Consider the following 72,089-nt stretch of genomic DNA (forward strand, 5'->3'; position numbering starts at 1 on the left):
TTTGAATCTGTTCATCCTTAAGTCCTAAGGAGTTTCCCTTTTTGACAACCCATACCATTTTTCTATCTTTGATTCTTGATGGGTTAGGATAATATGGTTCTTTGACTCTCCAGACCCGTTTGGGTTTCACACCTTTCCTTTTAAATAGACAATCAAATTTTATGTGCCCCTTCATTTTACATAAGATGCATGTGGGGTGAGTGTATGGAATGGAGGAGGTACTAGCATAATGTTTCGATTCTTTTACAAAGTACCCCATGTATAGGTTCTTCCTTTTCCTAATTTCAATTCCATTAAAACCTATACCTTCTTTATTTAAGGTCATCTTTTGTGAACCTAAGAGTTTGCCAAAATTTTATTTACCTCTAGTGAATGTATGGATAATCTTAGACTGGTCTTCTATTTTCTTTTCTAGATCTTGAATTTTTAAGTTCTCCAGACCTTTGCAAACATTCTAAAGTTTCATAAATTCTTTGGTTATATTGTTTGCTTTATTTTCGAGATCAAGGATATAAAGATCCTTTTCATTTTCAATTGTAAGTTGGGATCTTATGTCTTTAAGCTCTTTTTGCAGCATAGCATTCTTGTTTTCCAAATTCATAATTTTCAAATCCTTTTCTTTATTAACAAGAATTTGTGATTCAAGTTCTTTCAATGATGCCTCATTCTTATTTTTCAAAACAGTATAACGTTTAAGTATTCTAACAAGAGACTTATGAGTTCTAACATATTTAACTTGCAATTCCTTATAAGATGACATGCTTTCACTATCAGAACTATCACATGATTTAGAATCAGATGCATTAAAATAATTATCACATGAATCATTACATGGATTATTTGATAAAGCTGAAGAAGACGAATTTACCTCATCGTCGGTCAAAGCAATAAAGCACTACTTTTCTCCTTCATGGCCTTTTGAGCTGGAGTCACATGGAGCTATAGACTATTCATACTTAGATGTTCCATATGTCTTTTCAAGTTCCTCCCATTTTTCTTTAGCGTTTTGACATGCCCTTACTTCACGAAAGATATTAGTATCTAAAGCATAAAATAGAATATTCATGGCATCAAAATTTATTTGAATTAAACTCATATCATTATCATTCAGCTCAATTTTTGATTTGGGGATTTCAACATTATTGACACTTTTCATAGGTACGATATCCCATAGAGTAATGACTCTCCAAGTCCTCCAATTCAACGATTTTATAAAAATAGTCATTCTAAGTTTCCAATCAGAAAAATTTTCACCAGAAAACATTGGAGGGTTTGCAGAGAACCTACCCTCACACGATTGGGATACACAAACACGAGTCATCATGATCTTTTACTAAATAATGTTTAAGTCTAAGTGACGAGACTCTGATACCAATTGTTAGCTTTGGTGCAATCTCAAGAGGGGGGTGAATTGGTATTTTAAAAATTTATCCCCTAGGTCAATCCACTAGCATCAGTATTACACAATCTTAAGGTCAATCTAGTGCGTATAAAATAAATCAATATATATTCAACAGAAATTAAACTGCGCAAGTAATTTAAATATGTATACACGGGAAAGCAGTAAAGAGAGACAACACTAGAAATGTTATCGGGGTTCGGCCAATACTGCCTACGTCCCCGCCTTGGCACACCCGCACAAAGATTACACTAAGGCTCACTTAATAGGTGGAGCGGCACCTAATACAATCAGGTCAATTAGCATAGGGTTGACCTCAACCTTTATAAACAATCCCTTCGGGTTGGATTACTGCCCCCTCAAGCCACGCCTGGAATACAATCAATGAATATGAAATTTCGCATACAATTTTAAGCGCTTCTACACAAGCATATATGTACTACAATATAGTTCATATAAATATGCACTCACAGATTATATGAATTTAATGCTCAGGTGAGATCCAATATGTAAACTCTCTAAGATGTGAGTGTATGTATATGTGAAAGTTCAACCTTTGATTCAAGATAAGATATTCAACACACAAATAATCAAAGGAAGTTTAACACAATCCAAATCAAATATCTCAAGGATATTCTAAATGTAAAGCACATTAGATATCTTTGGATTGAAATTGACAAAAACAATATCAAAGATAATATGCAAGCTTGTGTAAAATAATATCTTTGCAAATCAAAAACCACAAGCTTGATGAGTCTTACAATCAAGATGCAAAGACTCACTAGCTATAAAGGTATTCCCGCTCAAAGATTTATTGTTTGAATCGGGGGGAAACCCTAATTAAGAACTTTCAATGAAAATAGTCAATCAACAAATAAGGAGAGTTTTAACAATGTAAAACACTTAATAACACTCTTGGGATTTTGATCTATCAAGGGAATAGCAAAATAGAGAGTATATGGAAGTAGTATGAGCTAAATGGGATTTGAAAATTTGAGAGAGTTTTTCCTTAATGATCTTGCTAATCCACTTTTAATTTTACACAAATGAGGTCTTGTATATAGACCAACAAATTATAACCATTGGGGACATAGGGGTCATTATTAGGACTGTATTAAAACCAATCAAGAAAATTAACCCCATTTAATTAAATTTAACCCTAGTAAAAAATAATTTATCTTGAGAGATTCAAGTGCCCAGTCTGAGGTTTGGGTGCCTCAATAGACTCAGTCAAAAATTCAGTTTTTAAAGGTTTGGGTACCCAAAGTTAGGGTCGGTTGGCTGAACAAAAGATAGAAACTTTTTGTCCACGGTTCGAGTGCATGAAACTAAGTTCGGTCGCCCGAGGCCATTTTGAACGCGAAGGTTCGGGTGCCCGGGTTGGTGAAAAGCACCCTGACACAGGTTCGATCGCTCAATGGAGATACGTTCATTTTAGGTTCAGTTGGCCGAAACCAGGTCAAACCGTTGACTTCTCAACGGTTGGAGCGCCCGAGGTGTTTTGAACACCAAGGGTTCGGTCGCTTGACCTCTCACAATTTTTGCCTTTTTAGTTCTATTTTAATTCAGTTGTTTCCCCTGATAGTATATGTAATTTTGGGGACTAATTTAAGTATAAGTGCAAGGACCAAGGGTCTTTTCTAAGGCCATTTGAGTTAGTCCCAAAAACTTGGCGTCGGTTGACCGTGATCTCTATGACCTATCTATGGTCTTGAGCATTAAACCTATCATACATGTTATGCAGTTATTATAGACCATATTATATTACAAACTCTATTGAATTGAATGCTATTACAACAATAAAAGATCTTCATTCCCTTTGCTTCTTCAAGAGCCATAAATGAAGCTTGATCTTCATAGTCCGTATAGCTTGCTTGAGTTCCTACCAACAGTGCATGCTAAGGGTAAACCTGTTCAAGAAGTTTAGTGCACAAGTAAGAAACATTAGTTTTGTCATAATCAAAATGGTATCAAATTCATAGAGTCAACAGCTAGCAAGAAAGTTGAGGGCTTCCTCTTGTAGGCCACTAGAACCTTATTCATCAAAACAAAAAATTTTGCTACTCTGTAATGTAGTCATCCATCAATCACCATTATCACCTCTCTCCCCTATAGTACTATATGAAGTTTATTTAAAAACTAGGATCTGACTCGAACAAAGAGGGGGAGGTCACTCTAGCAAAATTGCAACCCTAAACAATTCAAACACAAATTAAACAAAAAAATAAAAAAAAAAATCACTAAGAATATAAAGAGAAATTCAAGAGGGGAAATTTATAGAAAGTAGTCACAGGTAGTGAGGAGATATTGTAGGGAACAATACCCATCCACCCTAAAATCATATAAAAAGAAGAGGTGCAAAATTAGTACAAAAGTTTTAGATCTACCTTCATTTGTTAGAATATCTTAATTGAGCAATTTGAGCAATTTTGAACTAGGTTGGTATGTGTTGATTTGCTTCCCAATCCACACCAATATGAACTCAAGAGTTGATGAAAAATGGAATGATTGAAGTATCATACTTTGATGGAGGAAAATCAGGACGGAGAGAGGTTTAAGGAGTGCAAAATTATGTTTTTAAATTAGCTAGCAAGTCAACTATTATTTCTTTAAATAAAATACATTAAAAAATTAAACAAGCCAATAGTGTTGTAGGAATAAATCAATCAATCAATCAAAATTAAACTTAAAATTTAAAATTTAATAATTTTAGAAAATTAAATTTGACATTTGGAGGCTTGTAAGGATAGAATGACTTGTTCTAACATATAGTATAGATAGATATAGCTATTTTTCAAATATTATAATAATTTATTATTATAAAAATATCATAAAAATTTGCAATGAGCCTATACTATAGATGATGTCCTTTATGTCCATTTAGGAAAAATAATAAAGATAATTTAGTTTTAAAAATAGAGTGTTCACATACGTAAATATAAAAAATATTCATCATGGTTAAGCATGTGTGGAATTCCTATGTTTCATCAAATCATAGGAATATGATGAAATAATGATGTCCATCTGGGCAAAAATAATGGAGATAAAAAAGGGATATAAATTATGGTTTAAATTCAAACGATATTTTTCTTGTTTCTTAATAAGTGTGTGTCATATTAAAATATAATGTCCATTGCATAATAGAATAGTCTAGAACAAGGCCTAACTTAAGGATAGGATTGATTATCAAATTTACTCTCTTAGGCAACTCGCTCTCTCTCTCTCTATATATATATATATATGTGTGTGTGTGTGTGTGTGTGTGTGTGTTTATTAAGTTTCAAACATTGCAAAATAATCAAATGAAAGAGGAGTGTTATGTTTCCATACCTCTCCTTCAAGCTCTTCTATTTTTTGCTATGGAGTTGTAACCTTCTTCTTCCTTTGCAATCTGGTCTAAAAAACCCTACTACATACATTGCACATGGGCATGACGCAGTGGAAATGCATAAGCAAGTAAGGAGCATCCGGAGTTCAATTCCAGGTAAATGCACTCATAGAGCCAGCGGTACCTGTGGATGGTGAGAGTTTACTCTGTGAGCTAGCGAAGACCGTGGATGGTGAGAGTTCGCTCTGTGAGCCGGTGGGGACCATGGATGGTGAGAGTTCTCTGTGAGCCAGGGGGACCGTGAATGGTAATAGAGATGTGCCCTGAAAGTCGGGTTGGTAGAACGTCCAACTGATGGACAGAAGTTGTATCCGCATTCTGGACTTTATCCTGATCAGCAAGACCTGGCGGTGGAGGACGCTGATCCGTAGGCTTGGTATCGCATCAAGGGGTTCGAAGGGCTTATTGGTGGCTGGAGTTTCTGTGTAATAAAAATATATATATCAAAGTTGAAACAAACAAAAATATAGCATTACACATGATGAATTATGGATCATTACTCTACGTCATGCTTGGTTTGTAGAATAAAATGTAATATGAATGGAATAGAAAGAAAATTTGAATTGATGGTATATAATGAAATCAAGTGCTAAATTTAATTCTATTTTGTTTGATTCCATTCTTTTTTTATGTATCAAACATCCTACCATTAATAGCTCGACATTATTTACCAACATTAATTAAATGCTTCACCTATACAATTATTTCAACATTTTGCAGGAAAATAAATGGGGAACACAAGAATGTAATTTAAAGATAAGAAAATGAGTTAAAAGCCTGCAAATCAAGCCAACTTAATTACAATAACATACATACATATATATATATATATATATATATAATATAGGCAAAAATTTAAATGGTGTCTTTTTAATATCAAAAGACTAGAATTAATAATATTGAAAGGGACTCACAACTAGTATTTAAACGTGCCGGATGATTGGGTGGTGATGAGAAGTCGCGAAAAGAGAATTTTAAGGAGTTAAAAATTTGTAAATTGCAAATCAAATCAACTTAATTGCAATATCTAACATATAAATATACATATCTAATGTTTTCGTGTGAGGATTGATTAGGTGGCGATAAAAAGTTGCAGGGAGAGAACTTTAAGGAACGCCAATATTTGTTGCGCCAATATTTGCTCCTTAAGGACGAGACAACATAGTTAAAACAATCAAATGAGAAATTATAATCTATCAATATTGGAGCTAGGGATAAGACTTAAGAGAAGGATATAGTGGCAGTGACAACACGATAAGGAGGATGAGGATTAGGTATTTGAGAATTGAAGATAAAGAAAGCATCGCTATTTTCTAGTGGAGAAATCCTAAATTTTAGACAATAACATGTAAGGGCATTAAAAGTTAATTAATCAAAAATTAAATATTTAATTAAAAATAAAACATTTAAAAAAAAATCAAAAAGAGTAGTTGGAAGCCTCTAGGAACGTACCAATGTCTTTTAATATTTCTGTATATAAGTCTTTAATTTTTTTTTACTAGATGATTTCAAGTCTTTAATTGAAATTAATAAGTTTAGATAAATTTTTTTAAAATGTAGTATAATTATTTTTATTAAAATTTACAGTTTTTATGGAGTAAAAATAAATGTGGCCCTCCCAGTTTGCGGTACCCTTCCCAAAAGTGGTTGGTTGTCAGGATGCAGCCAAAACCAGATTGTTTGGGATTCAACTGATGAGATCAATAACCCGGTTTCGAGCAAATGCTAACTCTGCATCCAAACATCCGGACACTCATCCTCAAAACAAAGCCGTTTCTAGTAGTGGGTACGTGTTCACAGCTCCACAAGTTTGCAGCGAAACGAGTCAACCAGGGGAGCAACTCAATTAGGCCGCTGCTTGCTTCTTCATCTTCCATGTCTTTCCTCATAGTCGCTAAAAAGTTCTCCTTCTCGTCATCTCCTTTACTGCTTCACAGAAGAACAATCTGTTCTAAGATGTCGGCCGAGTCGTCCCCTCGCACTCACACTATCAGCTTGCCCACCCAACTCGGCGAACCCGTCCGTATCATTGCTGCCCCTGGTATCTCCGATTCTGACTTCAGGCGAGTTCTTCACTCATCTGTGTGTATGCGTAGGAGATTCTGAACATTTTCTATTGAAATTTTTAAGCATAAATATCGTGGAAGTTAGTATTTTTCAGGAATTCATTTTGCAGAATAAACAATTGGATAAATCAATTATAACTAGTGAGATTCAGGCATTTTTTTTAATTGAACTGTTGAAATAAATATTCGTGCAGGTTTTTGTTTTGTTATTTTTTAATAAAAAAGTGTGCAAGCACTGATTCTGAAAATATGGGATTAGAAATTTGGCTAGAATGTTTATGTTTAACAAGTATACGACACTAATCTAGGCAGAAAAGGTAAAGATATACGTATTTTAGTCCAGAAGGTCGATGAACAATTTGTATTGATTACAGCCTTTGTGGTTTGCACCGAGCCTGTGATCATTGGCATACAACAAACAACAACAAAACCAAGCCTTAGTCCCACTAAGTGGGCATATATTACAAAAATTAATAAACAATTATCATGACATTGAGTAGACTCAGAAGTTCCAAAAATTTACACCCACCTTAAGTAATATAAATGAGATTCACAACTGCAATCGTTTTATTTATTTTTATTTATATGGCTAGAGAAAAGAAAGGGAGAACAAGTCAACATTTTTCTTTTTGTATGAGCAAAATTCATTCAAAAGTTTCTGATTAGGCGAATGCCCAATGATCCACACATTTTCTTTTGGCATTTGTGTTGGTGCTCAGTTGACTGGTTGCAATTTCGTAATCATGTCCTGAAAGGAAATAAATCCAAAAATGAATCAGTAAACATGTCCAGGTTAGTTAGTGTGAAATAAATGTGTAATATGAAACATGAACATTGTCATTTGCTTTGCACTTTGTCTGGCTCAAGGAGATAGATTTTGTCAGGGATCAGTGGTGCTTTAAAGAAGAATTAAAATTTCCCTATACTGTAGGTTATTCAGATGCTTTCCTCTTTCTTGCAGGAGTGCTATTGATTCTTCTTTGTTTAAGCAGTGGTTGAATAGCATGCAAACTAAAACAGGGGTTTTGGCAAATGGAGCGATGTCTTTAAAACAAGTTTTCATTCAGGTAAGTTTTCATTTGAAATAAGTCATGACATGCTGATTTGATAGTTGAAAATTTCCCTTCTTTAAATAGTTGAGATGTGTTTAGTTATTTATTTGTTGTAGTGGACATATGTTATAACTACATTTATTTTTATTAATTGTGTTGTTGTTTTTCTTGGATAGTTTAAAAAAAAAAAAAAAGTTCAAACAAGTAACCCATTTATAGAGACTGAAGCATCATACTATAGGATGTTGCATATAACTGAGAGTTTAGTTAGTTAATGACTTAATGTAGTTGTCATATAAAATATATGATTCTGAAAAATTATATCTCTACAAGGGAAAATTCTTAGCATTGTTGTTAAAATATTTTGGAAGTAGTTTGTTATCTTTGATATGTCAATCTAAGTTGCTATTTTGTTATTAAATAGTAATTTGTTGAGGCTGTTTCACTTGAACAATTTACTTGACATTCGGAAGAAGGCTGTGGGTGTCAAGGGATGAATATCTTGGAGATTTCCTTATTATCTCAAAGGATAGTGGCAAGAGTAAGTTTCTTATCAATTAAAAAAAAAAATTAAGTTGATAAAAGCCTTTTACTTTGGCATTGTTAATAAAGTGGTAATAATTTTCTGTGATTGCTCGAAAAATTAATTTATTACAGAGTTTTGGTTTGAGAGGACTGTAAAAAATGATCTTGTGTTGTACCCTCTAGATTCCTTTTTGCGAGACAACTGCAATAAGTAGGAAAGTATGATGTATCTTTACTTGTTGATAACCATGGTGCAAACCAATTCTCACATACCAGATCGACAGCCATGATAGGTGAGCTCAGATCTGTATTAACATGCTTTAGCTAATGGTTAAGTGAAAACTAATCAAAGTATTCTTGTTTCTCTTATTTTTATCTTATTTCTTTGCCTTGAAGCGATTTTATGCATAAATAATGTTTTTAAGTAGAATTTGGGTTCTCTGTTCCACTAGACTTCGGCTCAGATGGTTTGTAGGCGTACCTTATGTATTTTAAGTAGAATTTGGGTATGTACTTGCATTGTTTGTGGTACTCTCATCATCCTTAAGTTAGCTTGGCCACTGCCACAATACATTGCAAAGTCGCTAGCAATAAATCTCAGCATTCCAGTTGTTCTGATAAGTTTTTGGAAGCCCTTTAAGGTCTGTAATAGTTGGACTTTCTATTACTTTCCTCGGAATTGGTTGAAATCCAGAGCAATGTTATCTAGAAAGAGAAGCATTCCAGTTCTTGGAATCGGAATGGGATCACAAGACAGCGCACTCTCAGAAAAGTGGAATATTAGGGTTTTATTTATGTTGATATATTGGTGAAAAATATGTAATGGCACCTGTGTGTTTTGGAGAGGATTTGAGGTGTTTCTAAAACTAGAAGAGATTTTCTGTGCAAAATAGACTAATCATGAGAAAAAATAGAACTACACAATAGTTCTCCATTTTAACTAATAAACGCATTTTATATGAAAAATATTGAAGAAAAACTTGGATACCATTCCAGAACAAATAAGTACCACACTTTGGATGTTTGTACCTATGTGTGGTTTGCTGGGGTTTTAGCATTTTTTGGTACCTACGATACAAAGGGTAGGGGTTATTCCTATGCTGTCTTCCTTATAATGGATTCTTGTTGGAGACTGCTGCTTTGCTTGCCAAATTAAAATTAATTGGGAAACCTTCATTGGTGAAGTGCTTAGTTCTAAGAAAATGATTGTCATTGAAATGGAGTTTTTTAAGTTGGGTTTTCAACATGATCCAGGGAACTTTAGAAAGTAAGATCAAGTTTTTTCAGGTACCTATGTTGCCTAGGCTGCATAAATTTGGTGAGGGCTGACATTGGTGCAGGCCTTAAAAATTCACAAAACTAAAAAAGTACACTTCCATTTTCACCTGCTCCTATTAAAGGTAATCCCTCTTACTGTTATACTTCACACTGTTGCTTAATTATGAATCTTTACTGCGGTAGCTTCCACTAGTTATCTTTTAGCTACAATGTTTTGTTCCCTCTAAACCTCCATTGTACAAGCGCATAAAATATTCTTGGGAAAATGATCATTTTTTTCCTTAATGTCCCTAATATTTTGCTTTAATTTTGACTCAATGACCATCTATAGTCCTCTTGTAATCAACTATCAACTATTATTATTATGCTGTTCATATACAAGTCTTCTTGGTTGGTTAAAATGGAAAATTCTAAGATTTTGAATGTCAAATATATTATATATTGCTGGTTATATGATTTGATAGTTTCTGGTGCCATTTTCTTATTACCTGATATCTGGAGCATTGGTTCTCTAGCTATAATGTCCAGCAGACTTGCACATGTGCCATTACTAGGAACCGAATTCTTGTCTTCTAAATTTAGCATCATATGACAATTTTTAACATTTTCAAAGGTGAGGGCGCATGGCAGGAAGTTTTAATCCTTATGAGGTGAGCTGTACACCTTGAGATGTTGAGGCCTAAGCCTTTTGCAAATTTTATTTTTGGATAAAAATATGTAAATAAATTACGTATATTTTAAAAAGTATACTTCCATTTTCACCTGCTCCTATCTAAGTTAATCCCACTTATTGTTATACTTCACACTGTTGCTTAATTATGAATCTTTACTGGGGTAGCTTCCATTAGTTATCTTTTAGCTACAATGTTTTGTTCCTTCTTAAACCTCCATTGCACAACGCATAAAATATTCTCTGGAAAAAAAATCATTTTTTTTTTCCTTAATTCCCCTAATCTTTTGCTTTTATTATGACTCAATGACCATCTTTAGTCCTCTTGTAATCAACTATTATTATTATGCTGTTCATATACAAGTCTTCTTAGTTGGTTAAAATGGAAAAGTCTAAGATTTCGAATTTCAAATATCTCATATATTGCTGGTTATATGATTTGGTAGTTTCTGGTTCCATTTTCTTATTACCTCATATCTGGAGCTATGGTTCTAAGCTATAATGTCGATGCCATGGCATATTCCCGCACTTCTCATCTTGGGCCTATCATCTGGGTGGATGCCTAATTGCCAAAAGCCTTCTAGGCAGAGCAACTAAGAGCAAAGAAATCATGCAGACTGATGCCAGTGACTATTACTAGGGTGCAGCCTTAATAGAAGAAAAGGAAGATTGGACAAATGAAGGCATAGGCCCATGGTTTATGCAAGATCATGCCTAGCAGACTTTTTACATATGCCATTACTTGGAAGTAGGAACTGGATTCTTGTCTTCTAAATTTAGCATCATATGACAAATTCTAACATTTTCAAAGGTGAAGACACATGGTAGGAAGTTTTAATTCTTATAAGATGAGCTGTAAACCTTTAGATCTTGAGGCCTAAGTCTTTTGCAAATTTTTTTTTGGATAAAAATGTGTAAATAAATTGCATATATTTTAAAAAATAAATAAAAATTAAGGAACTTATGAATAAGTTTTAAATAATTCAAATATAATTTGTAGACTATGGATAGATTAGGAGAAATTAAAAAGATATTTTGATGGAGGTTAGTGGTATGGATAGATTGGAGTGTGGTTTATTAGGGGAGGAAGATAGAGTTAGATGTGTTCATATTAGTAACGATCTAGAGATGCTACTTATGAGGGAGGAGAGGAATTGGGGGCAAAAGTCTAGAATTAATTGCGTTCAAGAAGGGGATTGTAATTCTAGACTCTTCCACAAGGTGGCTAATGGGAGGATAAGAGCTTCATTAAGGAATTGGAGATTGATTCGGGGGAGGTGGTGAGAGATCATCATACAGGGGAGGAGGTTACAAATTTCAATAAAGGGTTGTATCAAGATGACTTTAAGAATAGATTGATGGTGGAGGGGATGGAATGGGAACTAAAGAGGTGGCTAAGTGGTTGAAGAGACAATTTGATTTGGCGGAAATGAGGAGGGGTGTTTGATATGGATAGGGATAAAACACTAGGCTGAAACGGCTTCACTATGGATTTTTTTCAAGATAATTGGGAAGTGGTCAAAGAGGATGCCTTGAATTTTTTTAAGGAATTTCATAGGAATGGAGAGGCGAGCAAAAGCATGAATTCTACTTTCATTGCCCTGATTATTCAAAAGAATAGATCTATAAAAGTAAAGGACTTGAGGCCTATCAGCTTGGTGACTAGAGGTTATTAGTTGCTAACAAAGGTTCTTCCATAAAGGGCTAGAGAGTTGTTGGGGGACACAGTGTCTTTGGCACAATTTGCTTTCGCTAAAATAGGCAGATTTAGATGTTGTTTTAGTAGCCAATAAGGTGGTCGAGGATGTGAAGAGGGAGATAAAAGGAGTGGTTTTTAAACTAGATTTTGAAAAATCTTATGATATGATTAACTGGGGTTTCTTGATGAATGTGCTTAAGAGAGAAGGATTTGGGAGTCTTTGGTTTAAGTGGATAGGAGGGTGCCTCAATTTTGCCAATATGTCAGTGATTGTTAATGGTTTGCCTAGGGATTGGTTCAACATCTTGAGGTGGTTGACACAAGGGTACCCATCATCCTATTTCTTGTTCACTCTAGTCATGGATGTCTTCAGCAGGTTTGTATTGTTATGCTCAGGATCTGGGAATCATTAGCAGTCTTTCTATAGGAAGAGAGAAAGTGGAGGTGCTTATCTTCAGTTCGCGAACAATACTATCTTTTTTCTTGAGAATGATGCTGCAAATTAAGATTCATGTGCTGCTTAGAATTTTTAAGAGAATTTTGGGCTTAAAAATCAACTTATCTAAGATTGAACTAGTGGATATCAATCTGTGTAGAGATTTTGAGACTTTTAAATCTTTAGTTGGTTGTGAACTCCCTTTCTTGGCCGCTTTCATATCTTGGTCTGATGCTTTTGGGGTCTTGTGATTGAGAGAGTGGGCAATAGGTTGGAAGGTTGGAAGAAGGCTGGTCTCTCATTAGGAGGTAGAATTACGCTTATTGGTGCTTCCCTAGCCAACATTCCCATTTATTACCTATCCCTTTTTAATTACCTCCCAAGATGATGTAGGATAAAAGTAAGACCTTGGTCCTTGTTGGGGAATAATTAAGAAGAGTTGAGTCAAGGAATCATTGAGTTTAGTCAGTAGTTTATTGTGTTTAGTATTAATAAGTATAGGGTTATGTGAATTTGGGGGTTATTTGTAATATTTGTGTAATGTAGGGGTTTGTTTGTAATTCATGTTGTTTTAGGGGTATATGTGTAATTCCATGTGTAGGGCTTTCTTATAAATAGTGTGTGAAAGCCATGCTGTAGACAGCTATTCTTGAATTTGAATTGAGCTGTGAGCATGAATTCCCCCTGGTATTCCCTCTCTTCTCCCTTCCCCTTTCTTCTATTTCTTCTAAATTTTCCCATGGCTGCAAAATCTTGGGGTGGCTAGGAAGTTGGAAAAGATCATGAGAGATTTTTTATGATCTGGTAGTGGGGAGAATATAAGGGATCACCTGGTTAGTTTGGCTGTTGTTAGGAAGCCTAAGTCTGAAAGGGCCCTGGGTCTTGGTAATGTGGTTTCTAAAAACATTTCTTTAATCGTGAAATGGTTATGGAGGTTTCCTTTAGAACTTAATTCCTTATGGCATAAAATAATACAGAGTAAATATGGGTTGCAGAGGAATGGATGGGATTCAAAAGGAAGTGGCAATGCTACTCATGCAAGTCTTTGGAAGTTTGTTTCACGGGTAGCTTGTCTTTTCTTTCCATTTACTCATTTCAAAGTGGGGATTGGGGAAAAAATTTGTTTCTGGGAGGATATTTAGGTTGGTGAGTCTTTATTGGAGCTGTTGGTGCCGTGCTTGTTTAGACTTTCTTCTGTCCACGAGGCACCAGTTTCATCTTCTTATTTCAATGATGGGGGACTCTTTCTCTTGAGATTTCCATTTTTTTGGGAGTCTCAATGAGAGAGAGAGGTTGATGAGTAACTTGTTTGTTGGGTCCATAGCCCTTTATTGATAAATTAAGTTGTTTGGAAAGCAAAGGTTCCATTTTGTGAATTTAGGTGCAATCCCAAGAGGAGGGGGGAGGTAAATTGGGTATTTAAAAAATTCTTGGTCTTTAGATCCTAATTTTGAAAACCACAACTTCACAAGCACAAGCTAGGTGACTTTATCAAATAATCAATATTACCCAATCACTCACAAACGTAATGAATATTCAATTCATACTCAATAAGCAAATAATTAAATGCAAGCGGAAATTTAAATGAGTTAAGGGAAGAGAGATGCAAACACAGTTTTTACGTGGTTTGGCCAAACCCTGCCTACGTCCTCGCCTCGGGAAAATCACCCAAGGATTCCACTAATATGTTTCTTTAAACCCGGGCGAAACTTCCCGTTACAATCCGCTGCTTACAAGAGGTGTAGCTTCCTCCTCACGATTCACAAACCGAACCGTTAATACAAATAATGAATACAAATTTCTGAACACTGAGACACTTCTCAATAAGCTAATGAGTACAATCAGCCCTAAACACTCTCACAAGATATAATATGAAGCTCAAAGAGAGATTCTATTTTTCTCAATGATGTATGTGAAAAATATGATCTTTACGTGAGAAATATGTATATGAATGATACCTTCAAGATCTAACCCTTATTCAATATTTCCCCAAAAAATGATTTCTTAAAAATATATGCTTTGGAGATCCTAGGGTTAGTTTTCAAACAACTTTTGCAAGAATAAAATATGAGATCTTTTTAATAAAAATATGCTTGAATATCACACAGATCGTAGCCGGTGCTTTCAAATATCTTTTGCAGAGATAATATTAAATCTTTGAATAAAATAATACGCTTGAGTATCACAAAGATATAAGCCCTAGAAAAAGTTTTTCCCAAATGATTTTTAAAAACAAATATACGGAACACTATGGTTCTTGCTCCTAAAAATATAAAAGAATACGGGAGTGGATAAACTTTAACAATGAGATTGAATGCGTTGAATAAGTTTTATCTTCCAAACCTCAAGATCAAACCAGTTTTGCAAGATGATGTGAGTGTATGCCCTTGGATCTTGAAGATGAGAGAGGGGAATGCCCAGACTTTATGTGAATGCGTTAGAATGTAGGCAAAGGTTAGCAAAAGGTGTCAAGCTAGGGTTTTGGGTTGATATTTATAAGCATTCTCGGCATCTAAAAGATTTCCAAAAATATTTTTAATAATAAAAATATGTCCGTTTCAGTGCTGGAGCGTCCTTCCCGACAGACTCATCGATGAGTGTATACATTCGTCGCCGAGTGTCCTTCATTCATTCGTCAACGAGACTAGGGGATTCGCCGACAAATTGTCTGTTTAAGATTTATATGGTCTCATTATTTGCTCGTCGACGAGGCCAGGGGACTAGTTGACGAGTGCCCTGTTTTTCAGCTCTATTAACCTTCTAAAATGCATATTCAACTTGGGACAATTGCATATGAATATTTCATGAAAGATATGCATCCTAGGGTCAGTCTATATGTCATTTTGAGCTTCACATCATATCTTATGAAACATGCAAATACAATCAAAGCTAATGCGAATTACAACTGAAAATCTGAACTGCCGTTATCCTTTTACTCTTCTACTTCCATGGTTTAAGCCAAGTCATATGTGCTTCAAATTCCTCGTGGCTTCCATAGTGTATTTACCATCCGTGCATGCTAAGTTATGATCCTGTTCAAAATCTCAAATGCATAGGTAAAATACCAAAGTGATTTGTCAATATCAAAATAGGATTGGACTTATAGAATCAACAATCTCCCCCTTTTTGATGATGACAAATACACGAGCAAAAATGGGTTAAGCCTAACAAGGCTCCCCCTAAGATAATGCAAGAGTTATAATATAGCAATGTAATCCAGACATATTGTAGAATATGCAATATGTATGCCAAAAATATTATATTTGCTCTAGAAAATATATCTCTCTCCCTATTGCTCTAAAAATTATTTTTACTGTAGAAAATATCTCTCCCCCTTTTGACATCAACAAAAAGGTATAAGGCAAAAAGAATGTAACTACTTACATAGCTCTCCCTTTGTTAAAAAAAATTGTATTTCTTCCCTTTCTAGAAGTATAGCTGTTTCATAAAAACAATTTTCATGGTGAACATACAACAATATTTCAATCAACATTTATATAGGCAGGCAAACAATTCAGTTCATTTTAGACCAAATGTCATGTGTCTATCAACATGTATCAGATATCCATAAAGAATTTAATATGCAGTTCTCTATAAATAGCAATTTCTTAAGTTTCTCCCCCTCAGTTATGTATTCTAATATATCTCTAGGCAACTTTTCTACTGTGCATCATTCCTAATTCACATCTAATCTGGATAAACCTATCCTCCGGAAGTGGTTTCGTGAATATATCTACACATTGTTCATCTGTGCACACAAACTCAAGTGCCACATCCCCCTTTTGCACATGGTCACGAAGAAAGTGATGTCTAATTTCTATGTGCTTAGTTCGTGAGTGTGATATAGGGTTCTTTGAGATATTTATTGGACTAGTATTATCACATTTTATGGGAACAGTTTCATAGTGCAATCCATAGTCCATGAGTTGTTGCTTCATATATAGCGTTTGAGCACAACATCTTCCAGCCGCTATGTATTTTGCCTCAGCTGTGGACAATACAACTGAGTTTTGTTTCTTGGAGAACCAAGAAACTAAGGATTGTCCTAAAAAGTGACAAGTGTCGCTTGTGCTTTTTCTATCCACTTTACTATCGGCAAAGTCAGCATCAGAAAAACTGACAATCTCAAGAGAAGTGTACTTAGGATACCATAATCCAAGTTCAATAGTCCCAATAAGGTATCTAAGTATTCTTTTAACTGCTAATAGATGTGACTCTTTGGGTGCAGCCTGAAATCTTACACATATGCTAACACTAAATATTATATCAGACCTGCTAGTAGTTAGGTATAACAAGCTACCTATCATTCCACGGTAGAATTTAACATCTACCGGTATGCCTTGCTCATCTTTATCTAATTTTGTGGAAGAATTCATAGGTGTTCCTAAAATTTTACCATCTTCCATATTGAACCTTTTGAGCAAGTCTAATGTATTTTGATTGGTTTATAAAGATTCCATGTTTTGCCTGTTTGATCTGAAGTCCTAGGAAGAAATTAAGTTCACCCATCATGCTCATTTCGGATTTATTTTACATACAGATGGCAAACTCATTACACAACTCTTCGTTTGTTGCTCCAAAAATGAGATTGTCTACGTAAATTTGTACTAGGAGCCAAGTTATCATTTTTAGCCTTTATGAAGAGTTGTGTCGATCTTCCCTCTAGTGAACCCATTATCTAGTAGAAAACTACTAAGCCTTTCATACCAAGCTCTAGGAGCTTGCTTCAATCCATACAAGGCTTTATTCAACTTATAAACATGATTTGGAAATTTGTGATTTTCAAATCCTGGGGATTGTTTGACATAAACTTCCTCATTTATATAGCCATTTAGAAATGCGTTTTTGACATTCATTTGATATAATTTGAAGTTCTTAAATGCAACATATGCCAATAACATTCGAATAGCTTCCATTCGAGCTACAGGTTCAAATGTTTCCTCAAAATCTATGCCTTCCTCCTAGTTATATCCTTGAGCTACTAGTTTGGCTTTGTTTCTATTTACTATCCCATTTTTGTTTTTCTTATTCTTATGGACCCATTTTGTTCCAATAACAGTATGATCATCGGGTCTAGGAACCAAGGTCCAAACTTTGTTTCTCTCAAATTGGTTTAATTCTTCCTGCATAGACTTCATCCATGATTCATTCTCAATTGCCTCACTCACATTCTTAGGCTCCTCCTGTGATAAGAATGCACAGTGGCTAATCATATTTTTAAGTGATGATCTGGTAGCTACTCCATGTGACACTTCGCCTATAATTTGATCTATGGGGTGATTCCTTACATAATTCCATTCCCTAGGTAGTTCATGGACCTCTCTTTCTACTTGATTATCCTCGGAAGATGTTTCATTAACTTCAGTGTTCTTATCTGAATTATTTTCAATAGATAGTTTTTCTCATCCCTTACTTATCTCTAGATCATCTTCATTAGAACTTTTAGAAAATGGATTGGACTCATCAAATACTACATGAATGGATTCTACAATGGTCAATGTTCTTTTGTTATACACCCTGTAGGCTTTACTGTCTAAGGCATAACCTAGAAAGATACCCTCATCAGATTTTGTGTCAAATTTTCCTAGGTGTTCATTATCTCTAAGAACAAAACATGTATAGCCAAAGACATGAAAATAGGAAATATTAGGTCTATGGTCATTCCACAATTCATAAGGAGTTTTATTAAAAGTAGGCCTAATCAGAACTCTATTCAATACATAGCAAGCAGTGCTCACTGCTTCGACCCAGAAGCATTTGGGTAACTTATGTTTATTTAGCATTGTTTTACTCATTTTCTGTAAGGATATGTTCTTTCTTTCAACTACTCCATTCTGTTGTGGTGTCCTAGGTGCAGAAAAATTATGAGAGATTCCTAGTGAATTACAGTATTCTTCCATACCCTTGTTTTGAAACTCTCTACCCCTATCACTTCGTATGTGTGTGATTGTATAGCCCTTTTCATTCTGAATTCTTCTACATAACTTAAGAAAGTTTTCACATGCTTCATCTTTATGTCCTAGAAACAATACCCATGTGAATCTAGAATAATTGTCAACAATTACAAAAGCATATGACATACCTCCTAGACTTTGAGTTTGGTTAGGACCAAATAGATCTAAGTGCAACAGTTGAAGTGGTCTAGTGGTGGAGATGACATTCATTTTCTTAAAGCTAGACCTAGTTTGTTTTCCTAGTTGGTATGCATCACATATTCTATCTTTCACAAATTGAGTTTTAGGTAAACTTTTAACTAATTCTCCCTTAACTAGTTTAGATAATAAGTCCATGTTTGCATGTCCTAATCTCCTATGCCAAATCCAACTAGCCTTATTTATAACTGAAAAGCATTTCACATGTTGAGATGCCAAGTTATCAAAACTAGTGGTATAAACGTTTTCATTACGTTCAGCAGTAAACAAAATTTTATTCTTAGTCATGTTTTCTACTATGCATCTATCTTGCTCAAATGATACTCTATATCCTTTATCACAAAGCTGGCTTATGCTTAACAGATTATGATTCAATCCATCAACCAATTAAACATTATCTATTTTGAGAGAAAGATCCTTACCAACCTTACCTACTTCAAGATTTTACCTTTTGCGTTGTCGTTGAAGGTGACAAATCCTCCATCCTTAGGTGTGATGGACGCGAACTTTGCTTTATCTCCGGTCATGTGTCAATAGCATCCACTATCCATGTACCATTTATCCTTTGAAGAGGACGATCTCAAGCACACTTGTAATGGACATTTAATTGACTAATTTTGGTACCCATATTTTCTTGGGTCCATGGGGGTTAGTGCTCAACTCTCCTTTGACTTTCCAGACCTTCTTAAGTTTAACATCTTTGTTTTTAAAAGGACAATCAAATTTTATGTGACCTAACTTCTTACATTTAAAGCATGTAGTATATTTATAGGAGTCTTTAGTTGGAACATAAAATTTTGTCTCTCTCACAAAGTGGTCCATGTAAAGATGTTTCTATTAAAAGTTCTCCTTCCCATTAAAACCAAGACCTTCCTTGTCTAGAGAATTTCTTTGAGCTCCAAGGAGTCTTCAAAGTTATTTTGACGCTTAGTGAATTTATAAATAATTTTAAATTTGTCTTCCAAATTTCTTTCTAAATGTACAATTTTCAAATCCTTTTATTTTATTAAAGAAGCATATGACTCATTTTGATTTTCCAAGAGCTTTGAGAATTCTTTTAATTTATTTTTCAAATTAGAATTTCTTTTAGTCATTTTATCAAGCATTTTAAGAGTATACAGGTATTCTTGTTGCAATTCGTCATGGGAAAGCATGCTATCATCATTATCAGAATCACTAGAATAATATGATGATGCGGAGCAAAACTATTGTACCTAGTGATCTTCATATGCCATTTGACATAGATTAGCAACCTAATCGTTGCTTGATTCGGTGTCTGAGTTGCTGGTACTGTGTGTTTCCCAACCGACCTCAAGTGTTTTCTTCTTCTTTTTTTAGAACTTTCTTTAGTTTAGGACAGTCTGGCTTGATGTGTCCAACTTCTCTGCAATTGTAGCACGTCGGAGGATCATCCTTTTGCTTCCTTCTACTTGACTCTCCTTTTTTCGTTTTTGAGTCTCGGAATTTTCTAGTATACTTCTTGGTCTTTTTCAAGAACTTTCCGAACTTCTTAGTTAGAAAAGTCATATTGTCTTCCAATTCCGAACAACTCTCTTCACTGGAATTTCTGGAAGATGCTTTGAGAGCTGCTATTTTCTTTGCTTTATTCTGCTCACTCAATCTTTCCTTTATCGCCAATTCATATGTAATAAGCGATCCGATCAGCTCATCCAGTGTCATTGCCTTTAGGTTTCTTCCTTCAGCTATGGCAGTGGCCTTTGCTTCCTAGACTAGCAGTAGACCCCTAAGAATTTTCATGATCATTTCATATGCAGGGTAAGTCTTATCAAGGGCATGCAAAGAGTTTGTGATGTGGTGAACCTAGTGCACATAAATTGAATAGATTCATTCGGAGTCATCTTAAATGCTTCGTATTCACTGGTAAGCATATTTATCCTATTGTCTTTTACAACCTTAGTACCCTCATATGTGACTTCCAATTTTTCTCATATTTCCTTAGTAGTTTTACAAGCCTTGACTCTATTAAACTCATTTACATCTAATGCACAGTATAAAAGATTTATGGCACTAGCATTTATTTGAATTGATTTCTAGTCTTCATTTGTATATTCATCTTTAGTCTTAGGTACATTTTCTTTTTCAACAATTTTCATAAGAACATGATTTCCTTTGGAGACAACTTTCCACACTTTCCAATCAGCATTAGAAGATAAATACTCATTCTTTGTTTCTAGTAGGTATAATTAACACCACAAAAAATAGGTGGATGTGTGGATGAGTGTCCCTCACCAAATGGGGTTACACCGATGTGTGCCATCGTTATCTTTTACAAAAGTGTTTAAGTCTAGTGCAACCTTGCTCTGATACCAAATGTGAATTTAGGTGCAATCCCAAGAGGGGGGAGAGGGTGAATTGGGTATTTTAAAAGTTCTTGGTCTTTAGATCCTAATTTTGTAAACCACAACTATCAAATAGTCAATATTACCCAATCACTCACAAACGTAATGAATTTTCAATTCATACACAATAAGCAAATAATTAAATGCAAACGAAAATTTAAATGAGTTAAGGGAAAAGAGATGCAAACACAGTTTTTACGAGGTTCGGTCAAACCCGGCCTACGTCCTCACCTTAGGTAAACCATCCAAGGATTCCACTAATCTGCTTCTTTAAATCCGAGTGAAGCTTCCTGTTACAATCCGCTGCTTACAAAAGGCATAACTTTCTCCTAACTATATGCTGCTTATAAGAGGCGTAGCTACCTCCTCATGATTAACAAACCGAACCGTTAATACAAAATATAATGAATAAAAATTTCTGAACACTCAGACACTTCTCAATAAGCTAATGAGTACAATCAGTCCTAAGCACTCTCACAAGTTATAATATGAAGCTCAAGAGAGAATGTATTTTTCTCAATGATGTATGTGAAAAATATGATCTTTACGTGAGAAATATGTATATGAATGATACCTTCAAGATCTAACCCTTATTCAATATTCCCAAAAAAATGATTTCTTAAAAATATATGCTTTGGAGATCCTAGGGTTAGTTTTTAAACAACTTTTGCAAGAATAAAATATAAGATCTTTTTAATAAAAATATGCTTGAATATCACATAGATCGTAGCCCTTGTTTTCAAATATCTTTTGCAGAGATAATATTAAATCTTTGAATAAAATAATACGCTTGAGTATCACAAAGATATAAGCCCTAGAAATTTTTTTCCCCAAATGATTTTTAAAAACAAATACATGGAACACTAGGGTTCTTGCTCCCAAAAATATAAAAGAATACGGGAGTAGATAAACTTTAACATCGAGATTGAATGCACAGAATAAGTTTTATCTACCAAACTTGAAGATAAAACCAGTTTTGCAAGATGATGTGAGTGTATGCTCTTGGATCTTGAAGATGAGAGAGGGGAATGCCCAAACTTGATGTGAATGCGTTAGAATGTAGGCAAAGATTTGAAAAAGGTGTCAAGCTAGGGTTTTGGGTTGATATTTATAAGTATTCTTGGCATCTAAAAGATTTTTAACCGTTGGATCATTGAAAATATTTTTAATAATAAAAATATGTTCGTTTCAGCGCTGGAGCGTCATTCTGCCCGACAGACTCGTCGTCGTCGAGTGTCCTTCATTCGTTCATCGATGAGACCAGGGGATTCGTCAACGAATTGCCTGTTTGATATTTATATGGTCTTGGTATTTGCTTGTTGATGAGGCCAGGGGACTAGTCGACGAGTGCCCTGTTTTTCAGCCCTATTAACTTTCTAAAATACATATTCAACTTGGGACAAATGCGTATGAATATTTCATGAAAGATATGCATCCTAAGGTCAATCTATATGTCATTTTGAGCTTCGCATCATATCTTATGAAACATGCAAATACAATCAAAGCTAATGCGAATTACAAGTGAAAATCTGAACTGCCTTTATCCTTTTACTCTTCTACTTCCATGGATTAAGCCAAGTCATATGTGTTTCAAATTCCTCGTGGCTTCCATAGCGTACTTACCATCTGTGCATGCTAAGTCATGATCCTGTTCAAAATCTCAAATGTACAGGTAAAATACCAAGTGATTTGTCATTATCAAAATAGGATTGGACTCATAGAGTCAACACATTTAAAGTCTGGGCTTTTGTTTGGACTCTCATATTCAATAAGATTAATACGAATGATGTGTTAAGATCAGGAGACCCTACAAAGCTCTTTGTCCAGATATTTGTATGCTGTGCAACGGTCCAAATAAGAGTTCTAGCCATCTATTTCTTCATTGTAAGGTGGCGAGATACATGTGGAAAAATCTATTTTCATTTTTTTGGAGAAGAGTGGGTGGCTCTGGAATCTATTTTTGATTTTTCTGAGATAAAGTTTTGGGGCTTTGGGAAGAATAAAAACCGGGAGGAATTTTTGTGTCTGCACAGTTTTTTCAGTAGGGTGGGTGATGTTGATTGATAGGAATGCCAGAATTTTCAGAGATAAGAAGAACCCTCCTTTATGTTGGAAGAAAGTCATTTTTTACACCTCTTTTGGGGCACATTCTTTTGGGATTTTTGAGGGTTTATCCCTTTCTGATGTCCAAGGAGATTGAAAGATAGCTTTAATGTAACTGAGTTTCTTTGCTGTTTTCTGTTTTTTACCAAGAAGATTTCTTATCCTTTATTCGTTGTAATTATTCTTTTCATTAATAGATCCTTTTTTGTTATTAAAAAAAAATTGAAGACTGCTTGTTGGCTATTCTAAGAATGCTGAGTTGAATTCATTAACCAGTCATGTCACGAGAGAAAAATAAAATTACATCCTTTGAAATATTTTCATGATCTAAGACAACTTTTAATTGTTTTGGAATGGTGGCGATTCAAGAGTTTTAGAAATTGACATGGATTAGGGCATTCTAGATATATGAACAAATGGTAAATTTTTGTGGCCAACTCTAACTCATAGTTCACACACCCAAAATGCATTTGCCTCAACTTAAAAGGCTTACCTTTTGCACGTATGGGTAAACCTCATTGTATAATGCATTTGCCTTTTTGTGACTTGGCATTTTACTGTGCTTCAAGGAATTCTGGGCTTGCCTTGTCTTGAGGCGCCTTGATTGAGCCTTTCAAAACATTTATAAATTCAATAAATAAGGTCAAAGAACTTTTAGATAATAGATGCAACTAGCAGCTGTCTGCATGTGAGATAGATGATGGTCGGTCTGGTAAGACATTTATTGCTCTACCCGTTATCAAAAAGCAATTCCTCTCCCACACCCACTCTTCTTTTATAAGAATTACAAGTTTTTGTTGAAATCTTGTTTGTGACAGGGAGTGGATATGTTTGGAGATCGCATTGGCTTTCTCAAGTTCAAAGCAGATGTATTTGATAAGGAAACAGGGAAAAAGGTATTTTTAACATCTCCATTCAGTCCTAAATCTCATTCTTTTCAATTCATTCTATTTTATAATGCAAGGGAGTTCAAGTTTTGGATATCTTTAGGTTTTTCGTGTTCTTTTTAATCCCTTTTTTATAGAAAAGAAATCTTGCTTCTGATCATCGTTCATTCTTGAGTTAGGTTTCAATGAGCTATATCATTTATTTTTTTTCGAAAACAAAAATAGTTTTTTGTAGTTTATGGACCTGTTTCAGGATTCCAGCATGATGCATGCAGTATTATCATGCATTAGTTCTTTTCTTGTTCTCTATGAATTAAAGCATGCTTAGGTTCCAGGTATTGTGTTCGCACGAGGACCAGCTGTAGCTGTGTTGATCCTTTTGGATTCAGAGGGCGAGACTTATGCTGTTCTTACTGAACAGGTTATATATATATATATATATATATATATATATATATAGATATTTATTTATTATCTAAAGATATATATTATGTCATTTATCAATGTTCTTGCTGATTCTGTAATTTTTTTTTTCTTTTTTATTCATTTGAAAAACAATCAGTTATAATATTAATTATTAGAGAATGAAGATTAGAAAATGGTTGCTTCTATATCTATATTTGGATAAACATGATTCATGTGTTAGGTCAGGGTGCCTGTTGGGAGGCTTATTTTGGAATTGCCAGCTGGAATGTTGGATGATAACAAGGGTGATTTTCTTGGCACTGCAGTTCGTGAGGTCTCTCTCTCTCTCTCTCTCTTGAGGACCATAAACACATCAGTTATATGCAGTCTTATTCGAAGCTCCAAAAGTACAGAAATTTTGATGGAAATTTTGATTTTGATTTAAAAAAATAATGGAAGTCAGTAGTAACTTTAGAAATCGTTAATATACGTAATAATATAAGTTTTAGGACTACTATATTACTAGTTAAATACATCTATGTTGTGTATGAGGTGGAAAAATTGTAATATAATGTGTATCAATCATATTTGTAAGATTATGTGCATTAAACATATTTAGTTAATGCAAATGAATTCCGATATTATTTAAATATTATTTATTATACAAGTAATGATAATATAGACGTAAGTGGTTTGATAAAATGTTGTTAGTTTATTTTTTCTCATAATTTCAAAAGCTCTCGTAATAATCTTTGTTTCAATAAATAAAGAGAGAAATTTCACTTGACTTCCAAAATCTCTCATTTGAATTCCGACAAAATTGCATTCTATAGTTAAAGTTTCAACAAGTTCCGCTAAAATTTTGAGATTTCAATAAATTTAGGGTGATTCGTTGAAATTTTGACTATAATTATGAAAGTGGAAATTGATTGCCATTTCAATTTTGAGGGTAATGGAAATCGGGAATTTCCACAATTTCATTGAAATTTAAGACCATGGTTATATGTGCATATGTGTGTCTCGCTTCGTAGGTTCTGTACTGGGTTGTTTGTGTGGTGCAATGAATGTCAGGGGCATAAATACATTATTTATGTATGTATTGATGTTTGTGTGTCAGTGTGTTCGCACTTGGTGGGACCTGCTGTGGGTTGGTTGTCTGTGTGTGCACTAGTGTGCGTGTATGCACCAATATTTTGGTGAGGATGTGAACTCCAAATGATATATAATGTATTCTCCTGAGGACCATAAACACATCAGTTATATGCGCATATGCTTGTGTCTCACTTGATAGGTCCTGCACTAGGTTGTTTGTGTGGCGCATGAGTGTCAGGAGCATAAATACATTAGTTATGTATGTATTGATGTATGTGTGTATTGCACTTAATGGGGCCTGCCGGGGGTTGCCTGTGTGCACTAGTGTGCATCCATGCACCAGTATTGTGGTGAGGATGTGAACTCCAAAAGATATATAATATATTTACTCCCTGGTTATGGGCCTTATGGCTTAGTAATACAATTGATGCAACTCCTTGTTTTTCTCTACCTGTCAAACAGGGTGCTTCTTTGACCTAAAGTTCTAAACCTCTGTTGGACTTGGACATTGCCTGGTAGCTTATGGAGGAGCATTTTCTTTTTATACTACTGCTTTTTCTTGTTTTGCATATCTCATTTATATGCACGTCTCTAGTAGGTTGCAATTTAATTTAAATAAAATTCTTTGTTTTTTTTTTTCTCTTCGTACTCTTTTATTAATTGTCATATGTAGAATGCATGTCTTTGTGACAAACAAATATTTTGGATACTAATCAAATGAAGGAATGTCTGCCCATGTGTACAGCCCCGCAGGAATTTAACAAGTCCATCTTCTCCAAAAATAATTGCAAATGAACCCACTTGTAATATGCATGTTTTGTGTGCAGTTCTCTTTACTATTTCATTTTTAGTTTAATAATCATTCGCTAATTTAAGAATTTAGTGTTTCATATGTAATTATGTATATATGTACTCTGACTGTTCTGTTTAACTGGTTGTGCAAGACCAGCCTTTTTTATTCTTTCACATAAAGACATGCAAACACATATTTTTAAATAATCATTTTAGTTTTTCATATAGTTCATTCATAGTGGGACTTAAGGCTTGGTTTTGTTGTTGTTGTTGTTATATAGTTCATTCATAAACACTAATATACAGTCACACACTAGTCGCATGGTTTGTGTTAGAGTTATCCTGGGATCTTGGAGAAGTAAGGTTATTTAACCAATTATCTCTGAGTTAATATGACAAAATATGTCAGGTTGAAGAGGAGACTGGAATACGTCTGAATCTAGAAGACATGTTTGATTTGACAGCTTTGCTGGATCCATCAACTGGTTGCAGAGTTTTTCCTTCTCCGGTATGTCCACACTTGTTTATTTGAAATTAAGAATAAACACCATGTTGTGATCTAGTATATTTGTGGGTTGTTCCTTTTCTTTGAATGCTAGAGTATCTATTTATCCAATAGTTATTTCTTTAATAAAAATGAAAAATTTGTTAGAATGCTGATATTCTTAGAACAAGAATTTAATCCAAAAAATCTTTCAGTTGATCCAAGAGTCAGGGAAATTCAAGTGTTTTTCTGGATGTTCAGTTAATTGTTTGAATTTAGGACCAACGGATGTAGATTAATGCTCCAATTTTTTTAAAGTAGTGGAGCACAAACTCGATGTAGATCAATGCAAGTCATTTTAAGTCAAGGAATATTTTGTAATTAAGTTTGTCTATATGTCTATGCATTTGACCATTTTGAGAATGGTTTGGTATTTTTGAATAGTTCAACATGATGTTTATCTCTATTGTTTTGTTATGGCATGGATATTAAACCTTATTGGACACTTTTTTGTTAATAGAACTCATAGCAAATTTCTGTACACTGTTTGAAACACTGATCATGTATTGATACCCTATAAAAAAATCTCTGAAGCTGCACAATTTATAATTTTTCTTTTGCTTCTGGTCCTCTTGTGTAGATGATAATTGTATTAGGGCTTCCCATGAAGGTGGGAGACACATTGTCGTATTTAAGTGATGTTGTGATGCAAAAAAAACTAGGGAGGGCTGATAAGAGGATTGGGCAATCTGGAAAATCATGTATCCCCTGTTATTATTGTCTTAAAATTTTTACAAAATTATCAAAATTTCCACTTTTCGCCACTTTGGAAATCCAAATGTCTTAAAATTTTTACAAAATTATCAAAATTTCCACTTTTCGCCACTATGGAAATCCAAATGGTGGTTAAATAAAATTTCTTTCAAAATTTCAAAAAATCATCAAAGTTAACGAAATCGCAAGACTTGAACCGAATTTTTGAAAAGTTGACTATGAAACAAATTTCCTTCAAATTGAAAATTGTGATTCAAAACCTTCGATTGCTAAAACTCAATCTAGTGAATTTTTATAAAATTTTGATAGAAGTTCTGAGGATTTGATCATTTTCATACAAAATTTTGAAAAAGTTGTCAAGGAATTCCATTAAATAAGCATCTTGATTGGAAAAATTATTAGTGTGTAAAGTGTAAATAAAGCTTTGATAATTTTGACTAATCTTCTACCATATTGCAAGCCATAATTGTCAAATCTGGATTTGAATTGTGAATCAAGATTCCAATTTCAGGAATTGAGAATCAAGAATTAATCGAATCTAATATTTGGTACAAATTTCCAAAATTGATTCCAAACAACATGCAAGAAAAATAGTAAAATAAATTTAAAATTTGACAATGGAAAAAAAATATATATATATTTCATGCATATGGTTTCCCTAAACAATAAAAAGAAGGAATGAGTCAATAAAAAATAATAAGAAAATGAAATTTATGTTGTTTAAAGGAAGAATTAAGAAAAACTAATAAAAACTGATGTTTTGGTGTTTATTAACAATTTTTAAAAAATCATCTTTCATGCATATTCTCTCTAATTAAAAAGAAAAAACAATTAAATGAAAAAAATTGATAATAATTGAACAAACTACTGAAAAAACATTTTTTGAATCTTAGGAACACAATGAAACATTTGTACTGCCTTAATCAATGAGCGTCTTGCCCCTTATCTCAATGACATAATCACAGAATGCCATACTCCCCCGAGAGTGAAGAATGGTTTTGTGAAGGCAACATAACTAAAGTTTTATATTCTCCCCTTAAGCATAGAACTGATGTAGGCAAGGAATGGAAGTTTATCGTGTAAAATTAAAAGCAAAAAAATAAAAAAATTTCTGTTTTGGGTATTTTAAACCATTTGGCTTTTATTAGTCAGGTCCATCAGGATATGATAGGTCTAAAATCGTGTGAATTGATTGATTCAGATCAATTCATCAGATTCATGGGGTAAATTGATAGATTCAGCAATGATTTGGTTGTTTTTTTATTCATTAGTAAGATTCAAATCAATACAAAATGTATAAATCGAATCACAAACCGTAAGATTCTAACAACTGTGTTAACCCTCTCAAACACATGAAGGTCATTTTTTATGTTATGATTATTTAAAACTATTTTATTTAGTTATCATCTTAACTATATTGGTTTATATGTTCATATTTTATGTAATAATTTGTGCATACATATATTTTAATCATTGTTCAGTGTCATTAACAAATAAATTTAATTTGGTTAATTATATTTGGTTATTTATGTATGAAGTATATTGATAATGCTAGCACCAAATTTGTTAGTTTATCTCATTAACAAAATTGCATCTTAGTAATAAACAAATAAATTTTAAAAATGATAAATTATTTGCTAGGCTAGTGTATATGCATTATGGCATAAATTGGCATCCAAATTGTCAATTTATAACAAGGTGGCCTTTTGATATATCTTTTTTTTAATTATTGAAAATAAGATTATTGCAAGAAAGATAAGAGTGGTAACTTAAGCCTTTTGAAATTTTATGAAAAATTGAACCTAAATATTAACTACAACATTATATTCCATCTTTTAAGTCTAAACTAGTATTTGCAAATAAGCTAATGTTTAATACTTTAATTGATTTATGAATTTTTTATGTTAATTGAGATTGTTTATGTGGTTATCATTTTATAGTAATTTGCACCTTATACACAACATGATTTTGTTTGGAATATTTTAGCTCTAAACCTTGCATAATTATGTCGAACTGTTTTCTATAAAAATTTCAGGTTTAACTGTTAATTTATTCATTTTTTTGCATCAAAAGCAAAATTGATACTTCCATAAAAATTCTATATTTTTTAAGCCACCAAATTTTAATCTAAATCAAAATTTTAAAAATTTCATGTTAAATAAGGGAGGAGCATAATGTTGAAGGATTTAGGGAATTAGTAAGGTGAGTTAGGGTGATGTGTGGCATTTCTCTAGAGTTAAGGTGAGTAGTTTTAAAAATGGGTCAAAAGCTCCTAAATGAGGTGGGAAGCCTGTATTTGATGCATTCGCAATGGAAGGGGTGGTCATCACCCAACAGTGCGATGCCATGCAATATTACAACATGACATATGGTATGGTTAGACAAATGATGATGTGACAAGTGATCTTTCTTTTTCAGTGAAGGCCTGATAAAAAGGTTGACAAGGGTTAAGGGCCAAACACAGGTGGTTTTTGAGCTCATTAGGAAAGGTCAAGGAGATAACCTTATCTTAATGGCCCATTTGACTAATCCGTTCGGTCAAATTCTTCTAGATCATTCCATAATCCTATAATTAATTAGAGACCATTCTACAAGCCCACAAATAATCCTATTCCTGACAGAATTTCGGTCTATATGTTGCAGGCAGGTGCTTAATCTCTTGATGTAGCTTGTTCGTGATTTCTTTCTATCAATCAAGCTAGAAATTATTGACAACAATGATAAAAAAATGCCAATGACAATGATAATTAACATGGGTCCAATAATAATTACTTAGGATTATGTGCAACTCAGGAGATTGAAGGAAATAATAACAAATGGTGACTAACAGCAGCAAATGATTAAGCACGATACTTAGCCCATTTCAATCATCTGCATAAATAAAGAGAAACTTAGCATGTGAAGAAAAATTTAGTGCAGAATCATTCAAATGCATATCAAACTTGAAATACCTACCTTCTTTGTAGATGAATTGATTTATACAGTTCATTAGCAGGTTATATTTGACATCCATTTCCATACTCAAGGAAGTGAAGATTATTTTAACAATTTATACCAGTCATATATTCTGGTTCTCTTGCTCAGTGTGAATGTCTTTTTTTTCTTTTTCCATTTCTTAATTGGTAGGGAGGTTGTGATGAGGAACTGAGCCTGTTCTTGTACAGAGGCCATGTGAGTAAAGATGTTATTGCACAGCTGAAAGGAAAAGAGACCGGTCTTCGCGAACATGGTGAGCTGATCAAGGTGCATGTGGTTCCCTATAGAAAACTCTGGCGCACAACTGCTGATGCCAAGGCTCTAACTGCAATTGCTCTTTATGAAATGGCCAAGAGAGAAGGGCTATTGCCGCCTCAGAAAAGTTCTCCTGGCGACAGTTCTAGCCACTAAGGTACATTGACTGTTGTATCTATTTCATCCTTAAAAAGACTTCTCTTTATTCTTCTGTTGCATGAATTTTTTTTTTGTTTTTTCCTTGTTTTGAGTGAGTGGGCGGAAGAATGGAATGATGGAAGGATAATTATGGCCCTGCTGCTGAAAGTTAGCATTGGAGGTTTCTTCTTGTATTTATATATATATTTGCTTTGTTTTTTTTAAATGAAGCATTGCAGTCTTTAATTATTTTTTGTAGATGTTAGGAAACTCTGATGGTTTTGGAACACTCTCGGTACCTGTTAAATGACGAGGAAGAAAATTAAGGGCCTATTTGGTTGTGGCCAACAGCTTCTACTTCACTTTTAGATTTCCAAATGTCTAAAAAATGACGACTTATTTCCAATTTTCCAAGATTTATACAGAAAATCTAGAAAAAAAAAAAAAAGTTTTCCAATTGTCCTATCCAAATTTTTTTTTTTTTTAAAAAAGAAAAGAAAATAAGGTGATATTTTTATAATTGTTAAAAAAGCTAGTAATGGAAATTAAAACTATTTTCCACGAGTAATCTAAAAAAAAAAAAGAAATTCAACAAATATATAGGCCCTATTATTTTAAAGTTGCCCAGTTTGGTACTGTAGTCCCCAAGAGTTTTGGTTTTTCATTTTCGGCTTGATACAACTTGGTTCGCATGCGATTAATCAATTTAACTTACAAAAAGAAAAGAGAAAAAACGTATGAAGAGCTAGTTTATTTCCTGCATGCAGTGAATTTCACTGCTTTATTCGCTTGTGTCAACCCTTGGTGCAGCGTAACCAGCACGGAATTAGCATGGTTCCTAGCGGCGGCAGTCATTTTGAAGTGACGAAAAAAATGTTTGAAAAGTGAACTGCTCACTTGTTCATTTCGTTCGTGCAGTGAGTTGCACCCTTCAGATTTGCTTGTGTTGACCCTTGGCAACAGTCTAACCAGCACGGAATCAGCGTAGTTCATTGCAGAGAAATCACAGCTTGATTTTCTTCGCCTTATTATTTCCTGACGATGCCTTCTCAGGTGAACTTTTCTTGATATTCTGAAATCAAAAATCCAATATTTTGGACACCCAAAGAAGGAAAAGTTTCTAGATTCTTTTTTTGAAAAGAAAAATTTTATGGAGATGCTATGATCTCAAAACCCTGCTCACGCCGACTCCTGCCAGGCCTCAAAAGGAGAACCTAGAAAAAGTAGTATCTTGGCTGATGGTACCATATAAGCACACGATACCGGCATGGAAACAAATGTTCTTGCGAGCTCCATTGCTTGTATCAAATTGACTCTTAGAAGAGTTTATTTGTCGCCTTCCTGCAATCACCATTACATTTCTCATCAAAATCTGTTCTCTCTCCGAAAGTGGCCACGGGAAGCAGGAAGAGGTGATGATGTTGATTAAATCAACAAGAGAAACCTCACGTGCTGCACCAGAAAGTTTGGTGATTCCATATCCCTTATGCTGTTGCCAAAGGCTGAAACAAGCAAATCAAGTTGTGAAACTCAGGGGAGATACTTGTAATAGTGATTTTATGTAGGATTTTGTTTGAACTCATAAAAGTAAGATAGGATCACGTCATTGAGACTTCACACTTGTATGAGTTTAAATGATAAGATGGCATCAAGCTGTTTGTGGTTTTCAAATTTTTTGGAAAGACCATTCCTTATAAAATTTTCCTGGGAATTCCCTGCCTGCAAGAAAGAGATCAGCAAGGAACTTGCTCTTGACGTGTGTGTTTGTGTGTGTGTGAATGTTAATTATAACCAAGAAACTTAATTCCAAGTTCCCACATGGCCCTTTTGGGTCCCCACCATTCAGACAAAAACAGTATCACCATTTCCCCTTCCCTCAAAGAAAAAGCCCTAACCTTGCTCTTCCTACTCTAGACATTCTCCTGTTGCGTTGGGTCACCTCTTGGCAGTGAGATTTGTGATGCTTTGATTGGACGATGGGATGAGTAATGGAGTTATTCAATTTGAATATTGGCAATTAATTAATTGAATTGTGATGTCTCTATTTAATTAGAAATTAACATTTTTTTATTATATGTATTTTTAAAATCTCAGGAAAGTATCTATCTTTTTGTCAAATTTAAGAAATGAATTTAAAAAAAATATTGAACCCGACGAGTCAATCGATCCAAAAGGATGACAAAATTAAATGTGTTGTTAAAGGATCCTTCAATTATATTTAATGAGCATTTTGAAATGGTCAAATTAATCAAAGTGGATACTAATAACAACATGAATATTCATAGGTTTTGAGACATGATGTTATCGAGGAAAGAATTTCATTATATTTAATTTTAAAAAAGTGAAAATAAGTTTAACAAAGCACTCTTTGTATATTAGAACTGGCTACGTTTCATAGGATTTTTCTGTGTCTATAATAAAGGTCCGCAAAGGTTTTAAAGAAAAATTTTAGAAGCAGCAAATCTTTGCCGGATTCATGCCTGAAAAAGACATTCAATAGGTGATAGGAACACATAACGCTTCAAAAGACTTTTAAAAGAGAAATCTCAAAGTCAAAATATTTCTCAAAAAACAAAAGCTTGTGTGTCTACCCAAATTTAAATTCTGGTCTGCTCATTGATCAAAACCTTTATTCGTTAAGATCAAACTAATGGCCCACAAGGATTGTTTTTGTACCCCGAATAACTTTTCATTCAAAATCAAGTCATTACTAATTGATTCAAATTTCAAAATTGAATCCGAGGATTTTCTTTGAATGGAAAATATATATGTGGAGACATTTTGTATCCATATTTAAATCTTAAAATATTCAAATTTGGACATGAAATTTCATCTAGTTCATTTTGGATTCAATATTTGTGTTTACAATGAGATTTTTATATTTAAAATAAAAATAAAAATAAGTGCATTTAAAACAAAAATCATTGCTCACCACCTATAAATTTGGATTTGTGAATATTTGGACAAGATATATAGCAAAATTATATTAAGTTTTATTTAAATTACCTGAATCTAAATTCAATATTTGAAATGCATACCCTCCAATGCAGCTTAAAAGAATTGAGATAAATTTCATCATCTATCTCTAAAAAATTTACACAGTGAGTAACAATTACATACTAAATATACAACGATTTACCATGGAGAAGCACGCGACAAACAACATGATAGAATCACAGTATAATCGTATTAAGAATACAAAAGTTATATACAACTGCATCACTTTCTCAAGCACAGAAGAAAAAGGTAAGAGTCCAAAACACTAATGTGCTTCCCATAAAAGACATTGCTTAATTCTATAGAGATGCAAAGGAAAATAAAATTATTTATAAATTTAACCTACACAATCAAAAGGATCATTCTTAATTAATTAGTTGTGCTTGAACACAAGTTTTAATTGACATAGTGCTATTTGGCATGGTTCATTAATTCTACTGCCTGGAGTCTAGATATGTCTATTCACATTTTGTATGAGGGAATGATTTCAAGATTTCACACTATTTTATAAAGGATTAATGATGTCAAGAAAGTTGAGCAAAAAATAGTTTCCAATTGTCATTAATATGTTGTAAAACATGTATATTCATGTGGATGATTATCTAGATAATATATTACAACCTTTGGTATGCTCACATAATGATTTATTATGTGGTTAACCTTTGGAATGTCAATGTATTTGCCTATATAAGGACATGTTTTATAACAAAAATGAGATAATAAGATGATTATCAACATCTAGTTCCTAAAGAATCAGATGGTTGAATTTCTATAGTTCCAAAAAAAAATTTCCTATTTTATTTCATTTACAACACGTTATCAGCACGATCAAGTCTTTAATGGTATAGTAAGTTTCGTTGGTATTATTTTAAGGTAAGAATCTTGTTTCTTTTAACATTTGTTATCTATATAACTTTAATTTTTCGTCAAATTATATTTGTATGTTAACTATATCTCTTATCTTGAGTACGTGTCCTTAAATATTTTTATGTTGGGATATATGTGAGAATAACATTTCCATTTAATATTTACCTAACTTTGAATTTTTATTTGTTTTCAAAATGACTTTATGATGTCAAACCTCATAAAGTTCGATCACAAACAGGCTATATTTTTACATGTGGTGATACTGTTATCTCATGGCGATCTGGAAAGCAAATAATCCTATCTCTTCAAACCATTCAGAAATATTGACAGTTCACAAAACAAGTCATGAATGTGTATGGTTAAGAACTATAATCCAACATTACTATACGAAGACAATGCAACATGTATTGCACAAATCAAATGTGTGTACATAAAACGTGATAGAACTAAACATATTTCACCAAAGTTCTTTTATATTCATGAACTTCTGAAGAAGGAAATGTTGACATTTGTAAAATTCGTTCAAGTAACAACTAAGCATATTTATTCACAAAAGTATTGCCAACTTCAATTTTCAAAAAACATATTCATAACATTGAAATACGACAACTTAAGGACATTTCTTAATTGATTGTATTTTTTAGGGGAAGTATGAATACTGTACTCTTTTTCCTTCATTAAGGTTTTGTCTCACAGAGTTTTCCTTAACAGAGGTTTTAACGAGACATATTCATAATGTATAGTCATCCAAGGGGAAGTGCCTTTGATATGCCTACATAAGGGTTTATTATGTGGTTAACCTATGAGATGCCAATATATTTGCCTATGTAAGGACATGCTTTACAATAAAATGAGATAATAAAATGATTAGCAACATTTAGTTCTTAAAGAATTAGACTGTTAAATTTCTATGGGTTCAAATTTTTTTTTTTTTTTTCTCTTTTTTTTCATTTACAACATGATATTATTATTATTATTATTATTATTATTATTTGCTAGACCATTGCTGTTACTATTATTTCATTAGTTGGGGGCCTATAATATTGTGTTACATGAAAAACACAAGCCAATCATATACACAAGAAAACATAAAATTTAGAGATGAGAAATGTGTGAATACCTCTTTTGAAGCAGCATGATTTATTGGATTGAACACTTTGTCCTTTGGTCAAATCACCAAATTCATTTATAGACCATCCATGCCTTCTTCAAATGACAATCCACTGAAGCTGGCTTCCATCCTCACTAATTTCGTACCCACTTGAGCTAGGCGAATCACGCCAAAAATATGTGAACCTTTGATCTCAGCCATAGTGGTCGGAACTTGAAATCCTAAAGAGCAAAGCCCGAAGGCAAATTACTTCTTTATAAAATTTTATTTTTGTCTCGAAAATGGAGAGACCATTTCCAAAATCGTTGCATAAGAAACCTAAAGATGTCAAATTTGGATTGAATAAAATATTACTCATAATTTTTTTTTGAATAACAACAATAGTTTTTTTCTAATCAACATGAAATTTTTAACTAAAATATTAAAGATTTTTGTACCTTGCAATATGCATTCCGGGTTCAAACAAATTGACAATGTATTCTCCTTTCCTAATGTTTTGGAATTGGAAGGAGAGCATGAGAAAACCCTACTTATTATGTAATACTTATATAAATAAGGCCCACACACAATTACAATAAGACCCTTCCCCTTAGCGCTTTTAAAAATGTACAACATCATTGACTTTGGATTTTATGAATTGACTATATAAGTCCACAAAATTCTATCAATCTTCACTTAAACCATGTAAGTAAAGTTATATAAGGAATTAAACAGAAAAAATCTTACTAAAAATTTGCAAGAATTTTTTTTTTTTTTTAAAAAGGACTGAAATGCAAAACCAAACTGAATCGGACCGAAAAATTGATTAAATAATATTAATAATTATTATTATTATTATTTTTATTTAGGGTAGAGTTTCAATTTTTTTTCATTTAACAACTTGGTTTCAATTTGACCCATTAAATAATCACAATTAATTGAAACGAACCAATATATTATAAATATATAAAATATATATATTAAAATATTGTATATATTTTAATAGCTTAAATAAAATAATTATTTATCAGTAACAATTTAGAACTTGGCTTGATTACCTTTTGTTGTTTTTCTTTTTAGCTTAGAAGTTGGATTATGGATTTTGCTTATTTCATGTGTGGACATTTTTAACCTTATATAAAATGTTAATTTGAAGTTGTTAGCCTTAGTGGTTACATAATCATGTTTAGTATGTTTTGATGATATTAACTTATTTGTTGTTCCTAATATATTCCATCTTTGTAGATCATTTTTAGTACAGGAACAAGTGACAAATACATGAAGTATTGGATCAAAGGCAAAGATCGGACCAAGTAAAATTCGAGTAGGAAATATCAAAAAGACACTCACTCGGAAGAACTCAAGTATCCAAGAAAGCTTAATGTAAAATTATATGTAATAGGGAGTGTTTGAGGTAGTATTCCTTGAAAGTTAAAGTGTAGTCCCGAGAGGGGGGTGAATTAGGTTATTAAAATTTTCTTTTAACTCTTATTACAAATTTGCAACCTTTCGTTTATTTAGTAAACACACAAGTTTGTTTTAACTTCTAATGCTTAGTTAGATTAACCACAAGTTAAATATCAACACAACGCAATAATTCTCAACTATATCAATTAAACAAACATTAAATCATTCAACCACAATATCTCAATCATGATATGATATGTAGTACTTTTAAAATTTTCAGCTCTTACAAGATCTCAAAGTAGAGTTTGTTTGTAACCCTGTGTATATGAATTTGATTCAAGCTCTGTATTGAACTTTGTTTCCTCAATGCAAACTACAACTCAAACTTCCAACAACTCAGACTTTAAATAAACTTTTAGTTAATTTGTCTTAGGTGTTAACCAATCAACATACTCCCTTTGAGGTTTTCGCAATTTATATTGATTGACCAACGTACTTCCTTTCGGTTTCTGCAAATCCCAAAATCAAATTAATCTTTAGTTTATTTAATATCCAATCCATGCAGTGTATATGATCAAAAATTAAATTCAACCACGTAGTTAATATATGCTGAAAATAAAGAGAGTAAGGAAGGAGAGTAACACCACGTTTTTATGAGGTCCGACTTATTTCCAGCCTACATCCTAGCCTTAGGCCAATACCATCTAAGGATTCCACTATACCGTTCCTTTCCGAGTGGAACAAACCTTTTACAAGCGATACCCCACGCTTAAACACTCCTTAAGTAGGCTAGAGTAACGCCTCTCCAAGCGATACCTCACGCTCGAACACTCCTTCAATAGGCTAGAGTAATGTCTCTCCAAGTGATACCCCACACTTGGTCAACAATCCAATAACTTGGAATCGTCAAGAAACAAGAAACAAGTAAAAGAGACTTGTGTGCAAGAGACACTCTCAAATAGAGTAGGTTAGTACAACAATCAGCACAATATACTTCAATGTAAATTCAATATAAAGAAATTGAAGCTCAATGAAATTTTATCACCGAATTAATCATCCTTTGATTGAAAGATTCAGACTTTGAAAGCACAATTTCAGTGTGAAGATCAGCAAGAACTCAATAGTGGAAGCAGCAATATGTGAGCAAGTAAGCTTTGGAGAGTTGAAAGCACTAGAGAGTATTAGATTGCTGAAAATATTTCTTGGTGATTAAAAATCCTTGTCTTGGGAGCTATTTATAAAGTTTAAAAGATTAATTCATTGCTCCCTATGTTTACTTGGAGTGTTGGTCAAGTTTGCAAAAGAATTGGAGCCTAAGAAACAAAATTTAAAAATCTTCCCGTTAGTATTTTTAAAGTTCCTTCGAGTGGCAGTCGTCTAGCATGATAAGGCAAGCGCCTGTCACAGTTATTTCTGAGTCAGAATACTGGTAGGCGCCTTGGATGAGTCTGTCTGTCAGACATCGATTAGGTGCCTGACACCTTTCTGTCTGCTAGTTCTTAAAAAACAAATATAGGTAGTCACCTGGGAGTTTTGGGTAGGCGTCTGGACTTTCAAAAACATTGTTTTTTTTTTTTTTTTAAGGTTTTGAATTTGAAAAACTCTTTTCATTTGAGACCTTCATTATTTTTAACTTTAGAAAATATATTTCAAGGTCTTTGAAAAATGGTTTTTTAAGATTTTAATTTATCCTAAAGAGCTTCAATCCATTTTATATTAAGCTTTACTTGAAGTACTTACATAAAGACTTCCTTAAAACTCTAAATTCTTCAGCACTTGGAGTCTTCATGTATGTCCTTGCTTTGAGTCCTTTCTTTGAGCTTTAAACATACTTTGAGCTTTTAGCACAATCTCTTTCATGCTCTCATGACCTTCAAACTTTAATATTCTTTAGCAATTTCTTATTTATGCTCTCATGATCTTCAAGCTTCATTTGATCATCTTTCTTTGGAATATAATCTTTCATTGATCTTTGTGAGCACTTGACCTTATATTTTCTTTCTTAAGTCCTATCACATCATTACTTAACCAAATATGTTAAGTTCCTCTAATTTGTTATCATCAAAATAAAATTTTAAGCCTTATAAAGCTAACAATCTCTCCATTTTTTATGATGATAAATAATGAGTAAAAAATTTGAGTAAGTCTTAAAAAGACTCCCCATTACAATAAGCATCAACTTAACAATATTTGTAATATCAAGATCAAGTTCAATATTAATTTCAATATCATGCTCATATATCAAAATATCAACATTCACGCACATCATTCAAGATCAATATACTAGTGTATCAACGTAAGTATGCAGTATTATGCTATATTTTTGTCCAAAATTTCTCTCCCTTTTGACATCAATAAAAAAAAGAGTAAGATATCAAGAAAAACGTATAAATACTAAGGTATTAAGCAACCATAAGCAAAGATTTTCATTCATCATGCATAAAAAGATAGACAACAAGTTCCAAAGTAACATAAGAAAAAAATACAAAAGATTTATCATAATTTTCAATGATTTCCATAAATCATGATATCATTATTTGTTAAGTCTTAACTCCCCTTGAATGAAATGTATTTCATATTCAATAAATTCAAACTTTCATTTGAAGTATTATAAAGATACCAATTATACTTTTGAATTTTATCATGCCATGCTTCAGATATTAATTATTTCAAGTAAGTGCTCATGGATACCAATATCAAGAATAATACCAATATGATATCAATATCAATATCATAACATGCTTATGAATACAAATATGTTGTCATGCTCCAAGTATCAATTAACATACTCATGGATAATATATTTCATAGATTCCAATAGTAACATTATATCATGAGCTGCTTATGGATATCAATTTATGTTCATAGATACCAATTTTTTAATTCAACTCTCTTTCTCCCTTTTTTTTGTCATTAATAAATAAGGTTATTAATAAGCATATGCATTCTAATGCAAGGTACAACAAAAGACAAATAAGCCTTGGACAATTCATCCATTGATTGTGACCAACAATATTATTTTCATTTGTTTCAATATGATAAGTATCAATAAGCTCAGAAACTCATCCTTATCATTTATTTCAACATGTTTAATATCCTTGTATGATTTTCCATAGATTTGATCAAGGAGAATTTTTTCTTGAGTCAGCCATATGCTATCAATACTTTAATACTTGGATTGCACCTACCATACTTTAATCAGCTGTATTTCATATTTTTCACTTATGAGCTTTGTTAGTGATTGATTTTCTAAATCTCTAGTATGTGCAAATTCTATTATATGTTGTGCTCTTAAAAAAAAAAAAAAAAAATCAACCTTAAGTACTTATAACGGTTCATCCAAGGTTATGCTTTATCATCCCTTTAGCTATAATTGAAATATTTACCATGATATACATAGTTAATATAGACTTTCAGATTATGCATCAAATCTTTAAGGTAGATATATCTATTTATACTTTATCAGTTAAACATGTCTATTTTCAAAGCACATTTATAATTATCACCTTATTTCTTTTAGGATTGACTAACTTGAATTCTATAGGATGTTGAGTCATTACTAATCCATTTCATTTCAGCATTATTTTAGCTTTCCTAATAAGAGAATACTTATACCTAAAATCTATGTTTTATGAGCTAGTATTTCATCTTGGTACCCATACTTTCTTGGGTCCGGATGGTTTAATAAGAAATGTTTCTTTTACTTTCTAAACTTATTTAATTTTCACATCTTTCCTCTTTAATGGACATTCAAAGTTTATATGTCTTTTCTTTTTACATAGGAAGCATATAGTATGAGTATAAGCATTAGATGAGGAGCTAGCATAGTTTTTGGAGGCCTTTATAAAATACCCCATATAGAGGTTCTTTTTCTTTGTATTTTCAACTCCATTGAACCCTATGCCCTCTTTAGTTAAAGACATTCTTTGAGCACCAATCATTCTATCAAAATTTTCTTTTCCTCTTGTGAAATTGTAGATTATTTTAACTTGATCTTTAATTTTTCCTTTAAGATCACCGATTTCTATGTCTCGAGTATTTTTACCCTTTTCTTGCACCTTTTCTTGGTCTTAAGATACCTTGCTGATTTTACTTTCTAATTCATATATATATTGAGACCCTAAGTCTTCTAGTTCTTTTATCGCCTTTTCATTCTTGCTTTCTAGTTTATTGATTTTTGAATCCTTTTCTCTTTCAACAAGTTTTAAAGATTCTAATTCTTTCATTACACCTTCATTCTTATTTTTCAATGATATGTATCTTTTAGTCACATTAACTAAGATCTTATACACCTTGAATAATTCATTTTGAAGTTCTTCATAAGAAGGCATACTTTCATAATCGAAATCTTCCGCTGAGTCATCACAAGAATTATTAAAATATTTGGATGAGGAGCTTTCCTCATCGTCCCATGCCATATAGCAAGCAACCTCTTGGTCACTTGATTCATCATCGGAACTATTTGTACTCATATTATCCCAAGTAGTTGTTTTCATTGCATTTTTCCTTTTCTTTTTGGAATCTTTCATAAGTTTTGGACAATCTGATTTTATATGTCCAATTTTCTTACAATTGTAGCATGTTGGAGGTTTAGCTTTTGTTTTCTTTTACTGATTTATTTTTCTTCTTCATCTAATTCCGAGTCCCTAAAATTTCTAGTAAATTTATTCTTCTTCCTAAGAATTTTTGCAAGTCTTTTGGATATGAAGGCTACTTCATCTTCATCCATCTCTTCTTCACTACTAGAGTTTTCGTTTGAGGTTTTAAATGCAATGGATTGTTGGGCTTTAGTTTTTCCACTTTTTCATTCATGGTCATCTCATAGGTGAGAAGAGATCCTATGACTTCATCTAGGGATGTATTTTTGAGATTTCTTCCTTCCGTAATTGTTGTAGCTTTAGGTTCTCATATTGGAGGAAGTCCTCTAAGTATTTTCTGGATCATTTCGTAAGTTGAGTATGTTTTTCCTAAAGCGTTGAGGGAGTTTATGATTTGTGTAAACCTTGTATACATATTTGTTATGGTTTCATCCATGTTCATCTTGAAAGCTTCATACTCTCTTGTAAGCATGTCTATTCTACTATCTCTAACATCTATGGTGCCTTCATAAGTTACTTATAGTTTGTCCCAAATTTCTTTAGCTGATTTTGTTGACTTTTTGAGTCCGATCTCTGTTTTGATAATGACAAACCATAGTATTCCACTTGTGTAACTGAGTGTGAACAAGTTTATATTTCTGTAAGTACAAGTGATGAATGCAAAATGGAAGTCGTAAAGAGCATTGAGAAAAACACCAATCGGCGTATTCCATGGAGCATTGAGGAGCAGAATACATGAAGATTTTATCTATTTTCTGGGTTGTAATAGTAATTAGGGTTGAATATGCATGCATCTTACATGATTTAAAATTGAAGCTCTACCTAACCTTAGATTGACCATAGGATGTTCAAATAACATGAAAAACTCATTTCATAAAATGTCTAACTTATACAAAGGTTTTTAAATGATTTTAAAGTTAAAAGAAGGCAAAAACTAAATTTTTCAAAGGGGTCGGTCAACCGTCCAATCGACCAAATGTTAGAAATGAGTAATTTTCTCACTTAATTCGATCTCATCTCAAACTATGTTCAACATGAAAATTGTGTCATTTTCCCATAGCTTTTGTTTGATACCAAGAACGTCCAAATTGGAGTTACACAGAAAAAGTTATGGCTAAAACACTAAAACATGTCCGTAACAGAAAAACTCCCTTCATGTTTCTTATGTCTCATTGATGGCCATTTTTCTCAAACCAAACTCATTATCTTATAATGTATTCAACATTAAAGTTGTGAGATTTTCTCTTACCTTTCTATTGATAATAAGAACATCCAATTTGGAGTTGTATAGAAAAAGTTATGGCCAAAATACTGAATAGTGTCCGTGTAGAAAAGTCGAGGCCGGTCGATCGAACCTTCACTACGATCGACCGAAACTCGCAGATTTCAAGTCTCGGTCGACCGTACCTTGAGCTTGGTCGACTGACCTTCTCGAGAAAGTATCCCAACCGCCGAAAAATGGATAGTTTTCAAAATAAAAATATATTTTAAGGTCCCAACGACTATATAACGGTCACAAGGGGTTTTTGCCTATAAATACAACCCCAAAACACTTGAAATTGTTGGAGAATCCCTTTATTAATTTAGTTTATCATTATTTGATTCTCCCACACTTCTATACCCCATTTGTTCTTTAAATTCTCATTTTTCTCCTACTCTTCTTTTATTTGAAAATCATTTTGGGAGAAAATATTCTTTGGGGTTTTATGTGAAGAGACTTGAGCATATATCATATACATATATATTACTTGATGACCTTCTTCTTTCATTTGTGATATATTTTTAAAGATTAAAATGTTTCCTATTCTCTTCTTTTGAAAACCATTTTTGGGGAAAATATTTTTGGGGTTATATTTGAAGAGGCTTGAGCATATAACATTCTCTATATGTATATTACTTGAAGGCCTTTCTATTTTTCATGTTTTCAAAGATTAAATTTCTCCCATATTCTTTTATTTGGAAAAATATTTTTTGGAGAAATTTCTTGTGAATAATGTCTTGAAGGCTTGAGCTAATATTCTTGCTCATATATTTTGCTTGAATGCCTTCTTGGGATTAATTTTACTAAGGTCAATCATTTTAAAGAAAACCCTAATATTATCCTACTCTTATCTTGAAATACATTTGTTGGAGAATTTCTTTGGGTTATACAAAAAGGAGCCTTGAGCATATATCAATTTAATATATACTTGCTTAAGAGGCTTCTCCTTTTATTTTATAAAGGTCAATCATTTTGATAGCAAAATCCTAGTTTCTCCTACTTATCTTGAAGTATATTTTCGGAGAAACTCTTTGGGTTATTTAAGAGCTTTGAGCATATATTCATTAATATATATTGGTTTGAAAAGCTTCTTAAAAAAAAAAAGGCTAAAGCATATATTCATTTTTGCTTGGTAATCTTTATGATTTGAATTTGAAAAGGTTAATCATTTTAGAAAAGAAAATCATTTTCCAAACTCTCAAGTTTTACTTGAAAAATATTTTGAGAGAAAACTCATACTCTACATGAGCTTCATTTCAAAATTATATGAGAATGCATATTAGATTTTAATGTTGTACATCCTTGCTTAGTTTATAAGCATTTGTTTGTACGCAAATTCTATTAAATATATTTGTATTCCAGGTGTGCCCTAAAGAGGGAGACTCACCTTGTGAAGAGTCCCGTATAGACTTAGACCCGATTAAGAAAGTCCTGGACTAGCTTAGACCCGGTTAGGAAAACTAGGTGCGCCATCCTGGTAAGGCGTGATGGTTGGGCTCAGCCTGAAATTGAACTGGGGAGTCTCAGCCCCGTAAGTGAGACTGGTTCGGTTCAGCCCAAAAATTTAATTGTGGTTTTCCTGGCCCTGTAAGGAGAGGATGTAAAAGGCTTTTGCTCCACCCGGTTAAGTGAGCAGGTATAGTTGAATCCTAGACGGTATGCCTAAGGCGGGAACGTAGGCTAGTTTGGCCGAACCTTGACAACAAATCTGGCATCACTTTCTCTATCTTATTTAAATTCCTGCATTTTAATTTCAACATGTGTATGAATGTTTATTTAATGTCAAAATTATTTGCATACACACATTTGATTTAAATAAGATACTGCAGACGTGTATGTTTGCTTTCACTGTTAAATTTATTTTACATACACGCGTATACATTGAATGGGATATGATATGTGGTGAATCGGCGTAATTGTTTAAATTAGTGAAAAATATTTTAAAACCCAATTCACTCCCCCCCCCCTCTTGGAATCACACCAATTCCAACAGATTTACATGTCATTATCCTATTAAATTCATTAACATCTAACGCACAATATAGTGCATTAATGGCACTAGAGTTTACTTACATCATCTTGTAATCAATGTCCTTTAAGTCCTTTTATTCTTTAGGAATTTCTTTGCCATCTACGATTTTTGTAAGAATGTAGTCACCATGTGTGACAACCTTCTATGCCTTCCAATCCATGGTTTGAATATAAATTCTCATTCTTTATTTCCAAAAAGTATAGTTTATACCACAAAAATGGGAGGCTTAGTTGAGGATTGACCCTCTCCAAAGGGAGCTACTCCTAGGTATGCCATATAGATCTTTATGTAGCCACTAGTTAGGATTTGCTACAACCTCTCTTTGATACCAATTGAAAGTTAAGGTGTAGTCCCAAGAGGGGGGGTGAATTAGGTTATTAAAATTTTCTTTTAACTCTGATTACAAATTTGCAACATTTTGTTTATTTAGTAAACACACAAGTTTGTTTTAACTTCTAATGCTTACTTAGTGTAACCACAACTTAAATATCAACACAACCCAATAATTCTCAACAATATTAATTAAACAAACACTAAACCATTAATATCTTAATCAAAATATGACATGTAGTACTTTTGCAATTTTCAACTTTTACAAGATTTCAAAGTAGAGTTTGTTTGTAGCCCTGTGCATATGAATTTGATTTTGTTTCCTCAATGCAAACCAAAACTCAAACTTCCAACAACTTAGACATTAAATAAACTTTTAGTTAATTTGTTTTGGGTGTTAACCAATCAACGTACTCCTTTTGAAGTTTTTGCAGTTTGTATTGATCGACCAACGTACTTCCTTTCGGGTTTTGCAAATCCCAAAATTAAATTAATCTTTGATTTATTTAATATCCAATCCACACAGTGTATATGACCAAAAATTAAATTCAACCACGCAGTTAATATATGCTGAAAAGTAAAAGAGTAAGAAAGGAGAGTGACACCACATTTTTACAAGGTTTGACTTATTCCTAACCTACGTCCTCGCCTTAGGCCAATACCACTTAAGGATTCCACTATACCATTCCTTTCCGAGCGGAACAAATATTTTACAAGCTATAACCCACTCTTAGACACCCCTTAAGTAGGCTAGAGCAACGCCTCTCTAAGTGATACCCCACACTCCGTTACTTCTTCAATAGGCTAAAGCAACGTATCTCCAAGTGATACCCTACACTAGGTCAACGATCCAACAATCTGGAATCTCCAAGAAATGAGAAACAAGTAGAAAATACTTGTGTACAAGAGAAACTCTCAAATAAAGTAGGTTAGTACAACAATCAGCGCAATATACTTCAATTTAAATTCAATATAAAGAAATTGAAGCTCAATGAAATTTTATCACCGAATTAATCATCCTTTGATTGAAAGATTCAGACTTTGAAAGCACAATTTCGGTGTGAAGATTAGCAAGAACTCAGTAGTGGAAGCAGCAAGATGTGAGCAAGTAAGCTTTGGAGAGTTGAAAGCACTTGAGAGTATTAGATTGCTGAAAATATTTCTTGGTGATTAAAAATCCTTGTCTTGGGAGCTATTTATAGAGTTAAAAAGGTTAATTTCTTGCTCCCTAAGTTTACTTGGAGTGTTGGTCAAGTTTGCAAAAGAATTGGAGCCCAAGAAACCAAATTTAAAAATCTTCCCGTTGGTATTTTTAAAGTTCCTTCGAGTGGCAGTCGCTTGGCACAATAAGGTAGGCGCCTGTCACAGTTCTTTCTGAAAGTCAGAATACTGGCAGTCGCCTATCAAAACATAGGCAGGTGCCTCAGATGACAAGGCAGGTGCCTGTCAGGCACCCATCAGGCGCTTGTCAGGCGCCCACCTTTCTATCTGCCAGTTCTTAAAAAAAATATATAGGCAGTCGCCTGGGAGTTTTGGGCAGGCATTTGGGCTTTTAAAAACATTGTTTTTTTTTTTTTAAAGGTTTTGACTTTGAAAAACTCTTTTCATTTGAGACCTTCATTATTTTTAACTTTAGAAAATATATTTCAAGGTCTTTGAAAAATGGTTTCTTAAGATTTTAATTTATCCTAAAGAGTTTCAATTCATTTTATATTGAGCTTTACTTGAAGTACTTACATAAAGACTTCCTTAAGACTCTAAATTCTTCAGCACTTGGAGTCTTCATACATGTCCTTGCTTTGAGTCCTTTCTTTGAGCTTTAAACATACTTTGAGCTTTTAGCACATTCTCTTTCATGCTCTCGTGATCTTTAAGCTTTAATATTCTTTAGCAAATTCTTATTCATGCTCTCATGATCTTCAAATTTTATTAAATCATCTTTGAATCCATGCATTGACTCTTTAAGCTTCATTTGATCATCTTTCTTTGAAATATAATCTTTCATTGATCTTTATGAGCACTTGACCTTGTATTCTCTTTCTTGAGTCCTATCAAATCATCACTTAACCAAATATGTTAAATTCCTCAAATTGTTCATCGTCAAAACAAGATTTTAAGCCTTGTAAGGCCAACGTTCCTTGTAACTTTTTTGGTTTTGTTTCACGCATGATTTCTGAGCAAGAGTTGCATATGCATACTAGGACACAAGAGTATATAGGATATCACTTAGATGAAAATAAGTTTTTCATTGTTTCATAATTAAGATTTTTCAAAGCCAAAATCATGACTTATATGAAAATATCCTATACTCAACCTTGATTAAAATGAGATAAGTGTTAAGTGGTCTTAGTATTGTGAAATTTAATATACTTGGTCCCGATTGTGTCAAAACTATTTTTATGTACCTAAAAATTCAATTAAATCAAGTATATTATCATAAGGACAAGTTTTAAATCATATTAGTGTTATAATCTTTTACAAACTTGGTCCTGGTTGGGTTTAAAATCTCAATTATGTACCCATCAAATTTTCTGAACACCTTTTGGTATTTGGGGCATAACTTTTACTAAAAAAGTCCAAAAAAGACGATCTTGGTATCTATGGAAAGCTAAGAAAAAAACCATAACTTTTATGTTGATAACGTTTTCTTATTTGGGGTATTCATCGAAAATTGGGGTAATTCGTCAACAATTTCAAGTAGAATGTTAATAGTCTACAAATGGGGGAAATTAGTCGATGAATGGGAGCAATTAGTTGACGAATGGGGGCAAATAGTCAACGATTGGCGTCGGGATTCAATCCTCAACGGCTATAAATGGCAAGTTTTCAATTTAAATTGTTAGCCTAATAAGACTTTCACCTCTTGTTTTGATGATAACAAATGAAGAAAAGGTTAATGACATTATGTGTTCAAGTAATGATGTTTTCAAGAATTTGAAAAAGCCAAACTCAACAAAGCTTTGAAAGATCACCAACAAGCTTAAAGGTATGTTGTGTCATGAAGTGATCAAACCAGGAAGCACAAAGACATCTGAAGATGAAATGAACCTAAAACTTCAAGATGATCATGAAGTTTCAAAGAATAAAAAATGTTCATATTGTTAGGAAATCTTCATGTAAGTACTTCAAAGTTAAAAATGTCATTGTGAATGAAATGAAGCTCATTAGGGGATAAAGATGGACTTAGAGACTTTATTTTAAAACCCCAGAAAATGTTTTTCAAAAGTAAGAAAGCAAAGAAACCAAATATCTTTGAAAAAGAAAGAAGGAAAGTGATTTTGTACTGTCCAGGCGACTGAGGTTAAATCCTCAGGCAACTGAAGATTTTTGCTGAAGAAAATCAAGCAAGCAGTGTATCTTCAGGTGCCTGACCCTGTGTCTTCAGGCTCCTCAACCTACTTTAGGCTACTGAGGTTGCATCTTAGGCAACCGAAGTACGGCAACGGGAAGATTTTTCAAACTTCTCTTTTTTAAATTTAATTGACTTGCACCCTAATATTTTTGGAAACTTTGGAGGCACTCCAAGTAAACTTGGGGAGTACGAATGAAAGTATTTTTGAAGTCTATATATACATGGTTTATGAGAAAGAAAAACATTAAGCATTGAAAATTCTTTCAAGATCTCTTTCACTCAAAGCTTCTTGTTATTTGTTTTAAAGCTATGAATTGCAGCGAAATTTCTGAGAAATCTCTGAGCTTTTACAACTTCTCTGAAGTATCTGATTTAAGTTCTTGATCCTTATCAAAGAGAAGTAAACCGGTGATATTTATATTGAGCTTCTTACTTCATTCTTTTGATATTTTGAATTTGAAGTATATTAGTTTCTAAAGTGTACTAATCAGCTCTTTGTGTGAGCATTATTTGTACGCATATATTTGATTTGTATCTTGTAGATTGACGATTCCAAGGGTTGTTTGGATCGTTGGCTAAGTAAGGGGATATTGCTTAGAGAGGCAGGCTCTAGCCTAGTTAAGGAGTGACCGGGCGAGGGGATATCGTTTGGAGAAGGCGAGCTCTAGCCTTACCCAAGAAGTGTTGTAAAGGTATTGTTCCGCCCATTAAAGGAACAGGTTTAGTGAATCTTTTGGTGGTTTTCCAAAGGCAAGGACATAGGCTGGGTATAAGCCGAACCTCGTAAAAATCTCCATCTCACTCTCTCTTTCCCTATTCTTTATTTTCAGTACATATTTAAATTGCGTGGATGGCTTAAATTTAAAATCATATAAACTACATATATTTAGAAATCAAGTAAACCTTAAAATTTGATTTTGATTTGGGTTGCGGAAACTGAAAGGAAGTACATTGGTTGAACCACTCTTTGTAGAAACCATACGAGAGTACATTACTTGGCTAAACATCCCAAAGATAAATCAACTTAAGAGTTTATTTGAATTCTGAAATTTGGAAAGAGTAATTGGATTTTATATTGAACATCATATTGAAGAAGAAATTTCATATATACAGCGCTTTGTCCAAAACTTACATTCACCACAGGGCTAAAAACATCAAAAGCTGAAAGTTACATATACTATATTGATTGTAATTGGATGGTATAAAAATTTGTTTTATATTCCAAGAGTCTTAAATCTTGAAAGATTTCATTAATCTAATAGTGTTGCAGTGAACTTATATTTGGTAAATAAATTGTGGTTGTCTTGGTTTGGAAATTGTGATTAATTGTTTGATTGTTTTTACTTTCAAAGTGTGGTTGAAGATTGAATGTTTAATTGTATTGTTGATTGATTGTTCAAAAGAAATCAAGTTCTTGTTTGATTGACAAAATAAATAAACAAGTCAAAAAATTGGTTAAATATTAAAAGAAGTTAAGGACTTTAAAAGAACTAAGGAGAAAGTTTTAAAAAGCCAATTTACCCCTCCTCTTGGGAAGCTATTCCTAATTTCATAAACATATAATATATCACCCCAACGGTCATAAAACGGCTAGTAACCCATTTTTCCTATAAATATAAGTCCAAAGACTTGTTTTATACATTGATTTAGTAGTTCATATATCATTCCCAAGCACACCACATTTTAGTTCATATTTTAAGTGCTCAACTTCTCTTTTACTCCTTAACTTTGTTGTGAATCATTACTTTGAGAGAGTTGTGTGAGGTCTTGGTTGTATTAATTATCAGCTCATTCAAGGAGCATTTGTTTTGTATTCCATCTTCAAGTTGTAAAAGGTTCATGGTGAACTAGATCTCAAAAGGTTCTTGGTGAACCGAAGTGTAAGGATTCTTGATGAACCTTGCGGCTCTTGGTGAGCAGAAGGGATTTGTTTTTTATTGTAAAGGTTTTTCTGCCAGTGAAGGAGTTTCATAGTGGATTATGGAATCTTTGAGTTGGTCTCAAGATATGGACGTAGGCTTGGTGCCGAACCACGTTAAAATACCGGTGTTAAGTTTCTCTACTCTACTCTTCATTTTACATCTTGTGCATAATTTACATTTCATATATTGTGGTATAATAGTTCGTATCTTTCCAAGAGTTTTCTTCTGTAGAGAAAGTTGAAAATACGTGAAAGAGTCCATTCACCCCCACTCTTGACTCTACTCCCGAGTCGACAATTGGTATCAGAGAGAGGCGCTTGCATTTTTGGAGTAAAATCCAAAGCGTAAAAGATCAATTGGCGTATTTGGTGAACACCTCATCCTCCCTAGGAAGATCCATTTATCAACCACAATTGTTCAAAGGCACCAACTATCTCTCGTGGAAACATAAAATGGTTGTCTTCATTCAAGCATACAACTTGGATTTGCTGGAGATCATCTCAAATGGAGACTTATCTTTCACAAAGAAAAACAACAAGAATGAGCATATTTCGAAGTCTTTAAAGGAGTTTTCAATAAGAGAAAAGAGGTTAGTTGAATTGAATTTTAAAGCAAAACATATTGTTTGTTGTGGTTTAAATGATGTTGAACATAGTCGCATTTGTGAATGTAAAACCGCAAAAGAAATGTGGGAGGTACTTGAAAACATCTATGGAAATACATCCCCAAATGAACAAAAAAAAAATATGCATGCTAATTAGAGAATATGAGATGTTTAAATTAAATGAAGGTGAAGAAATTTCTTCCTTGCTCACTTAGTTCACACACCTCATAAACAACTTGAAAGCACTTGGTAGAATTTATTCATTAGAAGATTATATTAAAAAAATTCTCCAATATTTACCCAAGTCATCAATGACCATTGAAGAAGCAAGAAATCTAAAAAAACCTAAGATAGAAAATGGTCTTGTCTTAGATACACTTTGTGCTAATCGCCAAGAAATAGATGAGGATAGTGAGGATGATATTGCATTCTTCACAAGAAAACTTAAGAAACTTTTAAGCAAGAGAATGCAACAAAAAGAAAGAAAAGAGTCATGCATTGAATGCCATTATTTCAATAACTCTAGGCATGACATGATCAATTGCCTCCTAAATCAAAATGAAGAAAATTTTCTAAATGGGGATCATAATCCCATGAATGGTGCTAATTTGGATGAAATCGATGGTTTAGCCACCGATGATGAAAATGAGAAAAAAGAACATCCTTACTTCATGGCAAACGAATAAGAAGAGAAAATAAATTCGGATGATGATGATGAATATATTCCCTTCTATAATGAAATGGTAAATAATTGTGCTACATTATTTTATGAATTAGTCTTAGTAAAAAGGAAGAACAAAAATATTGAGAAAGACCTTGTTTTATTTAAACAAAGGGAACTCTACTTGAAAGAAGAAAATGATTCCTTTAGAAGGGAAAAAAAAGAGCTTGTTGAATACACTCAAAAAGAGCATAAAACTCTAAAAGTAAAAATAGAAAATTTGGAAGATAAATTGTCAAAATACAAAGGAAAGGAACCTTGTCTTTGTTCCTCATTGAAAGATGAAAATGCCTCACTTAAAAAGGAAAATGAAGAGCTTATCGAAAAACCTAAAAAAGACCATGAATCTTTTGAAGTAAAGGTAGGAAATTTGAAAAATCAAATTGGAAATATTTTGAAAGAAAATACTTTCTTGAAAAAGAAAGGTGAAGATCATGGTAAACCCATTAGAGGAAAAATAAACTCAAATAAATTCTTGGAAGTTAAAAGAAATAACCTTTCCAAAAAGAATTTAAAGTCCTCTTTTAAATCACATGGTTATGCCTCATCTAGCAAAAATAGTGCTAATAAGTCAAAACCCTTATGCACAAACAAAATTTATTTATATTGTAAAAGAAATGGTCATATCCGATATTTTTGCCCTTATAGAAGAGTTAGAGGCAAAGAAAGGAAGCATGAATGAGTAGTGAAGAAGACAAACCTCTTGGCACCCAAGGAAGAATGGGTACCAACAAAAGGAAACACATGATTTTTGAACTATTGCTTCCTTAGTACCTAGGATTAGGAAATAGGTTTTAGGTAGACTTAACAACACCTAGGTAAAAAAGAATTTATTGACTTAGTTAGAGCTCAAAGAGTAAAATCCTAGATTTTTTGCATTGTTTAATTATACCTTGCTGGGAATTTTTGAATTTATGCCAATATTGATGAATTTGAATTATAAAACCAATATGATACTTTTATTATATCTCTATTGATTGATTTATTTCTTGTTGAAAGTATTGGCTATTGTTTATGAGATGAAACCTTAGTTATATAATTTGTTTTGATGATATATGCTTAAACGTGAATACATAGTAAGAATGTCTAAACATAGTATAAAACCTATCTCATACATGAAGTTGAGCTTTAGTGAAGCTAATCATAACAACAATTGGAGAATTCACATTGAATGATTGATCCAACAACAAATGGTGTAATTCTAAATCATCATTCATGAGTTAGTTAAGAAGCCAATCTAGGCATGTTATGGTTTAGCACAAACATTTGACATATGTGTTTAGCACATACTCACCTCACCACTAAGGAAATTGATCTTAAGAGGGAGAAATTATTTTAGCTAAATGAATTGTACCTATCATTTTTATGATGATCAAAGAGGGAGAAGTTTTGTGGTGTTAAGGAGAAATGTATGTGGGGGAGAAATACATGTGGTGATATGAAAGTTCAATTTGCTTATTGTTTTATTTTGAATGAACTTTCTATTTTTTATTGCATGATAAAGCTCCAATGGATATGAAATGTTTTTATTGTGCCTTATATGCATATAGTAAGGGGGAGCAAATGTTAGTCTTATTTAAAAATATGCGTAAATTGAGCAACTTTAAATTATACCCTATAAAGAATACCAATGGTTTGTCATCATCAAAAATAGAGAGATTATTAGTCTTGGTAGCTACATGTCCTTCATTGTCATGTTTTGATGATAACAGCCCATTAGTGGTTCTAGGTGAACTAATCTTTGCATGTTAAGTTATGGTAAGTACAAACACAAATGCAAAGATTAAGTAAATTCTTAATAGGTTAGACATCATAAAAAATGGGGAGATTGATAGCCTTAGTGGTTACATAATCATGTTTATTATATTTTGATGATATTAACCTATTTTTTGTTCCTAGTATATACCATTTTTGTAGATCATGTTTAGTACAGGAACAATGGACAAATACATGAAGTATTGGATCAAAGGCAAAGAATGGACCAAGTAAAAGCTGAGTAGGAAAGATCAAAAGGACACTTACTTGGAAGAACTCAAGCATCCAAGAAATCTTAATGTAGAATTATATGTAATAGGGAGTGTTTGAGGTAGTATTCCTTGTAACTCTTGTAGTTTTGTATCACACATGATTTCTGAGTAAGAGTTGAGTAAATTGCATATGCATACTAGGACACAAGAGTATGTAGGATATCACTTAAATGAAAAACAAGTTTTTCATTGTTTCATAATTAATATTTTTCAAAGGCAAAATCATGACTTATATGAAAATATCCTATTCTAAACTTTGATTAAAATGGGACAAGTGTTAAGTGGTCTTAGTATTGTGAACTTTAATATACTTGATCCTGGTTAAGTCAAAACTATTTTTATGTACTCAAAGATTCAATTAAATCAAGTATATTTTCATAAGGACAAGTTTTAAATCATATTAGTGTTAATCTTTTACAAACTTGGTTCTCGTTAGGTTTAAAACCTTAGTTATGCACCTACCAAATTTCCTGAACATCCTTCGATATTTGGGGCATAACTTTTTCTAGAAAAGTCCAAAAAGGACGATCTTGGTATCTATGGAAAGTTAAGAAAAAAATCCACAACTTTCATGTGATGTGCAAGATTTCTTTCTCCAATGTGCCTGTAATCAACAAAACCAACTTTCAATTCTAATTCAGTATGGATGTCCCTGAATCAGTTTCATTGAAATTCGTCGGAGAATCTACCCCAGTTACATTCATTTGTGACTGATCCTGCCCATCTTGCATTCCACCAAAAATGACCTTCTTTGAATCGCATTCTTAATGTTTTAAAATGAACATGCGATCAGACAACCCAATCTCATAAAGGAATGCTCAAATTTGTTTGTTTTCACTTGACTTTCTGTGCTTGCTTAACGGGAAACAATTTTACCAGTACTTTGTAGCTTTGTTGTTGGCTTAGGGAATCACATTATTGGGCAAACATCTTTTATTTTTTCTTTTCTTTTTCATTAACCCCCTAACTAGAGATTCTTTCTTGCTCATATCAAACTTTCTCTCTAGTATCTTATTGAGTAATCTAATCAGTATTCCGATCTCAGGGTAAACTTTGAGACACCGGACGAAATGTAAGCTAGGGATTTAGGTTTTAACAAGAATAAGGAAACCAATGCTCACAAAACCTATCCCATAAAAAAGAATTCTGCCCCAGTTTGGGACGTCATATTTGCAAAATATTGACTAAACTTATTATTTGAACAAGCTGCCTATGTACCTTTTCAAGATCAGGTCATTATGTAGTTCAGACTCAACATTGAGTCTAACAAATCATTTGAGACAAAAATATGTGTACCAATTAGGTCAAGACTTTTATTTGGACCGTAATGTAAGTTGGGGGTATTAGTTAAAGAAGAAAAGGGTACAATACGGTTCAAACTTTGTTGAACTTAAAAAAGGTAATCCTTGGTCAAAGATCACATCTTAAGCATGTCCCTTTTCATTTTCTTTCTTTTTCTTCTTTTTCTACATTTTCTTACTTTTTGCTTTCCCTTTTATGAGGGATTTTTTATCATCATGTTCATTGGGACTAATCTTTTTTAAAATTGCCCCAGTATGTGATGTGATCATTTGACGGGTTAATCAAGAATTGAATTATTTTAGGCTCAAGAGGGCTTGTAAGGGATTTCTTCTTTGATCTTCTTCCGGGTAGTAGAAAAAATGGCTTGTCGTCCCTTTGGTAGTGACGATTGCCTCAAATGACTTGTCAAACTTTAGAAGACCCAAACCCAAGTTAAATTTATGGTAAACTGATTTTTGAGAAAAGGGTTGGTTTAACATATACATTCAGGTTCCAATGGGTTAGCAAATGGTAAATAACAATTTGGTTTCTTTTTTTTTCTGGAAAAACTAGTCGACCAAATATGGCCACCCTTCATTTGATCAGGACAAAATCATCATACTTTTAAAACACCAATTTGTTCATCAATTTGAGCAGATGTGAAGCTTGATAAGTCATTTATGTCTTCTCAATCAACAAAACTCCTTGTCCCTATTTTGCAGAGGGGTCCTTGACAAATTTTAACTTTGAGGCTTTTCCTTCATTTTTTCTTTTCTTTTTCTTTTTGTTGTTTTTTGTTTTTTCCTATGCCCCATTGATTAAGGCCCCTTTGTACCGGTAAAATCATTTCCTATGTTACCGCACAAAATTCAAGCTAATATAGACAAAGGTCATAAGGTGATGTGATGAGATTGAAATGCATTTCATTCAACCTAAAACTCCAAACAATTCAAACAACCAAATTTGTCCATTACACATATCACTCCCTTGATTCAACCTTGCATGCACTTCCATTACATTGCCAAAGTGGATAATCAGTCGGTCTTCCAAACTTTTGTGCTTCCTTTTTACTCGTGCTACTTTCCCTTTCCTGATGATTTGGCATAGGTATGCATTGGATTACCAAGTGAATTTTCATCAAAATACAACTACCCTACATTTCTTAAAGCTTGTACCTTGTACTTGAAAAAGCAACATTTTTTTATTGAATGACCTATTGCCCCAGTGTGGTACTCAAATTGAGCATTGGTCGTACCACCTGGGGAAAAGGGGTTGTATCAATACTCCTGGTATGGGCACAACTAGATGCCTCTCAACCAATTGTGGAAACAATTCTGTGTAGGTCATTGGAATTGGTAGAACTTCAACTCTTCTCATTCTTCCCTTTAGCATTTGCAAGTTTTGTTGCCCCAAAGTCGGTGGAGGACCACATGCAATCAAATGTGGGCGTGCTCCTTCCTGTGTTATATGATTAACTGCAGGCTCATAAGCCAAATTTCTGTTTATCCACCGAGTCTTACCTTTCTAGTAAGGATGCCCCTGAGGCATCTGAACCTCTTCATGTCTTTTTTCTTTGGCCCACTTCTTACTTGGACCAACCTCATTTCCACTATTCTTGACCAGGCCTGCCTTGATGTCGGTCTCAATCCTCCCTCCTGTGGCTACAATGTTCATGAAATCGTTGGGAGTTGCTCCTCAAAGATGCCCGCGGTAGGGGTCTTGCAACGTGCCCATGAATAAAGAAATGGCCTCTCGGTCATTTACTGGAGGGTCCGCCTGAATAGCCACGTCCCTCCACCGATAAGCATATTCTCTAAATGTCTCTATGGGCTTCTTTTCCATTTCTTGCAAAGTCATCCAATCTGGCGCCATTTCCACCACATGACGGTATTGGACTAGGAAGGCATTAGCCAAGTCCTTCCAAGTGCGGACTCGGGTCCTGTCTTGCTGTTTGTAAGAATGGATGGTCAAACTACTCTAAAAGCAGTGCATCATCAGTTTTTCATTGTCTGAGTACGCTGCCATCGCCTAACAGTACAATCGCAGATGGGTTCAAGGACATCAGGTTCCATCAAACTTCTCAAAGTATGGGATCTTGAATTTCGGTGGTAATACCACCTTCGGTACTAGGTAGAGGTCCGTCAGATCAACAGAACAAAACGCATTAGTTCCTTCAATGGTTCTCAACCGTTCTTCAAGCATGTCACAACGACGCTCGGTTGCGATTCTTGCTCCCACATCTGCCATCATTATCGGGGGTACTCCAACTGCTAGAATTTCTGGCATTGGTGCGATAGGAATGAATGAAGCACTATTCGGTAGGGGGTATTCTGTGGTGACCGGAGATTGAGCCAATGTTTGCCCATGGACTGGGGTGAACCCTGGAGGATGAGCGAGGTCTGAATCCTCCTCATTATCTTGTAGTTGCACAACCTTCCCCTTGCCTATTAATAGCTCCAGGATCTTATTAACTTTATCATTCATTTGTTCTTGCCCCTGTTCCAGGCCTCGTAATTTGGTTTTCTACTTGTTTGACCATAACTTTCGCCTTACTTCTGGTGTTGCAAGGGTGGGTAGAGATGGGCTCAATCTTGGAATTCCGGTCTTTAGTTCAAATTGATTTTACAGAAATCGAAATGTGATTATTGGCCCATTGGAGATGAAATCTCATGCATGGATTATGTGTGAATAAATGTAATGCAGTCTAAATAATCATTTGGCCAGAGTTCCTAGAAAAACCTTATCCATTAATGATCCAAGGAATGATCCATTTTCCCCTTGGCATAGTACTTTGGGAAATAAAATTTGACTTTCCAAAAATGAATTAGGTTTTTTCCGAAATATTAGCCAAGTGATATGAATGCCTAACATGAATGCAGAACATAAAACACAACACAAAGCATTTTTCAAACATATGCATAACAGACATGGATTACAACCTGTGGAGAAGGATGTAGCTCATGTCCCAATCCAAGGTAGATCCAGATATACACAGGGTTCTCTGAGGCTCTATCTAGGCAAGGGGGTTTTGTACAACCATGTGTGGGTAGGCTCTAGTCCCTATAAATAATAGGTTCCTAGATTGAAACTTCAATCCTCCCCCATAGGGGTCCAGACAAAGTTCAAACTAAATAAAGTGGTTTGCATGCCCCCAAGAACCATGTCCCATGAGGGCTAATGATACTGTGCTCCTTTCTATTCCAAAAAGGTGAAACTCAGGTAGAAGGCTGGTGAAAGTGTATGAATTCATAAGTTCAACCTAAACCCACTATCCCCACATTTTTCATATGTTATTTCAAACAAATATTCACATTTACACTAAAAGACTCACATGCTTATTCAAGCAACTATGACAACAAATATTCACACATGTATTCACATGCTTATTCAAAAGTATGAAAGAAAATATTTACAATTCAACATGCTTATTCAAAGAATGTGTAAAATATTCACAATTAACATGCTTATTCAAACAATTATGGAAACAAAGTATTTACAATTAAACACATGCTAACAAAGGAAACCAAGTATTCATGTTTATTCAAACAACAAGTGGAACCAAATAATCACATGCCTAACATGAAAACAAAACATTCATAGTTGATCACATGGAGATACAGTATTCACAACTAACCATGCTTACTCAAACAACTATGGAAACAACAATCAATCAAAGATATGTCACATATGTACATCATAACAATCAAATATTAACACTATGTGCAAAATATGGTGGAGTAATCAAAAAGCTTATTAGATTTAAGTTTTGCGATACTTCTCAATTAATCACTGGCTCGACTCTCAATGTCCTCAGCAAAGTCACCAAGCTATCGTGACGTCCTCCTGCGTGGGGCGGAAACACAACCAAGTGTGTGTTGCCCTAGGGTATGCGAAATGGAAAAGGTGTGTGATTTTGAAAATGATATATTTGTGGGAAAGTAATGTGCGATGGAGTCGCCACTAACCTTTTGAAGTGTGGTTAGAACACTTGATTACTACCAAATTAAGGGTAAAATCAGTCTACGTTACCAGAGTCGGGCTCAAGGGTTCGGTTATGCAAGGGGAAGGTATCAACATCCCCTACGCGTCCATTCTTACGAACGGTACCTAATTAATCAAAAATTATCCCAAAATAAATTTAATAAACTTTTGAAAATTACTCCCTTTCAAAAATCAAAGAAAATGTACAAAATAAATTATTATATAAGTATTCCCTTAGAACCGGGGCATACCATACTCCAAAGAGCTCATGCCTCCCTTTTAAATCATAGGGATGGAAAATCGAGAAAATAGTTTACAAAAATACACTCCCGGGGTTTTGAAATCTTTACAGAATTTTCTAAGTGAAAAGTAATATATCGGGAGGTCTTGGAATTTATTCAGGATGGAAACAATTTTCTAGGCCTCAAAACATTTTTTTCTAATTTTTTTGTATTTTTGGTGATTTTTCCATATTTTTCAATTTTTTAAAATAAAAAAAATATAATTAAGCAAAAACAATGAAAATCAAGTCCTAAAAATATTTTTAAAATTTTCTCCTGAGTTTTCCAAATTTTTTATTGATTTTTCTAAAATTTTTATGAATTTTTATTGGTTTTTAAAATTTTAAATATAAAATAAAATAAAAGGCTAAACCGGTTTCATACTAGTTTAGAGGATCCAATCGGCTCGGGGAGAAAATCGATTAAAGGGGAAGGGTCAACCTGTTTAAGGTCCAGTCAAGACCATCAAGTTAACACGCATTACCTTCCGCGTGGGTTGTGTGTAGTGTCATGATGTGTGTGGCATGTAAAAGCATGAATGCATGACTATGTGTACACATGGATTAAATGAACATGCATGTATGGCGCGTTAATGGGCATGCATATGCATGCATACATGAATGACTAATGAAATGGTGTAATGCACGAATATATGTATGCATGGATAAGAATGGACATGCATGTATGGTGTATGAATGGGTATGCATGTGCATGCATGCATAAATGAATAATGACGTAGATAGTGATGTAATGCATGAATATATATATATGTATGTATGGATAATAATGAACATGCATGTATGATGTGTGAATGGGCATGTATATGCATGCATGCATGAATTAATAATGAAATGATGTAATGCTTAAATACATGTATGTATGGATAAGAATGGACATGCATGTAGGGCATATGATATGCATGTATGAATGAACAATGACATAAGTGATGATGTAATGCATGAACATGTGTGTGTATGGATAAGAATGAACATGCATGCATGTATGATGTGTGATGGGTATGCATATGCATGAATGGATAATTTCATGGATGATGTTCTATGTGCGCATGCATGAATGTATGTATATTTGCATGTAGGTATGTGAAAGTGTGTATGGTTGTGAGTGTAAATATATGTAAAGACCAGTGCGTTCATGAGTGTCTGTAAGTGGTGCCAAACTTAAATTCCACAACTCAACATTTCTCTTTGACATTTCATCAAACAATTTGCATGCATCGGACAAATTCCTACATTATTAGTGCATATGAATCAACACATTTTCCGAAAGCAACAACAAAGGCATTGTAAACTATACTACTCTTCCCCAAACCAATCAAGACCACCATACCAAAACCTGATGTAGCAATTCTAGAAAACCTAAAAAAAAAAACATTAGTACCCAATATACTAGACACCATGGAAATCATAGTCATAACTAAACAAGTTTGGTTTGGGCATTTTATCAAACAGGTGGTAGAGATTTAGAAACCATGGGCTTCTTAGGAATAACTGATCCTCAAATCCCCAAAAGACACGTAAATGAAAGCAAAGTGTGATGCAAATCCAAGAATTGGCCAAAACATACCATTTCCTCCTACCATTCCCTTATGACTCATGGTCTCAAAATAATAATTGAAGCACACCCAAATTAGAATTAATTCATGAAAACAGTTCCGAGTTCAAAAATGCAAAAAAATCAACACTCAAATTAGAAATTGATACCTCAGATTTGTTTCCAACCTTTCTTTTAGAAACCCCAAGATCAAAACTGAGATCCAAATCAGAAGGATCAATTGAAGCATCAATTAATAGGAGAATAATGCCCGAAGGAGATGTAAACTTGAGTAAATATCCTATAGTTGAAGCTTCGAATCAACACCCAACAGCCCCAGGAATCAGCATCTCTTTTAGTCATTTCATCAAACGTCTTTCCTGCAAATCAAATTTCATAGCAAACAGAAGAGAAAAAGAGCAGAGAATGTACAGTGGGTGGCATGAAGCCATGCGTGAGGCCGCGAGGCGTGAGGTCATGAGATGAAACGGTCAGGCAACCATGGTTGAGACTTCGAGCAGAAGGTTTGTCATCGAACGGAAATAGAGAAATCAAACTTCGCACATGATCATTGTGCTCATGACTGCTTTGTACACATGTATCACACTAAAGATCAACACACATGATTTGCAGCACCCAGGCGCCACAGAACTGAGGAAACCACCATCAAGAGAACGTTGTTTGAACAAAGCCCCAAGACTTCTTGAGTTCCAAAACCTGTTCCCGAGATGCACAGCTTCCAACCATACTTTCGAGAAGTTCGTCTTTGCAAAGAGAAACTGAAAAGAGAGAGGGGTTAAGGGGAAGTGAAGAGAAAGAGCATGTTTTGGAGTTTTTTTTGTTTTTTTGGTTTCCCCCGCTGGTTATGTACGTACGGTGTCGCCATGGGGAGGTAGCTAGAAATGATGGGGGCAACGAAGTTTGTGGGCTGTGAGGTTTGCAGGAGTCCCCAACGGATGTGTCCGTGTGCTTTGCTGTGAAGGCTACTCACAGCTGTTCTTGATGCACGGGGGTGTGTCATGGTTTGACTATTTTCACACCCTTGTGAAGGGACGTGCGGCGCTAGCTAAAATACTATTGTTTTAACTAGCCAGTTTATCGTTTACCAATATTTATCTATGACGCACTTTCATTAACATTCTTTCAGATAGCAACGAAAACAGTAATCAATTCATGAAAGCCGTGGTAAGCAAGCAGTAAACATTGAAGCAAACGTAATTCATTAACAAATCCTCCGTTGACATGGTGTACTTAGCAAGAGAGGCAAGTAGGCTAAGCACGTTGACAATTGCTAGTGAGTTTTACAATGACTGATGAACACTCACCCTCCCCTAAAGAGGTTTTTATGTAATTATCATCTCGGTACTAGGAAACATCAAAGTGACTAAAGAGTCATACTGCCTTATTTGGCTTACAAGGACTCTACTAGCAGAAAATAACCCTACACTAGTATTTACATGATGCAAACCCATCCTCAGCACACGAGATAAGTGGTCACAGGCAAGCATAATGCCCTGAACAAGCTTAGCTCGTGACATTCTCCTCCACTTATGCGATCAACGTCCTCGTAGACTTTTGGTGGTAGGTACACTTCAACTTTGTCCATGAATGGCTTCAAATCTTCCACAGAAATCTAGTTGATTTCTTTGTCATCAAGGCACTTCCACTTCACTAGGAACTTCTGCCACTTCTTCCTTAAGGATATGAACTTTTTATCTGCAAGGATCTCTTCAACTTCATGTCTATCAAGTTACACTGTCTTCAACTCTGCGCTGTTTGACTGACTTCTGCTCAGGTCATTGGTGTTGGCGTTGAATGGCTTGAGGCAGTTGACATGAAACTTTGGTATTCTTGCCTGATCTACCCACTTCTTCATCTGCTTAGAAGCTTTCTCCAGATAGGCTTGGGCAAACTCTGCATTCTACCTCCCTTCACTGGTGAAGATGTACGCCCTAGGACTCTTTCATCTGTATAGCTCACCCACTGTGTGAGGTAACAACGGCAGCTGGCTTGTAACAAGCTCAAAAGGGCTCTTGTTGGTCGTTGAGCGCCTATAGGCGTTGCCACAGAACGAAGCCACATCAAGTAGTTGCACGCCATTCTTCTGGTTGTTGTCGCGACGTCCCGGGAGCGCGTGTGCCCCGGGCGGCTAAATTAAAATCATTTCAATATTTTCATGGAAAAACATAGATATCGGAGTCGCCACTAACCTTTAGTGCGGTTAGAACACATGATTACTACCCCGTTAGGGGTAGAATCGGTCTACATTACCAGAGTTGGGGCCGGGAGTTCGGTTACGCGAGGGGAAGGTACAAGCACCCCCTACGCGCCCGTTCTTACGAACGGTACCTAATTAATTTGAAATTATCACTAAGTTAATCTAATAATTCTTTAAATTACTCCTTTATGAGTTTATAAATACATAGGGAAAATAAATAAATATATACATATATTCCCTCAGAGCTTAGGGTACGTGATGTCCAAAGGCTCATACCCCCGCAATAAAATCATAGGGAATATAAAAATTAAAAATATTTAATAAATAATAAAAAATATATATAATAAAATAAAATAATAATAACCATTATAATAATGAACATAATAATAATAATAACAATAGTAAAAATAATAATAATGGTACTAATGATAATAATAATAATAATGATATTAATATTAATAGTAGTAATCCCATAATGACAATAATAAATAATATTAATACGCACATATTAACAATAAATACATATTCTAAATATCATAATGGTAACATAATAATTTCACACATGATAATAATAATAATACACCATAAATAGAAGGTAATAATAATAATCTTCCTAATGGTATACACGCCTAACATCCTATAAGTACCTTTACACCCATATGGAAATAATTGATAAAAAAAAAAGATAAACCAAAATTCAAATTAAAACATGGAAACCTATGCACAAGTAAAGAAATAATGGAATTATGGAAACAAGGTATTGCTGAAAATAATAAATACAAAATGGTTGCCAAAATTAATACACAACCCTAACTATGCAAATATTAAATACAAAGTGAGTACAATAATGACCAAAACCCTAAGTACATAATTTGTATGGAAACAATTTCAACCCTAAAAGTACATCAAGATACAATAAATCAAAATATTAGAATACAATAAATCAAAACATGATAGACAATGTTAAGAATATATAGTAGTAATGCAGCAATTTTAAATATACCCTAATATACAATATAATAACCTACTCCCAAAATACTAAGGTTACCAGGATAAATGATATTGTGTACATTAAAATATTAAAAATATGACAGTAATAAATATATGATATGTAATATCCATTATAATATTGAACATACCTTAAAACTAACATGCCAAATACACTAAAATACTAAACACAATATTACTAGATATATCAACATGCTAACCGTAACCAATATATAATATATGCAAATCGACTATATAAACCTAAACATAATAATGAAACAATCTACATAATAAACCCAATAATAGCATATAACAATAATAAAACAATCTACATAATAATAATACCAACCATATGCAAACAATAGAATACTAATACTAATAAAATCCATATGATAATTAATATATTAATAACATCCAAATCATACCGTAATTTTACTAATAGTAATATACAAACCAGTAACATAAGAATAACGCAATCATGTAATTAATAATAATATACAAACTACGTAATACTAATACTAATATAATAATAATGCTAATATTAATAAACCAACTATATAATAATATTACTAATAATGATATATAAATCATATAATACTAATAATAACAATACACATATAATGTGATGACAATATTAGAAATATTATACAAATCATATAATAATACTATTAATGGTAATATACAAACAATATAATAACATTATTAATAATGATATACAAAATAATATAATAACATAATATATAAATAATAACAATATTACTATCAATAATATACGTATAATAATACTAATATGGTTAATATAGTATATACATATAGATGCAAATATATAAAAAATTTAACTTTAAGTATTAAAATCCCAAACAAAACCAATATCTGTGTATATATATATTAACACTAATAAATATATAAATATATATGTGTATTGTGTGAGTGTGAGAAATAGTGTTCATGGGTACAGGGACTTGCAGGGACTTACAGAGGGATCCCGTCGGAGTTGCAGCAGGTGGGGCGTGGCTGCCGGACCTTCGGCTGGTTGCAAAAACAGGGGCTGGCTGAGGAGCTGCTGGTTCGCCAGAGTTGTAGGGGGGAGTTCACGGCTGCTGCAAGAGTGGCTCTGCTGGGTGGTGGCCGGCCGTGGCTGCTGGAGAGGCCAGAGACAGACGCCGATGATGACGACGGGGTGCTCCTGTGGTGGCGAGGACAACGGCGGTGGTAGACAGCGATGAGGCTCTTGTGCGATGACGACGATGTTTTCTGGAGATGATGATGGTGATGATGAGAGCTGGAGCTACTAATTCACCTTGACGGTGTGGCTTTGGCGATTTGTCGACCTGGGCTTTGCTGTTGCTGGTGCATGAAAGTGAGGAGGCGAAGTGGGATCTGTGGCTATGTGAGTGTCGAGGTTGCCGCGTGGATGATGATGTTTCCGTGGAGAGGAGGAGCTACTACTTGGATGATGATGCAGCTGTGAGGATGGGAGATCCTTGTCGTGGAGTCGCTTGAGATGGTGACTGGGTTGTGGGAGATTGGGTGATTGCTGCGTGTGGGTGTCGTGGCCGTGAGATGGAATGCCGGAGCTGCTGGGTTCGGCTTTGCTATGTAGGGGTTTGTGCTACGGGAAGATGATTGTTTCAATGGCTATGGGTGGTAGAGGGTTGTGGTTGCGGCTACGAGAAGAAGCTATGGAGAGAGAGCGGGTGGCGGCTGGGTGCGTGAAAGAGAGCGAGAGTGGATATGGCTTAGGGTTTCTTTTTTTTTCAGAATGGCCTGTTATGCGCTGCCGTGTCCCCTTTAGAAGAGAAGCAGAGGGCCTTTTTATAAAAATAATTTTGAAACCCTAACTCCCTCTTTCCTTTTTGGTTTATGGTATTTTTCTTTTTGGAAATAATATATATGAGAATAATTATTAATATGGTAATAATAATAATAATAATAATAATAATAATAATAATAATAAGGTAAAAATAATGATAATAGCAAAATAATGATAATAGTAATAACAAAAATAAATAATAATAATAAAAATAATAATAGTAAAATAATAATAATAATAATAATAATAATAAATAAAATAATAATAATAATAGTAATATCATATCCCCCTTAAATCCTGTCAATCTATGCCCCCCCTAATCCTAATCCTAATATAATATACACACTATCCTAGAAGTAAATAAAAATCAAAGTAATAAAATCCTTCTAATGCCCCTATAATAATAATAATCCTCCTCCTCCTAATCTCTCCTATAATCCTAAATAAAACATAGTAAAATCCCGACTAAAAATACTAATATAATGATCTCCCCCTTCCCCTCCTCTTCCTATCTCCTCTCCTCCTCTCCTCCATCTATCCTCCCTATCCTGACCCTCTAAATAGCCGTCCCCCTCCCTGCCAGTCCTAATCCTCCTCCTCTGCCCCCCTCTCCTCCCTCCTCCTCACTCCTATCCCGCCAATAATAATAATAATAATAATAAGATTAATGAAAATTAATAATAATAATAATAATAAGAATAAATAAAATAACAAAAATAATAATAAAATAACAATAATAATAATAATAATAATAATAATAGTAATAAATATATTGGGCCTGGGTAAAAATGGGATGTCTACAGTTGTCATTGACAAAATGGCACAAGTACTCATCTAGCAGCTCTCTGAATTTCTTCATCTGTCCATCTTTTTGTTAGTGATAACTCGAAGAGTGTCAAGATGTGACCTGAATATCCTGAAAAAACTCTGTCAAAAAGTTTTCAGTGAACATTAAATCTTGGATACAAATAATAACTTAGGGAACACCCCAATGTTTCACAATAGTCACAAGGAACAATTGTGTCGTCTCCTTTACCAAACAGTACTTTGGTGCGGCCATGAAAGTACCATACTTCTTCCGCTCCCCCTTATCTTATTGGCAAGTGAGACAAGTTTTGGTATAATCAACCACATCATCCCGCGTGTGCGGCCAATAATACCTTCCCAGTAGTCCTGTCATTGGAGCCATTCTCCGGGAATACCCCTTAACGAACTTCCTGGAGTATCTAGTAAGGCCAAGAAAGGAACGCAACTCATTCACTGTCGTGGGGATCTTCTGTTCTTGAATCATCCTTACCTTCTCCATACCCCTTCGGATACGACCTTGTTCAACCACTTGACCAAGGAATTTGTTGCTCCGCCAAGCGAAAGAGAAATTCTCCTTCTTCATATCCAGACTGTTTCCCCTCAGCCTGTCGAACACCTTCCGTAGATGCTCTTCATGTTTCCTCTAAAACAACACCGATGCTCCCAACGATGTTTTGGAAGGGCGAACACATCCCGCTTCCAATTCATCAAGTTGTTTCCCCAACTCTACTGTCTCTCGAGGAGCAATCTGACATGGCCCTTTAGCAAGTGGTTTCACTCCTGATAACAACTCGATCTCATCCTTCACAATCCATCATGAAGGCAAATTGTGAGGCAGCTTATCTGGCAACACTTCCTTATACTCATCCAACACTGCTTGGATGGTCGTAGGCTCCAGCTCTTGGTCTACTTCTTTGTCTACCACCACCATGGCTAGACGTGTCTGCTCACCCTTATCGAATTCCTCATTGAGTTGTATGGCTGAAAGGGACTTCCCGTAGTCTCCTTTCGTTGCAATAACTTGCACCATGCACGAGTGATCTCCCATCAGACATAGGGAACCAGCTGAAGGCATCAGCACTGCCCTCGTCCCCCTTAGGAACTCCATTCCTAGAATGACTGGAAAGTCATCCAATGGCACCACTATGAAATTCGCATGACCTTCCCACTGTCCAAGCTTTATAGCCACTTGCTTGGCTACTCCCAGAGTAGGCTGGGCTACAGAGTTAACTGCTTTCATGCGTCTTGTATCCTTCTCTAAGGATAAGTTGAGTCTCCATGCTTCCAACTACGAAACAAAATTATGAGTAGCCCCTATATCCACCATAGCGCGAGTACTCTTCCCATTTATCCTCAAGTTCACAAACATTAACCCTTTTGCTCGTGTAACTTTTGGTGTTTTTGTCTGCTTTTCCTATGCATTCACCGACCGCACTGAACCCAACCTTGGGGCATCATCCTCTTCCACATCGTCTTCCACTGCCTGCTCTGCAATGGAAGCTTGTAAAGCATTAAGTGATGCTTTGTGAAGGCACTCAAAAACTCTATGAGGCCCACTACACAAGTAGCACGAAATTTTAATCTTCCCCTTTCCATTGGGTGTGTTGAACCCTTAAGACGACGAAGCTTTCTTTCAGGTTGATGATTTAGAGCCGGCTCCCCCACTCTTGGGTTTACCATTTTTGAAAGACATTCCATTGTTTCCCTCTCCGCTAAACCGTTTGGACGAAGCGGTATCATCACCAACGTAGTCAGTCAAGCGTTCTGCCGCCACTTGTATAGTTGACAAGTCTTCTATGAAGTTTAGTTCTTGCCCACGGTTTCATCCCCTCTAGAAAATAGAACAACTTGTCCTTCTCTGACATATCCCGAATATCCAACATCAAAGCAGAAAATTGTTTCACATATTCGCTGATCGACCCAATATGCTTAAGGTCTCTCAACTTTTTCCTTGCATTGTACTCAACATTTTCAAGAAAGAATTGGGCCTTGAGCTCTCTCTTCAAGTCTGCCTAATTATCAATTACACAGTTTCCATTTTCAATGTCATTGTACTTAGCATGCCACCACAGTTTGGTGTCACCCACCAAATACATGGTTGCAGTATCCACTTTCACCTATTTGAGGCCATCCTCACAACGCGAAAATACTATTCCATATCAAACAAGAAGTTCTCTAACTCCTTAGCATCACAGGAACCCCCATACGTCCTAGGTTCTGGCACCTTGGTCTTACTAACTCCCGAAGTGTTGGAGTTCCCCATAGCAAGAACCATCACATTCATCTTTGCATCCAGATCTGCCATCCGAGCCTGCAAAGTTTCAACTGTGTGGCGGAAGTCCTCTGACATGTCACCTATCAAACTTGTTTGATGTTTTTGTGATCCCATCACCTCATCAACAAGTTCTCTCATCTGGGCCACTTCCACAGCCATAATGTTGGTTGTTGGCTCAACCTGTGCTTCTAGCACGCTGATCCTCTCAGTAGTGTTTGGTGCCATGGTCACTTACCAAAGCTTCCCAAACCCAACAACGAAGGCAATCAAATTCACGTAACAACTCAACCTTGGGCTCTCACCAAGTGTCACCGACTTGGTTTTGATACCAAATGTCACGGTCCAACTATTTTCACACCCTTGTGAAGGGTCGTGTGGCGCTAGCTAAAGCACTCTTGTTTTAACTAGCCAACCCATTGTTTACCAACATTCATCCACAACGTACTTTCACTAACATTCATTCAGATAGCAACCCAAATAGTAATCAATTCATGAAAGCCGTGGTAAGCAAGCAGTAAACATTGAAGCAAACGTAATTCATTAACAAACCCTCCATTGACATGGTGTACTTAGCGAGGGAGGCAAGTAGGCTAAGGATGTTGACAATTGCTAGTGAGTTTTACGATGACTAATGAACACTCACCCTCCTCTAAAGAGGTTTTTATGTAATTATCATCCTGGCACTAGGAAACATCAAAGTGACTGAGGAGTCATACTGCCTTATTTGGCTTACAAGGACTCTACTAGGAGAAAATAACCCTACACTAGTATTTACATAATGGAAACCCATCCTCAGCACACGAGATAATTGGTCACAGGCAAGCATAATGCCCTGAACAAGCTTAGCTCGTGACAAGGTGCTATGAAGATGGTGATGAGATAGAGAGAGAATCGGAGAAAATGGAGTGTGAGAGAAAGTTGAGGGTGAAGGAGAGTAAAGGAGATAGAGAGCCTGTGAGGGTGATGGTCCGTACAGTGGCCGGAAAGGTGTGTGGCCGGACTTGCGGTGTGGTTTGCTGCTTGTGTTGGTGTTAACTGGTGATGTCGTAAAGAGAGAGAGAGAGAGAGAGAGAGAGAGAGAGAGAGAGAGAGAGAGAGAGAAACAGAAAGAGAGAGAGAGAGAGAGAGAGAGAGAGAGAGAGAGAGAGAGAGAGAGAGAGAGAGAGAGAGAGAGAGAGAGAGAGAGAGATTCTGATGAGAGAGCGAGCAACAATGGGAGAAAATGAAGGGAATGGAGATGGAAAAATAGAGACCCCCCTCTAAAGGTGACGAGTGAATAGTGGCCTTCTCCTTGCATATCTACGCCGGGACTCTCTTTATAGGGAGTCTGCAGTTCATGCCAAAAGTTGGTTACAACAGAAGAATAATTTCCCCATATACGCACAGTTCTATTTGGGAGAGAATCATTTTCCCCCTTGCACTCATGCCTTTCCTTTTCATTTTTTGAATTTCTTATATATTTATTTCTATTGTTCCATTTTGTCTTCCCAAAGGAAAAGTCTTGAGTTTTAAAAATAAAGCTTGACTCTCGAAAATAGAAGGACCCAGACTCAAAAAAATGACTCAATAAAATACTTGATTTTAAAATCAAAAGACCCAGTTTAAAAATAAAAGGCTTAATTCAAAAATTTAAAAACCCAATTTAAAATTAAAAAAAAAAATGTTGGCCTAGCAAGGCTTACAAATCTTATTTTGATGATAACAAATCAAAGGAATTTGACATGTGTTTGTTAAAGTGATAATGTTTCAGTAAACAAACATATAAGTTCAAGATTGAATGTTCAAAATACTCACAAGCCTTATCAAAGGAGAAAGCTTACCGGATATTGAAGCTTGGATTTAAATAAGAGATGAAAGCTCAATGAATATTGAAGCATAAACAACACTAATGAAGTTTGAAGCATATTGAGACATGAAGTCAAGATGGACTCAAAAAATGGAAAAAGCATGAAGACTTAGTACTTAAAATGTTTACATTTAAAAAGTCTTACGTAAGTACTTCATTCAATATCAATATGGATATATGAAGCTCTCTAGGATACATTATAGACTTAGAGACCAATTTTTGAAAACCCTAAAGAATGATTTTGAAAGTTACATTTGAGTTTTTTAAAAATTAAGGATTCAAAGTATTGAAAAATTGAAAATTGTGAAAATTTGATAGCTCAACCGATTGACCAAAAAGGCTAGTCGACTAACAATTTTTTTTTAACTAAATTTCTGCTCAGACAAAATGGACCCAATCGACTGACCTAGCCAACTGACCTGCAGAAATTTTAAATTTTAAACAGCAACGAGAAATTTCTAAAAATAAGTATTTGAATTCTAATCGTTGTAAAAACTTAGGAAATACTCCAAGTAACGTGGGAAACAAGGAATTACTTTCTAAAAATCTATAAATACTCCCTAAACCCAAGGATTTTTACACCAAGCAATACAATCAGCCTTCAAACATTGATATTGCAAATTCTTCTAAAAGTCCTCTCTTGCTAAAACTTTTGCTGAAGAATACAACTGATATTTTGTTGATCAAAAGCCTACGATTCTTGATTTGCTATTGCGTTTCTCAACTCTAAGAAAGAACCTTCAGTGATATTCAGTCTTAAGCTTCATATTCTATATTTGATATTTGATTTGAAGTATATTAGTGCTCTAACCTGTATTAATCAGCTCTGTTTTAAGAGTGTCTTTATACACCAAGAATTTGTTCTTATTTCTTGTAGTTCTTTGACGGTTCAAGGTTGGTTGGATCGTTG

At 34.1% G+C, this 72,089-nt stretch overlaps 2 protein-coding genes across 4 annotated transcripts; one reads left to right on the forward strand and one right to left on the reverse strand.

Annotated features, from left to right (window-relative positions):
• Window positions 1-6,585: 6,585 nt before the first annotated feature.
• LOC131164168 (nudix hydrolase 14, chloroplastic) lies at window positions 6,586-32,635 on the forward strand. 3 transcript variants are annotated; one of them, XM_058121163.1, is made up of 8 exons: window positions 6,592-6,850; window positions 7,815-7,920; window positions 23,947-24,024; window positions 24,344-24,436; window positions 24,662-24,754; window positions 26,714-26,812; window positions 30,689-30,950; window positions 31,742-32,635. In XM_058121163.1, the coding sequence occupies exons 1-7, from the start codon at window positions 6,663-6,665 to the stop codon at window positions 30,947-30,949; spliced, it is 918 nt and encodes a 305-aa protein (XP_057977146.1). In that variant the 5' UTR covers window positions 6,592-6,662; the 3' UTR covers window position 30,950; window positions 31,742-32,635. The 3 variants fall into 3 exon arrangements, with proteins under 3 accessions (XP_057977145.1, XP_057977146.1, XP_057977144.1); XM_058121161.1 differs by lacking the exon at window positions 31,742-32,635 and adding an exon at window positions 31,045-31,180; XM_058121162.1 differs by lacking the exon at window positions 31,742-32,635 and having other exon boundaries at window positions 6,586-6,850; window positions 30,689-31,180.
• Window positions 32,133-36,037, reverse strand: LOC131164170 (uncharacterized). The gene is made up of 2 exons (XM_058121164.1): window positions 35,916-36,037; window positions 32,133-32,433 (listed from the first exon to the last, which is right to left on the reverse strand). The coding sequence occupies exons 1-2, from the start codon at window positions 35,930-35,932 to the stop codon at window positions 32,133-32,135; spliced, it is 318 nt and encodes a 105-aa protein (XP_057977147.1). The 5' UTR covers window positions 35,933-36,037.
• Window positions 36,038-72,089: the final 36,052 nt, after the last annotated feature.

This window comes from Malania oleifera, chromosome 9, assembly GCF_029873635.1.
Source record: "Malania oleifera isolate guangnan ecotype guangnan chromosome 9, ASM2987363v1, whole genome shotgun sequence".
NCBI classification, from domain to species: Eukaryota; Viridiplantae; Streptophyta; class Magnoliopsida; order Santalales; family Ximeniaceae; genus Malania; species Malania oleifera.

Excerpts from the sequence above, each read along its gene's own strand:
- LOC131164168 (XM_058121162.1), top strand. The coding sequence starts at position 6,663 with ATGTCTTTCCTCATAGTCGCTAAAAAGTTCTCCTTCTCGTCATCTCCT. Across the intron at positions 7,921-23,946 it reads TAAAACAAGTTTTCATTCAG|GGAGTGGATATGTTTGGAGA; the intron begins GTAAGTTTTCAT and ends TGTTTGTGACAG. Across the intron at positions 24,755-26,713 it reads TTGGCACTGCAGTTCGTGAG|GTTGAAGAGGAGACTGGAAT; the intron begins GTCTCTCTCTCT and ends AAAATATGTCAG.